The sequence below is a fragment of the Fukomys damarensis genome, unplaced genomic scaffold, assembly GCF_012274545.1.
Source record: "Fukomys damarensis isolate Sample0158 unplaced genomic scaffold, DMR_v1.0_HiC HiC_scaffold_30, whole genome shotgun sequence".
Taxonomy (NCBI): domain Eukaryota; kingdom Metazoa; phylum Chordata; class Mammalia; order Rodentia; family Bathyergidae; genus Fukomys; species Fukomys damarensis.
This window is the reverse complement of record NW_022900942.1, coordinates 53924020-53996108: the sequence shown is the minus strand read 5'-3', so window position 1 is coordinate 53996108 and position 72089 is coordinate 53924020. Positions and strand designations below refer to the sequence as shown.

The 72089-nt window shown below is 36.3% G+C and overlaps 2 long non-coding RNA genes across 4 annotated transcripts; one reads left to right on the top strand and one right to left on the bottom strand.

Moving 5' to 3' along the window:
- Positions 1 to 23381: 23381 nt before the first annotated feature.
- LOC104875739 lies at positions 23382 to 24591 on the bottom strand. The gene is made up of 3 exons (XR_784166.1): positions 24474 to 24591; positions 24114 to 24225; positions 23382 to 23515 (listed from the first exon to the last, which is right to left on the bottom strand). It is a non-coding gene; the product is annotated as an uncharacterized LOC104875739 (long non-coding RNA).
- Positions 24592 to 24884: 293 nt separating this feature from the next.
- On the top strand, positions 24885 to 54573 carry LOC104875732. Of its 3 annotated transcripts, XR_784161.1 has the most exons (4): positions 24885 to 25093; positions 38306 to 38440; positions 42900 to 43003; positions 54070 to 54573. It is a non-coding gene; the product is annotated as an uncharacterized LOC104875732 (long non-coding RNA). The 3 variants fall into 3 exon arrangements; XR_784158.1 differs by lacking the exon at positions 42900 to 43003; XR_784162.1 differs by lacking the exons at positions 24885 to 25093; positions 42900 to 43003 and adding an exon at positions 25144 to 25383.
- The last annotated feature ends 17516 nt before the right edge of the window (positions 54574 to 72089 follow it).

Below are 72089 nucleotides of genomic sequence, written 5' to 3'. Positions count from 1 at the left end.
CACAGACTTTGAACTATTTTTTTCTCTCCCACACCACAAAGCGTGTTGTTAGGGATTAAGTTTGGGCCCCTTTACTTTTATTGCCATTCCAACATCATTCCACCCTCATTGTCTCTGAACATCAGCTTTTTAATAGTAAGTTAATGCACTAATCAGAAGTTAATAAATTGCAGTATACTGTGCTACTCACTGCCTCTTCTTGTTGTATTATCTACCAGCCATCTGGCATCTTTTTCGTATTCATTTGTGTGATTTTAACAGGAACTTTTTTTTTTTCTACCATCACAGTCTTACCTTTCCTTTGCTGAGTTTGTTGACATATGAACTCATCCTTTGGCTTCTAAAATCTTTGTGTTTCTTATTTCTAATGATCATTTCTTCACCAGTAGCTCAGATATCCTATTTGGTGAAGCTATTCTAGAGATTTTTGTTACTGGGATGTTGGGGTTTACATCTCAAATGGCTCTCATTTTAGAAGATGTTTGTGTTATGGGGTTTGGAAGGTAGATGGATTAAGGGCATACCATTGCTGGCTTCTGTTACGACATCGGGTCTTGTTGAAGGAGGTGGCTCACTGGGATCATGACCTGGAAGGACATATCTTGCCTCCTGCCACGTTCCTGCTTTTTCTGATTCCCGGCTGCTTTTCTCTGTTATGCTGTTTCTTCTTTGGAGCTTTATCCCGTGGGTGCTTCCAAATAAGCTTTCTGAAGGCAAGTCTCCATTTCATGGCTTCATCGGGAATTTGGCCTAATATGGTTAATGCCTAGTGTGGTCTGAAGTGATAGAGTCTAAAACAGGATTTTGGGACTATATCGTAGCAGCTAGGTAAGGAATAACAGGGACTCCTCATGATAAGAAGAGCCTGAGAAATTCTTGCTGCATTGTGTAGTGCATTTTCAAAAAACACATTCACAGTAACTTGGGATGGAATACCTGTGGAAATGCATCAGTGGTGAAATATTTCAGGTTCTTTATAGAGGTTTGGGGTGTGGTAATCACAAAGCAGATGGATCTTGCATGACATTTTTGGGAATAGTTGATACACTGGATAAAGAAAATCAATAGTTAATTTTGGTAGTCAGAGGGCCTGACAGCAAGAATCTAGAGTACTACAATTTCATACAGCCAAAGAACAGAGAACACCTAGGAAAAGGACCAAGATCTAATTATAAGAGCAACAGAATTCTCAAGAATTTAATTTCTCAGTCCTAGTAAGTCTGATATGCCAAAGTCATGCTCCAATTAGAAGGAATAGAATCCTAAGACTATGGAGAGACACTTTGGGATTGATGTACTTAGAAGAAACATTGAATCCCATCACCAGGGCTTTAACTCAGTGGCACTGCACCTGCCTTGCAAGTGCAAGGTCCTGTGTTCGATCCCCACCACACACACACACGCACACAAAAATTAACATTGAATCCCAAGATTTTAGTGAACCACGTGGATTTGCAGTAGTGATTAATGCCTCTTTCATGCAGTATCCATCTTCAAGGAATTTATTATCCCTAGATGCACTCTGCAAGAAATGTTCAACAGAGTCTTGTATTGTGAAGGCAAAGATAGTAACTTGGAAGTATACGAAGAAATAAAGATCTCAGCAATGATTAAAAACACAGAAAACATAAAAGATGGTACTATCTAGTGATGTTTATAACTTAATTTTTTGTTTCCTACAAGTTTAAAAAAAGTTTTAGTCTAAAACATAGTATTATTATAACTTTAGTTTTTAATTGTAAAATTTTATTTCCTATCTAATTTAAAAGACTGATCCATGAAAACATTATTTATGATTTGGGGCACATAATGAATGAATATATAATTTTGTGACATCATTAATCAAAGTGTGTAGGAAGGGTTAGAGCTATTTCAAAAAGACAATTTCGCTATGTTATTGAAGATCAGCTGGTATAAATTCAAAGTAACACATTATAATATTAGTAGCCTTAACTTCTTGTTACAATGTACTTGAACAATCAAATTATAAAGGGGTAAACTTTATTTCCTCTCACAGTTTAGAAGGTTTCAATGCATGGCTAATTGGACCCATTGTTTTTCTGCCTGCCCTGTGGCAATACACCATCATGTGGTACATGTAATGGAGAAAAGCTCTTCACTTCCTGGTGACCACGAAGGAGAGAGGAAGGGACTAATGTCCCACTGTCTCCTCTAGGACATATTCCCAATGCTCTACCGTCTCCTGGTGGTCCCCACTTGTTAAAGGAGCCCATACACTTTGCATTGGTGCCATGCTGAGGACCAAACCTTTAACGCATGAACATTTGGGTGGCAAGTGAGAGCCAGACCATTGCAAACAACTTTAAAGATGTTAGTATTAGTTTCTGTAGTAACCACCAAAGAAATAGCTATGGAATACACACCAAAGGAAACAAGAAAAAAAATCAAACATTTCAATATAAAACAAAAAAGGACAGTGAATCAGAAAATGAGGGACAGAAAGCTATGAGTTATGTAGAAAAATCACACTACCTGGTTTTAAAACTTACTACAAAGATGTAGTAATCAAAACAATGTGGTTAAGATAGACACATCAATAGAATAAAATAAAGAGCTAAAAATAAACTATGGCATAAAATGATTTTTAATGAGAGTAACAATATTATTCAAATGGTACAATCTTCTTGAAAACTGAGTATTTCCATATAAAAGAATGAGATTGGACTACACAAAATTTTATCCAAAAGGCATCAAAGACTTAAATGTAAAAGCTAAAACTATGATACTCTTAGAAATAAACTTAGGACAAAATTTTCACAATGTTACTATTTGGCAATGATTTCTTTAAATAATCAAGCAAAGGCAGCAGAAGAAAATATAGGCAACTTGGATTTCTTAAAAATGCAAAACTTCTGTTTGCATTAAAAGACATGATCAACAGAGTGAAAAGACAACCCACATGATGTGAGAAAATATTTAGAAATTATGTATCTGATAAGAGTGTAATATCCAGGATGTACAGAGAACAAAACTCATAACAATAAGAACAACAATGACAAAAACAATTTAATTTAAAAATAAACAAAATACTTGAATAGACATTTGTTCAAAGATAATACACAAATGGCCAATAACCGCATGAAAAGATGCTCAATATCACAAATCATTAAAGAAATACAAATCAAAACCGCAGTGAAATACAACTCATACTTAGAATAATGGCTACTTTTAAAAAGTCATAAAATAATAAACACTGGCAAGGATGTGAAATAATGGAAGCCATGTGTACTCTTGGCAGCAATGTAAAATAGCAAAGCTATGGTTGAAAACAGATTTGGCAGTTTATAAAAAAAATTAAAAATAGAATTATCATGTGATCCAGCAGTTCCTTTTCTTGGCTCATTGAAAGCAGGGTCTTAAAGAGATATTTGTAAGCCCATGTTCACAGTATCATTATTCACAGTAGGTAAAACATGGAAGCCACCCAAATACTTACCAAAAGATGAATGGATATGCCCAATGTGGTGTGTAAATACAAGGGATTTTTTTACCTTAAAAATAAAATTCTGTCATTTGCTACAATAGCAGTAAACCTTGAGTGTATGTTAGAAAGTGAAAAAGTGAGTCATAAAGAGACAAATAGTGTATGATTCTACTTATCTCAGATAGTTACAGTAGGGAGAAAGTACAGTGGTGGTTGGTGGGGTGGTGAAGGTGAAGCGCTATTGTTTGATTTTATGAGGTGAAGAAAGGTCTGTGGCTGGAGGTGGTGATATCTATAAATTTATTTAATTATACTTGATTAAACACTTAAAAATGGTTAAAATAAGACAGCCTCAGTGGTACACGCCTAAAGTCTCAGCAGTCTGGGAGGCTGAGGCAAAAGAATCACAAGTTTGAGCCTCATCTGGGTGACTTATTGAGATCATGTTTCAAAATAAAAAAATAAAAAAATGAAAAGCCTAGGGATGTAGCTTAGTTTAAAAGCCCTGGGTTCAATCCCAAGTTCAGCAAAACACAAAACAAAACAAAACAAAAATCTAAATTGTCAGTTTTTATGTTATGCCAACTTAACCACATTTAAGAAAATGGACAAAAAAGACTTAGGAAGAAGAAAATTTAACATTATTAGTAAGTAGAGCTAAGATTAAATATAAAGATAGTGCTTAGACTCTAGACATTCCTTGTTTTAAATAATTCTTAATAATTGAAATATTTAGTGTTTCTGATATTCCTCAGGTTCTCTTTTAGGCACTGTTGGAAGTACAGAAATCTAATTTTGTTTGGTTTCTGTCCTGAAGGAATCTAAATTTTAATAATTTTGCTATGGATTCAAATTTGTTATAAAACTTTGATAAAAGCATAGTTTATAACATGTATGAGAATAATTACTCATTTAATAATACACACAAATTTCCCCTTGAGCAACAAGTAACTATTGTCATCTTTCTGTACCCTTTGCTTAAAGTTTTGACTTATTATTTAAGACATAGTCTTATAGATAGTGTCTATGTCTTTAAAATGACAGCAAAAGTCATGTAAACCATTTTAGCATAGAAATAGAGGCAAATAAACAAAAGAACTGCAAAGAAAGAAAAATTCTCAAATGAAAGGATTTGCTTTTGGCAACGCAATCTCCCTGCTTCGTGCTGTTTTTCTCATTCTTGCCCCAGGCCTAGTATAGGTACTGATCTTGTTCCTTCCCTACTACTCCTGCTCTCACTCCTCCATAAACTTACTCAAATGACTCCTTTCCATCAGGGTGTGTGCTATAGAAAGGAGGAAAGGAGTCCGTAACTTATTCATATTCATTTTTAATTTACTAGGCTAAGTGAAGATGGAATTTCTACATAAATCAATGCATGAGGAAGACATTTTGACAGGGCATGACGATTGTATTCACAGCCTAAAACTACATTCTACAGACCTTTTTACAAAAATATTTAAGTCAACCTCACCCTTTCTGGCCAGTGTTGTAAATTCTCATTGCACTGATTCTCATTGACTTGAGCCATGAAATCCAGAGGATTTTGCTGCGGGCCAGGTCTTATAAAACAAGAATTCATCTTAAACTTCTCAGAGTAGAACATTTTAAAGGATAGGACTGCAGAGAACCAAGTAACTGTAGCTAGGCAACCAGAAAAAACTATTAAAAAAAAACAAAAAAAGAAAAAAGCAGAAAAGGCCAAGTAGGTATTGTCGATACAGTATTTGGTATTAAGAGATTAGAAGTATTATTCCATGTGTGTTAGTAAAACTTGTTCATGATATTTAGTACTGCTCACAATTCTGTACGAAATTTATTAGAATATTTCCCATCAGGCCTTATCTTTGATTACTTGGGACTCAGTTTGAGAATTTGCTTAACTGCTAGGCTTGGGCTTTGTCAGAAGGGTTAATTAATATACTTTCGGCACTGTCAGCAGAACAATGAAGTTCTGGACTTGATGGGGCCATTAAGCATCTGCACAGGCTCTCAGTGGGCAGAATAATTCTGCCCCAGGTAGTGATACCTGCTCAGAGCCTGACCTCTTATCCAGGACTCTGCTCATGGGAAATCAGTTGCTCCTCTCCGATGAGAGAATAGAAGGTCTGGGGTCATCAGAGTCCAGTGCACTGTTGGAAGACATTGGCTGAGAAGCAAGACACCTTGCCTTTTAATTGATATGGACTATATTAAAATGTTTTATTCAGGGCTCTTTATTTGCTAGTAATATTAAATCAATTTAAACTAGTTTTAGCATAGGGAAGAAAAGAAGGTTGGAGTTGTTCCAAATTTAAGAAGAATGGGGTAAAGTGTTGGAAATGAACCAGACATTATTCCAACATCCTTACCTTGCTGTGATTGATTCTATTTTCTCTTTACTTCTTCAGTCCATGCACTAGCATCCAGTAGTATCCTTACTTCTCATCATAGAATCCAGTGACCCAAGGAGACACTAAGTTCATTGCAGCCTAGTTGCAAAATTTCTAGGTGAACGCTTACATTGGCTCATGTAGGGCCAAGGGCATACATCTGCATTAGTGAGCTTTAACTGACGAATGCAAACACAAAATAAGTGTGCAAACTTCCATAGGAATTGTAATGCATGTGTGCAGATGTGTGGGAATGGTGTGAATGAAATTTCCTTGTTGTGTGTGAAGGTGAAAAACAACAGCTATCTGGTGCATCTTGTCACATCACTGTGTTCTTTAGATAAAGATGAGTCACCTCATTTTATTCTATTTAAGAAAAGTAATAGCTGCCCCAGCCAGGGATATGTTATGTAAAGTGTATAACAGCCTCACACGAGAATTCATTTTCATCTCCCTCATCAAGTTTAAAATTATTCTTTGTCTTCAAAGAAAGGCTGTCTCACTTCACTGAATAAAGTCACTAACTAACGATGCAGAACAAAAGCAGCAGAGCCATTAAAGAAATACAGTTAAAGCAACAACAACAAAAAAGCAAGACATTCATATACCTTCCTGCACTTACAAATCTCATCATAATTAAGCTGGTATTTCAGAAAAAAACTGGGTCCTAAGGCAGAAGTCTAACATTTATAAACACAGAACAGTGTCTACATGGTTTAGAACATAGCCATCTAACTGAACATTTACTTTCTATTATAGGCAAAAAGAACACGATGTGGTTATAAAAACTTTCAGTGCATTAATTATAGTTTTTTTTTTGTATCAGTATGCATAAAAAATGTCTATGGTTCTCAAAACTGTAGGATAAATTATTCCCAAAACTTTATTTCATATTGTTACTCTACATATTATTACATATTGATACATAAAATAATTGAATCAAACCAAGTATAAAGTACAAGATTGGGATGCCATTCTGCATATCTAGAATTTTAAAAGAATATTGCCCTTTAGAACTGTGGTTTAAAGGAGGCTCATTTTATTTAGGAATGCTGAAATCTTGAGTAGCCTAGAGAAATGAACGGTTGTGTAGAGTGGGTAGAGACTTTAAGTTTTAGGCAGAATGCCTCTCTTGCTGGGTAGACTGACCTCAGTTATATAATTACAAATATAATCCAGAACAAAAGTAAGTACATATGTTAATTTTCTCTTAATCTCTGCAGGTCAATTTTGCTTAAGCTGGGTTATAGCTAAAGATTACTTAATTATACTGAGGCTTTAGACAAATAACTTCCTGTATTTGAATCCACATGCATTTTCTGGGGTTTTCAACTTGACAAAATGGACAGACATACTCAAGAACACATACTGCACAGCACAGCATTCCACACATAATCCCATTACATGATATCATACCATAAATAATACGTTGCACACCATTCCATGAATGACATACTGGAAATGCCATTCCATAAATGATGTATTACACAAAGCATTCCACAAACACAACATTCTAACATCACAGTCTAACCATTTGCCTAGAGTGGAGCATAAGTTCTGTTTGAATGAAAGCCAGTTGTTTCCCACAGAAACCCAGGGGAAAATGTCCAGCGTCCACTCATACCCACATTCCATTTACTCTCTTTGGAGCATCCACCTGTAATACATTCTCCGTGTTTACTAGCTGTTCATCAGGATGAAACTATTTGTCATCCTACTGAGTGCTAAATCATGTGGGACAGTCATAAAACAAAACAAGAAACAGCACAATGACACCATTCATGGGGAGGCAAAAAGTGGAAATTTTGTTTCTCTCCTCCTTTATCTCAACAATAGTAGGTACAGACTAGAAAAGCTAATCACCTTGGATTTTGGTGGTCTAGGAGATGGAACACAGGGCCTCAGGCATGCTCGACACATGCTTTATCATGAGCTACACCCCTGAACTCTCAATCACATTGATTTTTTTTTTTTGTACTCAGGCCCTTGTGCTTGCGAGGCAGGCAGTGGAATGACTGAGCTAAATCCACAGCCCTATCACATTGATTTTTAATCTGAATCGTATTACATACCTTTGTGTCAATGCTCCCACAGTGCTGGTCTATGATTTTATTGTCAGAGCTCAAGCTGTCTGAGCCCATGCTTTTGCAGTATAGATTGGACCTCAAGACTCGGTCAAATCCACTTTAAGAGAACAGTGGCTAAAATGTGCCAACTCTCAGTTTGTGCCTAAAGAGGTGACACCTTTCTGTCTCCCACTATCTACTACCTCAGTGGTAATCACAGATTTTCCCCATAGGCAGCTGAAGTCTGATTACTGGTCTGTATTATCATTATTATTTTTTGTAGCACTGAAGATTGAAGCCAAGGTCTTCAGACTGAACTACATCTCCAGCATTTTCTTTTTTCTTTTCTTTTCTTTTTTCTTTTTCTCATGGAGTTTATTGGTACTTTTTAGGTATACGGTATAGTTACATTCATCATTGGGATCTTGTACCTTTATGTGACAGATCTTGGTTCTCATTTTTACCCCATACTCCTGCCCTCCCTTCATCCCCTCCACCCTTACCTATTTACAAAGATTTAGTTTCCATTTTTTCCTTTTCTCATATTTTTTCTTTTCCCTTATTTCCTTTCCCCTACCCTTCCCACTTCTCCTACACCTTTAGCCTTTTCTTCCAATTTCACATTATCAGTTATACAATTTGAGTTTTATTTACAGTTTTTCAAACCAGAGAAACTATTTGGTATTTACTCATGTGTGTCCTATTTATTTCACATGAGAGTATGGCCTCGATATGCATCCATTTTCCCTATAAATGATTCTAGTTTCTCATCTTTTATGGTTGAGTAGTACTCTGTTTTATGGAAAAACCACATCTTTATCCAATCTCCAACTGCTGGGCAATTGGGCTGTCTCCAAGTTTTAGCTATTACAAACTGTGCCACTGTAAACATGGGTGTGCATATATTGCTGTCATATGATTCTTTTAAGTCTTTTGGAAAGATACCCAGCAGAAGGATGGCTGGGTCAAATGGAACCTCTAATCCTGGTTCTTGAGGTGTCTCCATATTGATTTCCACAGTGGTTGCACCAGTCTGCACTCCCACCAACTCCCCACAAACCTGACAGCATTTGTTATTGGTTGATTTCTTGATAGCAGCCATTCTTTTTGTGGTGAGGTGGAATCTCAATGTTGTTTTCATCTGCATCTCTTGAATAACCAGTGATGTTGAACATTTTCTCATATATTTATTTGCTGCCTTTACTTCTTGGTCTGAGAAATCTCTGTTCATTTCAGATGCACATTTTTGAATTGGGTCTTTATATTTGGGGGTCTGATTTATTTGAGTTCTTTATATATTCAAGATAGTAGTCCTTTGTCTGAGGAGCAGCTGGTAAAAAATTTTTCCCCACATTGTATGTTGTCTCTTAGGTCTGTTGGTGGTTTCTGTTGCAGTGCAAAGCTTTTTAATAAGATGAGATCCCATTTGTTGATTATCTGTACCAGTTCCCATCCTGCACTCTTTTTGGATGTTGCGATAGGATCTCTCTAAGTCCCTAATTTGCTGAGCCTGGGCTCAAACTTGTGATTCTCCTGCCACAGCCTGTCAAAGTGTTAGGATCCCAGGCATGCAGCCCCAAGGTTGGCTCAATTACAGATTTATTTTGACATCTCACAACTACATGTTTTCTCTTTCTTCATTTGGTCTGTAGGAGGAATGTCTTGGAGAGATTATTCTGTCCTGTGTTTCTTCTCTCCCTCACTACTTATGTTCTAAATACTCCAGAAATTCCAGAAAGCATTCTCTGTCACCTTCCCACATCTATCCATCCACTCAGGGCAACTGCTTGAGATTTTATAAGACCTGTCACTTTACATGATACTGTAACTTTCAGATATATCTCACCATTCTTTTAAACAAAAGAACATACATACATTTTCAGAATATTCTCAGTCTAAATTTTTATGGTGAATTTTTCCTATAAGGGCTCACAGTTTCAACTCCTGTTTCAAAAAGATTTTAGTAAACACTACATATTTAAGCATTTTACATATTTAAGTCCTTCATATAAAGGACTACTTCAGTATAAAATAATTTAGACCAGGGAGTATGATTGATTTTAGGATATAATAATTCTACCTAGCGCTAGAGGAAACAATAGGACTGCAAAATCACACGCCACGGTTACTTTATAAATCAGTATATTAAATGCCAAGATTATAGTTTGCTATTCTTTGAGCTCTAGAATTTTGCATTTAGAAACAAGTTTGGTTTCTTCTTTCTTAGTTTGGCACTCTGGCAGAATTCTGCATTAGAAAGAGTGATCTCTATGGCGATATAGATTATACTTCAAGCTAAAATATGTTATTGGCATCCTTTTGGCTTAAATTGGTGGCAAATTTAATGCAAGTTTAGTATTAGAGAAGCTGTTTAAAATGATTTTGACATCATGAAAATGATGCCAAACATATAACAGAGAGCTGTTTGCACAGATAATGTTTTCAGCTCTTGCTGGCAGGGCTGGCTGGGAGAGTGGGGAAGGTTAGGATTTTGTGGCATTCTGGTTGGCACACTCTGCAGTTTTCAGTAAAGATGAGACTGGTATAAGTTTTCAAATGTACCAATGAGTCTAAGGGCTTATTTGGTGAGATAAAAGATTCCTTAAATGGTACTGTTAGGCCTAGAAATCTCCAGAACATTTTGATTCTTCAAAATCAAAATAATTTTCTTTAAATTTAACCTTAAACCTCCTGAATATTGCTTTCCCTTCCCTGAACAGTTACAACTTTTCTCTTTTGGGGGGCAATTTCCATGAACAACTTATAATAAGGATATCTGGGAATGATAGCCATCTCATGGTTAGCTAAGTGTGAAAACCTTACTGTCAAAAACCTTCTGACATTAATAAGTCAACACTGAAGAAGAATGAACTGTCTTTCTCTTGATTATCCTTCAATTATTATTCGAAGCTTCAAGCTTTATGGGGTATTTGGCAAGCTTTGGAATGATGACATTTCCTTTCTATAAAGTTTTTAAATTCATATCTTTCATCATGGCAAATTAAGTTACTTCCATCCTCATCTCTGCTTGTCTAAACTGAAATGGACATTTGGAAGGCAATAATTTTCCTGTTCAAACAGATGTAGCGTGATTTCTCGATCAGCTCTACTGAAAAATTCGAGTCTTAGATACAACGATCTTTAGGCTGTCATCAAAATCTGATATCCTGTTATAGAATTGAGGCCACGAGGTTGTCAATATCAAACACATCCATAGCTTCCTTAAATCTGCAGTCTGAAATCAAAGCCAGAATTTTAGTCACAAAGACTCCACCGATCACACATGGGGAATTTTCAAACCTTTGTTGAGGGATTTAAGTAGCATTGTTTCCATTAATCTTGCTGAATGTCTCACGACTAAATCCTATGCATTGCTTTTAAGATTTGCTCAAAAATGTCTCGGCATACAAAGTATGGACAAGTTATTCATTATGGCTTTTATGTTACTAAGTAATTTACTTTTTTAAAGTAATGTACTTTTCTGAGTGATTTAGCACTGATTTTCTTCTTCCATAAAAGATCAGAAAATACTTTCTATCTAAATGAAAGATTTGGTTTTTTGATAACATGAACTTTTACAAAGAGTAAAAACTAGTTTTTATACTGAAATCAGCTGAAAAGGAAAATAGTAATAAATACATGACAGCTTATCTATTAATTTTTTTACTAAAAATGAATATAAACTTGGAATTTTTATTGCTTAGAAGTGATTATATATAATATATAATGCATAAGCTTGTTTATTATATATAAAATAAAATGCATAAGCTTGTTTATTATATATAAAATATACCAATTGGCATATATTAAATATATATATTTATTCATAACAGGGAAGCATTATTCTAATCAGATTCTATATGATCATAAAATAGAAATCATATAATAGAAATAATATAATCACATACTTGAAATCATGTAATCACCTAATAGAAATAGCAGAATTAACAAGACAGAGTTATTATGGTCTAGTTGAAGAGATATAAACGTGAAGTCAGTAGACAAAAGTTATAGATAAGAGGAATCCTGAGACAGGAAAAGATTTGATGCACACACACATTCAGCAGTGACTTTGGATTATAGTTGGACAGGTTAGGATGGAAAGCTAAAAGGTTATGAAGTCAGATTGAGAGGGCCTTGTAATGCAACAGTAACCTTCAATTAGATTTTTAAGGATGGTACAATCAAATCCAGAATGGAGTGAGATCACTGTGTGGGTTTATGGAATGAAGGGATGGTGAGAGTGGACCAAGAAAGAAGGCAGATTAATAAGGAGGCTGTTCTAAGAGCAAGATAGTGATTATACAAAGCTGAAAAGTGGGAATTTCCAGTGGCCATGCAGGGAAAAAATACATTGAAGAAACTGACTTGGTGTGGGTTAGGGAGGAAGGGAAGGAATAAGCAAGACTTTTGCATCCTATGCTGAGACAGAAGTGAGGGGAAGAGAGCACAACATTGATAAATAGGATACAGATTTCTGTTTTAGTTAGGAGAGGTTACAGCTCTCTGAGGTTTGAGTCATTGCTGACTGAGTATGGAGACTGTCAGTTAAGATTTTAAGACATTAGCTCATATAGTATGGGTTTTACTAGCTCATCTGGAGGAGGAAGAAAAGCAAGCAAGTGACGTGAAGATTAATTAGAGAATCTTGTGGTGGCTGCAGTAAGAAAAGCAGTCAGGGAAGGGGATGGAGAAAAATGGCTATAGAGATAGGAAGAGATCCAGGGAAGAAAGAGTAATATCATTAAAGCTATGGAGAAATGTTATCAGTGGCCTATGGGGCAAGATGCTTGAGAATGAGGTCATTGGTTTGGGTGACTATGAAGTCTTTGGTATCCTTGCATCTAACACTTTCAATTGAGTGGGGAACAAGAATCGCAGGGCATTTATGGGTGATCTTGGCTATAAATGATGGGAAATGGAAGGAGGTGGTGGTATCAAGGTAGTGTTTCCAACAGAGTGAAGGGGATGCTTGAAATAGTACCTTGTTTGGAAAAGTACAGACTGAGAGGAAGATACTTTAGAAAGATAGACTTGGGAATACCTGGATGATACATCTGAGGGTGGAGTGGAGAGAGAAAAACCCTTGTGCAAAGGCAAACGTTGACATTTCAGTTGACTCGAGCTTTCAAAAATTGTTTCATATTCTCTCCTATGTTATAAAGCTACACACAGGACTACAGTTTAATAATAACTGGTCAGAATGTTACCTGTAATAGACTGGGTAGCCTTAGTATTGCTTCAGAGTCAATCCCTATTGTCCAAAAATATTTTAATGAAGTTTATTTCCTCTTCTACATCATGTTAGTCATGACATGCATGGATATTCATAACAGTCTTTGAGAATCCAGAGTGACAGAGGATTTATCTTGACAAATGATTATATAATCACTACCATTAAAGAAAGGAACATTTGCGAATATTGTCTTGCTTTCATACCTCTCTCATTGAAGTGAAATATGTTATTCTCGCTCACATCTCAGTGGTTAAACTGGTTACATGGCCAGATCACTGCATGTCACAAAAGTCCAACACTATCCGGTGTGGAAGGAGAACTAGAAATTTTGTGATTAATGATCACAAAATTACTGTAAAAGCTTGACTAAATCTGTACAATTCATAGGATGGAGGAGGTAACAAGCTGGGTTGAATTAATTACATTATCCAATGCTATTATGACTCCTGAAATGCATATAATATTGAAATCATCTCCTAGGAACACCTGTAAATGGAAATTCTTCATAATTGTTTCTGAATACTTTTAATAAAATGAGACAATTAGCTTCCTCTGATGTATTAGTTATGATTACTTTCATCTGCATGTGACACAACAGTGGTTGAAGCAAGATCCAGTTTATCTCTCTCTTCTCTCAAAGTCTGGATAAGAGGTTGAGGACTCCATGTTTATCATTTATTAGATTTCTTTTACCTTGTTTCTCCATCACCATGAGGGTCTGACTTTCACCTTGTGGTCTCAGAGGCCTGTTCAAGCTCTAGCTGACTCATGTGTGGACCAGGCAACAGGGAATTTCCTTAAAGACTTTTCTGTGCTCCTTGGTTTTGCACTGTCCAGAACTAAGATGCCCATGATGAAGGCTGATCTGTCTAGTCTGTCACCTGGGTGTTCATGTGTTTACTTCCTTTTCTAAGTCAGAAGAAGAGAATTATTATTAAATTACTACGTATTTTATATTTTTCATCAATATTTTCACATGATTATGAGTTTAATTAATAATGTCCTATATTGAACTGGGCTCCACATGGAGTTCTCACTATAGAGCTCAAAAGCAGTAGGGAATTTAGGAGAGCAATGAAGATTTTTCATTTCTGCTTCACTCCCATTGTGGGAGCTGTAAGATGGAACACAGATCATTGGCAAAAGGGAGAAGAGAAAAAGTGTTGTGTGGCTTCAAAAGCAAGAAGAGGTTGGCAGCTATGTTTGACCCAGTATTAGACCTGGCAGAGACTTCAGGAAACAGCAGAGATCTTTTACTTTCTACTCTTGTTTTTCCTTTATTCTCTGTTGGAGCTTTTCAACTTTATACACCAGATGTTGAACTTATATTATTATTGTGTTGGTAATAGTAACACAAATTAGAGTGGTAGGAGAATGCATTATTCAGGCTGCAGATGAGGCAGTCCTTGCCAAACCTGCATTCATTAAACATCCAGTAGACTAGGGCTTGATGGAGCTCAGTGCCAGGAAATGCATGAAGGTGGGTAGGAACCTGTAATCACCAAGACATGTGACAATTTAGGTGCCCTGTTTGTTGGTTTTCAAGATTGGATAATGATAAAATAGAAAAGGACATCTGAAGCTGAAGATTTTCCGTCTAATTAAGAATTGAGTCATCTTCTGATTAAACCATAAATCAATAAAAGATGATAAAAATCAATGTTAATTGAAAATAAAACAAAACACCATTCTTTGCAAATTAATATTTCAATTCATTTCTTGCTGTTATATTTAAATTTTATATTACTAGATCTTATTTATTAAAGTTTATTTACTTCCCTGTAATATTTGTTTAAGTTTCTACATTATAAATTATATGAAAAAATTCAACATTCAGCACTTTGCTTTTTGTACTCTTGACCAAGTGAAATTCTTTTTATAGTTTCATAGTTTTTATACCAAAATATTTTTTTTCAGCTTTGAATTTATTGGTACATTTTAGGGATACAGTACAGTTACATTCATTGTTGGGATCTTGTACCTCTACATGACAAGTCTTGATTCTCATTTTTATACCAACATATTTATCTACATGGTTATAGCTTTTCTTTCTGACAAACATAAAGACAAGATCTTATAACTTGACCCTGTGGTTGATACACTGTCACTTATTTTTAAGTCATCATGAAAAAAAATGTATGTAATGATATCCATGTCACAAAGGAACATTTGAAAATAGGGCTTCATTATATGATGCCAAACCATCAATTAAAATTCAAGGTCATAATCTTGGCATGCTTATCTATCCACCGTATATATTGATTTTATTTTGAGTGGATATACATTAATGAAAGATAAATGTTGCTTATGCCAAATACTATCTTACTCCTTTATACAAAGAGAAGTAATCTATTATTTTAGATGGTTGTTAGTGGAGGGAACACAGATCAGTCACATTACAGTATCAGTTTGTAAGAAGACTTTTGACAAGAAATATTGCACTGAAGTTGACAGCAGATGGAGGATAGTAGATGATAATCTCTCGTTCAAGCCATATGCATAAAAGCAAATAATCTTCAAAAGGTGCTATGTTGCAGAAGCATATCCAGCCCCTTATCCTGCCTCCACATTATCAAAACCTTCCTCCGTTTTGTTTGATGTCAGAGCAAAGTATCCCACCAACTTGGGAAGGAAATATGAATAAGTAGATGGAGGATCAATTCATTCATTGCTTTTGTTAATTTATGAGAACAAAATATGAGAGATCCCTGGTAAGACTGTGCTCCTCTCTAAATGTTTGAGTATATGTCTGTGAGTTTCAATGTTGTGACTGAAATCTTTTTTATATAGATCTCAAAGGAATTTAAAGATACTAACATTTCAGAAGGGGCCTGAAGGGTAAGACACAGTTACCTTGCCATCAGAATTTCCACAGACTATATGAGCCAGAGGAATTACCGGTCCTTAATACGAATGAACTAAATCTCTTCTCTACTTCAGTCTCTCATTTGAATTAATTGGTTTTGGCTTGCCGGAATCACAGTGCAGAGCATAAAGACGGAAAAGGCTTGGCATGTACCATGTTTTCTCCACTGCATTAATTGAACTGTAAATGAGATTTGGTCAATAACATAAAACATGCTGCCCAGAACGCACAAAGAAAAACATGAGAGATATTCAGTGCTTAGTAATGTGAGGGTTGTGACCACAACTTAAGTCTCTTCCATAACTCCATTCTAATGAAGTACAGTGCATACTCTGCTCATCTCTTCCATTATGCCATTTAAAGCACGCTTGGGGGCACTAAAAGATAGATTTCCAGACTTTGATGCACTTTTCTTTCCTCAAAGTTAGTTGATACTCCTTATCATCGCTCATGGTGTATTTTGTTATGATTTGAAGAGCCCTGTACATTTTTCCTTCCCGTTATCCTAGGTCTCAGTTGACTTTCTCTTTTCCTACCATCTTATCCAACAACTTTCCTTGTCTGTCACACCCACAGACACACCCTATATCTTGCCATAACTGTGAATCCTGCATAATTTCAATATTAAATACTCCACACTCGCAGTGCTGAACTCTTTTCACAACTCACTTAAAGGAATATCTTTCCTTAAATAATCCTTCTTTTTACTGTCATTAGGACCTAAAATACATTGTCATTTGCATTCATTCTTTTCATGTGCTAGTTCCTCTTTTCCAGCTAAAGTTTGATAATTAGTTATAGTCACTCCTTACATGAGGGATTGACTTCTTTGACCCTTTTTTTTTTTTTTTTTTTTTTTTGGTACCAGGGATTGAACTCGGGTCCGTGCACTTGTGAGGCACGTGGCAGAACCACTGAACTAAAACCCAGCCCTCTTTGACCCATTCTTAATACCTCAATTAGGAGACACCTAGCTCTATCTTGGATAAGTTCAACTTTGCATATTCTGGGACAGCTCCCACTGTTGCTTACCGTATTTGGAGAAAAACACACCTTGGTGGAATAATTCCATTTGAAATCTTTGATAGATGACATAGGTGAAATGTTCAATTGAAATCAATTCTATGTACTTCCTTCATGCACTCCATTTTCCTCTCTCTCAAGCAACTGCTGTATACTTTCTCATCCCTTCAAACTTTGTCTCTTCAGTGCTCAAATGCCTTTTTCCTTTCATCTTCAACTGGCAGTATATCTTAACTCACTGAGAATATCACAGTCCATCACACTCTAACTCCATTCGTGTTGCTAAATCTTATGCTCATTTCTTACTTGATCTAATGATGACTTTCTTTTTCTTGACACATTTTCTTTACTTGGGTTCCAAGGGGCTGCATTTTTCACTGATTACTCTTCTCAAACCCTGTGACTAGTATCTCTTCACCTCCCTGTCTTCACATTGGAAAGCCCATGCTTTAGTCTGTGGATTTTTCTTTTCTGCCTTTATTCATTCCTTTGTTGATGTCATCCAATCTTGTGGCTATAAACACCAATCTACAAGTGAAATTATGAGTTCTGTATTTATTGTTTTAGCCTATATGTTTCCTCAAACTCCATAGTTTGTATTTATCTGCTTGCTTACTTGCATTTCCCCCCTAATTGTATGATAGGCAGCTGATTTTTTTTTTTTTTTTTTTTTTTTTTTTTTTTTTTTTTTTTTTGGTACTGGGGATTGAACTCGGGTCCTTGTGCTTTCAAGGCAGGCCACTGAACCAACCACTGAATCCCCAGCCCAACAGCTGATCTTAATATATTGAAAACCAAAAAATTTGATCTATACTCTATCCTCTTAACCAAATAAGGTATTCTGTCCCCAAGGTCTCAATTTTAGTTCATGGAAATCCCATATTTTAATTGTTTTGTTAAATTTATAGTCACCCTCAAGTCTTTTTTCTCATGACTTATCAAAGCTCCAATTCTACAAAAAATTACTACCAAATCTGTCTTCAAAATATATCCAGATAATAAGCACTTATTCCTGCCATCACAGTTTCCATGCTGGCCCACTCTGCCCTGATTTGTTCCCTGTATTATGGCAATAATTTATTAACTACTTCTACCTTTGCTACCCACCTTAGCCTGTTTTCACCATAGCACAGAGAATACCTGTTCAAGATGGTAGTTTTGTGCTGTTCCACTGTTCAAAGCCCAGGAATGATTTCCAAACTCACTCACAGTACAAAAGATGTTGCACCGGTTAACACAGCCTCAGTCCAACGTGCCTCCCATTTCCTGGACTTCGTCTTCCACCTCCTCCTTGGACACTCATTCTGTTCCAGCCATGCCAACTGATTTGCTTTCCTATAACACACAGGCACCTGCCTGCCTCAGGGTCCTTACAAACTTGATTTTCCTTCTACCTTTATAGTCTCCATCCTCTCTCTCACCTTTTGAAGATCTTTCCCTAAAGGTTATTTGTCAATAATATACAGACTGAAAACTAGAGCTTTTTTTCAGCACTTTCTGACTTCCTATTCTTCTATTTTTTCCATATATTTATATCTCTTAACATATGTATATGGGCTGGGGATTTAGCTCAGTCTTGCCACCGCCTGCCTTGCAAGCTCAAGGTCCCAAGTTTGACCCCCCTACAAAAAAAAACCCCAACAAAACAAATATATGCACATGCACACCCAGACATACACACATTTGTACAATAATATTTGTTCCTTTCTCCCTCATTAAAAAATACAAGTTCCATGAGTGTTGAAATTATTTTTTGTTTGTATTCACTGCTCTATGCCCAGCACCTAGAATAAGATCTGCCATTTTAAAAAGTGCTCAAAAGTATATGCTGATTGAAATATGCAAATAAGGAATTAATAGATTTAATACTTACCTTTATTTGAATTCAGTCTGGAGAAAAATGAATGTTAACTTATCATAGCCATTCTGGACAAAAGCCAACCTAGGCCTCTGGCACTCAAATTAAAATTGGGATTCATGTTAAAATATTAGGGTTCTAATGTTGTACTTGAGGAATAACTCATGGTGTGCCCAAATTTTATAAAAAGAAATATCTGTGCTCTGTTCATGTTAATTTCTTTGTTGCTTTGGATTCTTTCTCTCCATCATTTTTTATGGAGCCATATTTCCAGTCAGAAACTGGCTAACAAATAACAATTCTTTAGATTAACTTCCGTGTCTTTTTAAAGGAAATTAAATGCCCAAATTCAGGACAAGGACTCAGCTCCCTTCCTTATTTATTTTTAGATGGTCTGACTATACCTGCCCCCTGTACCAACTTTAGACAAGGTTAGATCCATTTGGCAGGGAGCTCTAAAGGCAGATGCAGGAAATCAATTCTTAGTGACATGATTGGGTGACAGTAGCCTGTCTTTATTGGGGTGGAAGGCTAGCATTATTCTGACACCCCAAGTCAATGATCAGCAATAACAGACTCAGGCTGTTTTCATTACACAAGCTAAATAGAACTTATGGAAATTAGTGAGTGCATTTTCTTAAATCATCTGTCTTGCTGTGACACTCTTCTTGTAATTTGTTCTTCTCTTGTGCACAGAATGTTCCTCATTAAGCCTAATTATTTTCCTCCTCACTGTTACTTCTGGACTACTCCTGTGTTGGCATATTGAGTGAGATTCAGCCTTTACCTCTAGAGAAGATTTATGTGTGTGTATGTATGTATGCATTTATATTGGAAGGTGTTGGTACACACTGTTTCCTGGAGAGATTTAAGTGGGCTAGAGTCTGTTACACAGGTATAAAAGATGTTCCCTATTGTATTTATTTGTTTTTTCCAAATCACATTGTGTCAATCAGCTTTCCATTGCTATAACGAATACCTAGGATGATTTGTAAAGTGAAAAGTTTTATTTTGAGTCCATGACTAGTTGACCCATTGCTTTGGGTCTCTAATGGTATATCACAAGTGCAGTACATGGCAAAGCAAAACTCCTCACCTCTGGCTAGAAAGTGAAAAAGAAAAAATAAAAAAGCTCGAAACTAACTATCCCCATCCAGGGGAGCTCTCCAAGGACCTAAATACTTGTTTCTATCTCCACCTCTTAGATGTACTCCACCTCCTAATAGGAACAGGGGGTGGGAGCAGGCCCTTAACACGGTGGAGGGGAGTCCTGATCCAAACTATAGGAGGCATAATTCTTGTCATTGACAACCACAACATAAAAACCAAAAGAACATGAGATATTTAGGTTCATTAACTCCGGACTAGCGGAAGAAGTCCTTTCTAAAAGCCCATCACAGCTTCATTAACAGCTGTCTTTTGATGGTCAAGTGATTGTATTGATGCTGTTCTTCCTTGAACTCCTAGCACTGTTAAATCCTGTAATATAAATGTGAAAGAGGATTCGGATCCTGTAGCTGCTTCCACTAAGTTCTGTATCTTTTCTCATTCCCCATCTCTGCTAGAGCTGGTTTGGCACATGCATCTTTGTAACTTACACTGACACCAACGTATAATTTCTGGAGTTTTACTTGGGTTGTGGAGCCTTCTACATTGCACACATCAGTTTATTTTATTCAGGATTAAAGAATTGCACAACTTCAGAGAAACCAATTAGAAAATGTCCACAGAAATACTTCATCAGGGTTTCAGACTTCTAGACCACCTCTTCCTTCAGTGTCCTAATGCTCAAGGTAGCCATTTGCTTGCTGGGTCTTATTCAGAGTTCCCACAACTCCTGGAGGCTTCCTGCAGGGAGTTTTATATGACACATTTGGAAAACAGAGATACTTCACTTTCTGCTCCCTTCATTTTTTTTAAAAATTTGAAACTTGAGGGCAGGGGTAAGGGGGAAAAATGAGCACCAAGACCTGTCGTATAAAGGCACAAGATCCCAATGACGAATGTAACTGTACCATATACATAAAAAGTACCAATAAACTCAATGAGGAAAATAAAAATCGAACCTCTAAAGATTTTTAAATTTCTTCTCTTCAGAAGACTTTCACCTTCTTAAGCGACAATTAGCTAATTTGTCATCCAACAACTCATTTGTGATAATAAAAGAAAGCCCCAGGACATAGATTCATTGACCCATGATTCTGAAGGCCTCAAGTAACAAGTGCATTGCACAAAAGATTTTTTAGCCACGATGCCTCACTCATGTTGTCAAAATTAAAAATATAACTAATTCTAAAATAACTTTTAGAATATGATAATTTTAACACTTAGTACTTTCTAACTGCCAAGCTTTCTGAGAAATGGTTTATATTATTTCTTCTCTTTTTTAACCTTCACAATTACTCTGGAGGGACAAAAACCATTGTGAACTTCATTTTATTAATGAAAACTGAGATTAAGTTGATTAAGTAACTTGCCCAAGGTCACAGTATATATCTTTGACATAACGTATCCTTTAATTGACAAAATTGCCCAATTGACTGGTGCAAAAGAATTTCAATAATTTTTCATGTCACAAAACCAGTATCAGATTTAGCATTCAAAGTTAGTCTTTTTCAAGTCTCTTGATTTCTTCAAATATATCAATGTCGTTTTTGTGTCCTACCAACCTTGTAGAAAGTAGCAAGGTTCTTGGATATCTATTTGAAAGTTGAGAAGGTTGGATCTGTTATCTAATGCCATAATAATGCTGTATAATGCTTAAAACATAAATGTCAGTGACACAAAGCATCATAAACGTTTATTTAGTTCCCGAGTCTGAGAAGTTTGGGTGATCTGGGCTAGGTTGAGACACTTGTCTGCAGGCACCTGTGTGTCACCCGGACAGCTGTGCTCAATCTGGCAGGCCCAACCCCCAGGGCTGGAAGCTGACTGCTCCAGGCAGATCTTCAGTCTCCCGTTGGAGGACAGTGTGACCCAGTTCAGTGTGGCCACATAGTGTCTCTTACTATCTACAAGACTAGCCTGGGAATGTTCACATGAAAATCTCTAAGGGACAAAGAGCAAACACTCACTTTCCAACCCTCTTTTTGTGTTAAAATTGCTAAAAACCCCACTGGCTAAGTTATGTGACATTTTAACTCAGGGTCAGAGTATGAGCCTCTACCAACACATGGAGAAGGTCATGGATACTGAGAGCATGAATAATATATATAATATATATAATATATAATATATAATATGATATTTTCTTTTTTGGTACCAGGGATAGGCCTCAGGACCTCGCACTTGTTGGGCAGGTGCAGTATCACTGAGCTAAATCCTGTACTAGGATCTTGAGGATCACTCCTCAAACAGTCTACATGCTAATAAAATAATATAATATATCTTTGCTAACTGTATTGCCACTGTTTTAATAAACTAGTAGATCCAGGCTCTAGTACTAGGATCCATATTGAGGAAAATTCTAAGCTGCTATGGGCAAGGCTGGCCTGGGAAAGTTTTCCCTCAAAACCTAGTCAGGGGTGAGCTGGGGGCAGGCATGTCTATTTTTTTTTTCTTTGAGTTTTCTTAAGATAACAAAAGGTTTCAGACACGGGTTGAAGGACCGATTGGACTGGACTCATGCCTTCCCTCAGAACTGTCTTCCAAGGAGACATGTCCATTCCTGGTTCTCTCCCAGCCTGTCCCGTGGATGAAGACCCCACCCAGTGCAATCAGTTTTCCTTGTGTAGACGAGTGCCTGCTACTTCAGCTCTGGATGAAACCCAACCCTGTTCCCCTGTTCGCTGTAAGAGCACTTCCAGCAATAAGGCAGCCCAACAGTTTGCCCGTAGGGCTCCCAAAGAAATGACATTCAAAGATCGTAACAAAAGGACAACTGCTCTCCCACCAGCAATACTTCTAAGTACGCAGCCTTCTGGATGTGACAGGACAGGGAGGGATGGTGTGCAGCCTTCTAGAGAAAGCTCCCTGCTCCCAGACTGCCACGTCTACACCCGTGGTAGTGTTGCAAGCTCTCTCCACTTCTGTCTCCGGTTGATTATTTTTTTAAAAGAAGTTTTACTTTTTGTGCACCTCAGCTGAGCACGTGAAGGAACAAATCTAATAGCTGGAAGCGAGGCACTAGTGTCACCATTTATCTCCTAATTGTGTGGCTTATGGTCATGATTTTACTGGCTGATCTACTGACATCCACTACCATAACGAAGCTAGTTTGGGAGAAACCAGCTTTTACTGTTTCAAAAAAAAAAAATATCACTGCTCCACCCTGTCAATTTAACAAGGAATGACTGTGCCAATAAGAATTTCTCCTTCAACTTGGAAAAAAAGAAAGAGGATTTACTGAACATTTCTTAACAATCGAGCATATGCTTGCTGGTGACGTGATGGCATTGGTACTCTTAATTGTGAAACATGGAAGGAGCTTCAAATTCAAATAGTGCCAAAGCAATGCCGCCTGCATTTATAATTCTCTTCCAATAAAGCATTGGCCCAACTTGCCTAGTGCCTGGTGGTTTCATGGTTCAGAAGTTTGCTGTCTGGAATTTGGTGCAGCTGTTCTCTCCGAGTGACGGCCCATGGGGAAAGGTGTATAAACACATAAAGCTTCTGAAAGCCATCCCAGATTCCTCAAAGCTGGCCCTGTGCTGATGTGTGGGTCAGAAGTATAACGAAGTTAGTCTTGGTAATTGCTCATGTGTTTTCAGAGAGACTCATTACCAACATTCGCAACCTGGTTTCAGTCCAGGCGAGCTTTATGAGGCTAAATTCTAAGCATAATCAAAATAGATGAGAATAAAGAAGCTCAGGCTGGAGAAGAGATGCTGAAAACTTGGTGTGTATACATAGGGTATTTGCAATGCCAAATTAACATTTATTTCTTTGATTTACCAAAACATAAAGGTGTTAAAAACCATTCAGTCTTTTTTTCCTAATTCACAAACATGTACAGTAAAGCAAGCACATATAGGTTAAGTCCTCTGAAATTATATGAAATACTTAACCCTGCTGTACAAATTATTTGCAAAAATCATTAGTTCTAGAAACAATCTTCTATTGCCTTGTAACAATATTACAGATTTTATTCCAATCTGTCATACCTATTCTTTGTGTCCTCCTTTCTACTTTTTTCTTCTTTCCTCTACATTGCTACTAAATTTGGAGATCCTTATCATTTTGTTCTGGGTCCTTAAAGATCAGTAAACTATTTCACTTAAAAATGCCTATCATTTCGAGTTTACATACTGTACATAGTCGGTGCATCCCTTAGTTTGTAGTAGTGATTCCGTGACGTCTAAGAGTGGCACATCGGAGGAATCATCCCAAATGCAGCCCAGAGAGACAAGCATCATCTGTACTTAAGTGAAAATAACAAAATTAACTAAAAGCTACGTGGTCCTATAATCATTCTTCATTTGAAAGTTTAGCAATATCCAGTGAAATACTCCTTTCTTAAAATAATTGGATTAAATTCTAAACAATCACTGCTGAGTTTCAATAATACATATGTAAGCTCAACCTTTTAACCTCATACTCCTTGTTGGGGTTCCCCAAAGAAATAAACACAACGGGGGATTTGTTATAGAAATTGCCTCATATAGTTACAGAGGCTGAAAGATCCTGGGGTTTGTCATCCATAAGGTGGAGAAGCAGGAAAGCCAGCTGTTGTCGTCCACGAGCCCCCTCGCAGAACAAGGTTCTGGAGCGCTGGATCGCCAGAGGGACTCCGCCGAGGTTTCTGGAACGTTTCTGCTTTATTCAGGAAGTCCACAGTTCCACAGGGTCAGGGAACCATGGGGGCGGAGCATGGAAGGAACATTTAACATTTGGCGGCATCTTATTGGCCAGACATGGCGGAGTGATTTTTTCTTGGGCGAGGCGAAGGAGTCACGGACTAGGGGCGGAGGTGTAGCCAGTTGGACCCATCATCTACGCTCTTAGGCGAGTTAGCTCAGCCTTAGCAAGGTCTCCGAGTTAGCTCAGCCTTAGCAAGGTCTCCGAGTTAGCTCAGGAGATGGGAGTGCGGCGCACCTGGCCCAGCCGGGCTTGAACTTCTCCCACCGCCAGCAATATAATGGAGTCCTGAGGCCTGGGAACCCCATTCGCAAGGGCTTGATGGAAAAGACGGAAGTTCCAGGTTAAAGGGAAGACGGAAGCATTCACCTCCCTCTGCCTTCTTATTTTCTTAGTACTTTCCATTGTTTTGATGACACCTATCCACATCGGTAAGGACAATGTGACCCATCATCTACGCTCTTAGGCGAGTTAGCTCAGCCTTAGCAAGGTCTCCGAGTTAGCTCAGGAGATGGAGTGCGGCGCACCTGGCCCAGCCGGGCTTGAACTTCTCCCGCCGCCAGCAATATAATGGAGTCCTGAGGCCTGGGAACCCCATTCGCAAGGGCTTCATGGAAAAGACGGAAGTTCCAGGTTAAAGGGAAGACGGAAGCGTTCACCTCCCTCTGCCTTCTTATTTTCTTAGTACTTTCCATTGTTTGGATGACACCTATCCACATCGGTAAGGACAATTTTTATTAATCTAATAGCCAAATGCTAATCTTGTCCAGATATGCCTCAACACACGCGCACCTCAGAATCATGTTTTTTTATGATCTGTGTTGGCACCCTTCAGTCCAGTTAGGTTGCAGAATTTGCCAGCACTACTCTCAGGGAACAATATATTCTAACGGGAGAGGAGACTCTTCGTCACCCCCAATTTACTGAGACTCATCTGCCCACATGAATCTCAAGGATGCTTTCATAAAGTTTGAAAACAGCCAGCGCTTGCTTCATGAGCACTCTTTAAATCCGGTGGTTTTCCACAGTTTCACTTTTAAATAGTTTCTTTAGCACACTGGAAGTTAAAATGAATTTAAGTGTATAAATAAGTTGAACACTAAGGCTGGGCACCTGGAATTCCTGAGTAACTTAACAAGATGGAAAATGATGAAAACAGATAATCTGTTGTTTATTTAATAAAATGGTCACACACAAAAAAATCCCCACAGAGAATTCTACAGCTTTCTTGTGCAATAATTACAAAATATAATGCAAAAACTATATTAGCAATTAGGAAATATATAGGTATAAACCTAGCATGAAATATGTAATACCTATACAAAGTGATATATAAAACATACTAAAGGATATAAAAGAATGATAGAATAAGGCCATCAAAGTACTATATTCCTGGAGAGGAAAGCATAATGGTATAAAGTTCTCAAATCAATGCAAATTAATATGTCTGTACAAAGTAAAGCAACTCCAACTCTTAACAGATATTTTCTTTCATAACAAAGTGATTCTGAAGTTCTTCTGAAATATCAGCTATGAAAAATTGTAATTACATATTTGAGAGTGTATAATTGTAAGAGATATGTCACTACCAGATATCAACTTACACTATAAAGCTACTATAAGAAAAACTGGGTTTCCTGGCAAAGGAAACAAAAAATTGATCAATGGAATATAATGGTGGCTCTGAGAAGAAATTTAGTACCTACACAGAAATCTCTTGTTCAGTTAAGTGAGTGCTCTAAATCAGTGGTGAAAGAAAATACCACTAGGGTGCTGGGCTTCATCCTCCTGTCCTGATTCAGCCTTGCCTTGTTAGCTCATCAGAAGAAAGTACCCAATATCTCTTTCTTTGTACTCAGGGACTTTTCAGGAGTTCCCCTGAGTACAATGCCACATAAAAGGGAATCTCAGCCAGTGGATGAATGTGTCTCTCCTTCGAGACTTGGATGACTACAGAATCACAGCCACATGTCATAAGTACCTCTGAATGTCCCACATGGAGTTAACTTGTCAGCTCTAGAGGTCACACAGCAGATTACACTTGAATTGGGTTTCCTTTGTTCTTTGCTGTTATCTGCCACTAACTCCTGATTCCTAACAATACATTCTTAAAAAATACATACATAACCGCTGTCCCGGGATCTGCTTTGTGAAATAACCCAGTCTAAGTCAGATGAACTGTGAAATAAATTATCTTGAGAAATTGGTTATACAGTGGGAAAAGGATAAAGATACCATGGTAAATAAATCAATTTGATAAATGTTGAAGAGTTAAATGCAACAATACAACCAAAGATTTGAAAACACCACTAAAATGAAGACTGTCTCTTACCTCAGCTTTTTTTTTTGTGTGTGTGTATTTTTCAGGTAGCTTTTGCTCTATTTTATCTTTGCTTCATTTGTGCTGTCATGCAGATGTTTTCTAAAATACTGTGCTTGCAAAAGATCTCTTCTCATTTGCAGAATTGCTATAGTTTTACCCACTTCTATACCTCCTCCTTGTTTTGCATTTGGATTTGGGGTGGACAGTGGAAATACATGATTATATTTAGCCTGCCATCTGGATCCATAATATTTTAAATTTTGCATTAATTATATCTCACTTTAATGGCATAGAATTGCATCAAAAGTCTAATTTAAGAGTCTTTGATGAGTACAATTTTGTCAGAGTATGAAGACATCTCTTCCCTAATTAAGCTATTCTCAATTGTCCCATGCAGACAAAAATGCCGCCTCATGTTGGCATGTTTATCCCAGCAGTTTCGAGCTAGCAAATCCTGAGGGATTATTCATCCCTTGATGTTCGAGGTATGGCTTGCTGACCAAATTAGCCAATTTGTCCTTTTTGTGGCTCTCTTGACTCTTCCTTTCATTCAACTTTCTGTGAATCAGCATTCATGTGCTGGTAGGCCAGCAGTTCCTGACTGTCTACTCTGTGGGGCATTCAAAATTGCTTATTGGCAGATTGAATTACGTACTAAGAAGTATTCTTATGTATTTTAATTTAAGGGAATGCTTTCAAAAAATTCATGGAAAGTTAAAGTAGACACAAGACATCAAGACTTGTGTGTGTGTGTGTGTGTGTGTGTGTGTATACATGCTTAATGTTTAATTAGATGCCATTTATCTACACTCAGCACACATCTCTGTGTTCCTCATTATATAAATTAAAATAACCTACATCCAAGTACATAGCTAACTGGCTCACCTTTAAACATTTTATGTTTCTAGTGATCAAAGCCCTCCTTTTGAAATAGTTCAATCTTCTGACCTTAAGAGCAAAATACTTTCCCCAGGTTGCTCTTTTAGACCAGTTATAAAGATTAAATTTTCTAGTTCAGAAAAAGTAACTTCAGCCTTTACTGTGTCCAGATACAGATTTTTGTAGTGTTAAGTGACCAAGAGGTATATAATTACATAGGGGGAGACCCAGAACAATTCATGCTACATGATTTTTAAGGTGTTTAAGTTTGAAATTGCAGATGCAAAAGGAATTTCAGGGATGATACAGAGTGGTCCCTGGTACCCTTTGCCCAGCTTTCTCTAATGGTTTTTGTCTTACATAGTACATTATCAAAACTAGAAAATTAACACTGGCACATAGTACATGCATAGTTCTATGCCAGTTTATCAACACATACAGTTCGGTGTGAGCACTGCAACAAAGATACAAAAGCATTCCATCTTTGCAAAGATTTTTTCCCATTTCTCTTTTACATTCATCCTTCTTCTCATATCCGTCTTCCCCTAAGCGTCCCTGAACACTGCAACCACTAATCTGTTTTCTTTCTTTTTTTTTTGGTACTGGGGATTGAACTAATCTGTTTCTATATGTAAAATTTATCATGTTAAGAATGTTCTTCAGGTAGAATCATACAGTACATGATCTTTGGAGACCTTTTCCCCACTGAGCACAATACACTTGAGAACTACACAAGTTGTAGATACCATTTTTCTCTTCATCGCATAGTATGGTTTGCCCTTTTGTGGCATTATGTGGATGCACCACAGTTTAATCATTCACCCTCTAAAGGACACTTGAATTGTTGCAGGTTTTGGCTTTTGCAAATAAAGCTGCAAGGGACAATAATGTACAGATTTTTATAGGGGGTTAGTTTTTCATTTTGTCACGTTTAGGAGAGGTCGGGGTGGGGGGAGTTTCAGCTTCTTCTACCTCCCAATCTCTCAATAGCCCATTAAGTTATAAATCTCCAATTGGATTAATCCATTGGCCCTCATGACTCAATCATCTCTTAAAGGCCCTACCTTTACATTTAAGATTTAAACTATTGCAGACAGTATATCTATTTTTATTTTTCTTTTTCCTACAGTGTTGGTGTATCTGGTGGTCTAATTTGCATTTTTTGATGGCCAGTGATGCTGAATTATTTTGTGTACTTATTTACATTTGTAGATGCTCTTCCAGGAAATGTTCTTTATATCTTTGTTCATTTCATTCCTCAGTCTTTGTTTTGTTTTGTTTGGTACCAGGGATCGAACTTGGGTCCTTGCGCTTACAAGGCAGGCGGCGGAACCACTGAGCTAAATCCCTGGCCCTTTAAAAGCTGTTCATTTCTTAACTGGACAGCTTCACTTTTTACTTTAGTGTTTTAATGATTTTTTTATGTTCTAGATGTGAGTCTTTTGTCAAATATATGGATTGTAAATATTCTTTCCCTAACTGTGATTTGTCATTTCATTCCTTTCACAGTATTTTAAAGAGAGAAAAACAACATTACTTTTGTGACCTCATTTAAAAATGTTTAATGAACCTTACTTTTGGCACAGAGTCCCCAACACTTTCTAAATCCTGAAGATTTTCTCTTACATTTTTTTGTAAAAGTTTTATGCTTAACATTTAGATCTAGGGGTCATTTAAATTAGTTTCTGTATTCTATATATGGCTTACATTAAGATTGATGTTTTTAGCTATCAATATTTAATATCTCTGCTCCAATTGTTGAAAATAATATACTTCCTCTATTGTATTTTTATAATTTTGTAAAAACAGTAAATGAGTAAACTCATTGGACTATTTCTGGGACCTTTATTCAGTTCTATTGATCTGAACTCACTCCTAATGCAACAACGTTGATTAGTGTAGTTAAACAATGTCTTGAAATTGGCTACCAACAATTCTTTCTAGTTTATTCCTTTTTTTATAATATGGTTTTAATTAGTGCAATTCTTTTGTCGTTCATACAAATTTTAGAATCCAGTAGATGCCTACAAAGAAATCTTGCTGAGATTTTGTTAGGAATTAACAAAATCTTGTATATCTACTTGGGAAGAAATGAAATTTTTACTACATTTGTCTAGTATACAAACCTTTTACACGTTCTGCTAGATTTATTCTTTCTTCACAATTGTAAATAGTACCTAACTTTTTTTCTTTGCACATATTCACTGCTATTTGCTAATCTAGAGATACCAGTTTGTGTGATCAGTTTATAATCGGTGCCATTTCACTTGTAGTACTAGGATATTTCACTTTTTGACTTTTTTTTAAAGCAGTTTCTATGCAGTTTCCTATGTTGATATGTCACCAGCAAACAGACTCAGATTTAATTTTTTTTTCTGATCTGTAATGTCTTAATTTATTTTCTGCCTTAATAAACTCACTAGCATTTAAAGTATTACGTTGGGTAGCAGTGGTAGTGAGTGAACATCTTTGCCTTTTACCCAGTCATAGGGATGAAGTGTTTATTCTTTCACTGTTTCCTTCAGTGTTGGCCATATGGATCTTTTGTAGATGTTTTTTTACCAACTTAAGTAAATTCCTCTGTATTCTGGTTTCTGATATCTTTAATCATGAAAGGTTGTTGAATGTTGCCAAATGTTTTTCTTACATCAGTTGATCCGGTCATATTTTTTCTTTAGCTTGTTTATGTGATGGATTACATGGATTGATTTCCAAATGGTGAGCCAACATTGTGTGGCTAGTATTAACTACACGTGATTTATGCTGTACACTTTTCTTATGTGTTTCTGAATTTCTTTTGCTAGTGTGTTGTTAAGAAAGTTTCTATGTTTTTCAGAGATATTGATTTGAAGTCTTCTGTGTCTTTGTCTGCTTTTGATATCGAGGTAATAGTACATTCATGGAAGGAATTGGAAAATGTTCCTCCTTGTGATTTCTAGAACTAGGTAGACTTTGTGTTAAAATTACCACGAATATTTTGCAGAAATCACCAGTGAAAATATTTGGTAAAGGAGATTTTTGTTTTTGGAGGTTTGAAAGTTTGAACTTTAATTTATTAGTATGGGGCTATTCAGATGATCTGTTTAATGTTGGGAATATTGAAGTAGCATGTATTTTAGGAAGAATTGGTCTATTTCATCTTAATTGTCAAATTTATACTTGTAGAATTGTCCACAATATTTTCTTGTTATCCTTTTATAGTTTATATGGTCTGATATATGGCAGTGATAAAATGCGTATCATTCCTAAAATTGATAATCTATTTCTCATTCACTTTACTTTGTCAGTATTGTCGATTTTATAGTTCTTTTCAGAAAACAAGTCTTTTACTTTTTCTATTTTTTTTGTTGCAATTATATTTATTTCCTTCTTTTATGTAGTGTTTTCTGCTTCTGCTTTGGGATTATTTAACTTTTAGTTTTCTATGTCTTGTGATATGATCTTGAATTATTGAGATATTTCTAATTTTAATGCAAATGTTTAATACTTTTAATTTTAATATTTCTTTAGCTGCTTGCTGCAAATTTGGATACATGGTGTTTTCATTTTCATACAATTTAATGTATTTTAAAATTATCCTTGAGAGCTTTTTGAACAAGAACTATTGGAAATGTTCTGCTTTCATGTTTGAAAATTTTGATTTCTAGTTTAATTATGGTTTGGTCTGAGCAGGTCTTATGCATGGTTTTCATTTTTTAAAAAATTTTTAACAAGTTTGTTTCATGGTTCAGGATGTGGTCGTCTTGGTGTAAAGTTGTATGGTTATGTGTTCTGTAGGAGCTTGAACTTCTTTTTTTTATCTTCTTACTGTTATGGTTTAGATAAAATGTCCTGTTCTGTAGGAGCTTGAACTTCTTTTTTTTATCTTCTTACTGTTATGGTTTAGACATAAAATGTCCCCCAGATCCTCCAGTGTTCAGAAGGTGATTATCTTATGGAGGGGCCATGCTTGATTTGCTGTTAGAAGATGGGGCCCGGCCGGAAGAGGCAGGTCATTGGATGTGACCCGGAAGGGTATAGTGTCTCCCTTTGGCTTGTCCCTCCTTTTACTGCTTCCTGACCCTCAAGATGTGAGGTGCGTGGCTCTGGCCAATCTTTCCTCTATGACTTTCTGCCTTGCAGTCAGCCAATGATGGAATAAAATATAACTCAAAATAAACCTCTTGTCCTGTAAGCTGTGGGTGTTGGGTGTTGTGTCCTGGCATCGAGAAAGTGACAGAGACATTGGGTGTTGTAAAAATGTTGATTAGATCTTGCTGCTTGATGGATAGTGTTTGTGTTCAGTATTTGTGCTGGCTTATTGGCTAGTTATTCTTTTAATTGTCATAGGAACAGTGTTGAAGTTGCCAATGATATTTGTGCATTTATTTTTTTCTTTAGTTTTATTAGGATAATTTTGAGCACTATTGTTCAGTGCATGTGTATTTAGGATTTTTAGGATTGTTGAAATAAATATATTCCTAGTGCTTATGTAGCTACTTCTGGATTCTTTTTATTAACTTTAGTGTGTTATATATTTTTCTCTCGTTTCACTTTCAACCTGCTTATCTCATTATATTTACGTGAATTTTTTGTTGTTGCTTTTTGAGTAGGTTCTCTTGAGGTAGCTCAGGTTGGTCTGAAGCTTACTTTGTAGCCTTGGCTGGAGTCAAACTCAATGCAATCCTCCCACGTTAGCCTCCCAAAGACTGGGATTAAAGGCTTGTATCACCATGCTCTGCTTGCAGTAGATTTCTTGTAGTCAGCTTATAGATAGGGCATGTTTTTAAAGTCTGTTATTCTAGTCACTTTTCTATAATTTTTGTTTAGCTCAATTATATATAAATATAGATATTAATATTTTGTATCTTACATTAAACACTCATTTTGTATTTTTGTTTTTCCCTCCTTTTCTTTTTTTTCCTTCTTGAGAGATATTTGAACATTTTTCTACAATTCCATTTTGATTTTTCTACAGTGCTAATATTTTGTCTTATTTGTTTGTGGTTCTTGTATTTACTACTTTGTATACAAATTATCATTGTTTTCTAGGGATGCCATTTAACTAGTTCAAGTGAAGCTGAGAGCTCTTATTTCACTTCACATTCATTTACCTTTCTCTACTTTTGACAAAATGTCTATCCATCTAGATATTGAAAATCAGATTTTACAGTGATATAACACTGGCTTCAACAGTCAAATATGAATTTAAAAACTCAAGAAGATAAGGAGTCCACTTTATCCAATCATTTATTTGATATTATATATTTTTTTATCTTCCTGATGTTCCAAGACTTTTGCTTTGATTGTTTGTTTATGGTTAGAGAGCTTCCCTTCACTATTCCTTGGGGAATATCAGCTGGATCAAACTCCGGTCCTCGCTCTTGTTAGGCAGGCAGCAGAACCACTGTTTTAAATCCCCAGCCCTAGAAAATATTTCTGACAGTGTTTATTTGAATATCTTTCAAGCCATCCTTTCTTTTCTTAGAATCTGATGACACATATATTAAGTCTTTTGTTATATCCCATAGTTTTATCAATTTTCATTTTTTTCCACATATTTTTCTCTCATACACAGTTTGGATCCCATTTTTTTTAACCTTCAATTTCACTAAGTATTTTCCATATCCTCTCCATTTTTTAATTGAAACCATCTATTTATTATTTTATTCAATTATTGTGCTTGTGAGTTCTAAAATTTCCGATTGGCTCTTTATATCTTTTTGTCTTTCCTAGGATATCCTGTATTCTCATTAGTGTCAAGCATCTTTGTAATTAATTGAGATACACTTAATGACAGCTTTTTAAAAGAAACCCCCATTGGATAATTCATAATCTCTGTCATCTTGATATTGGTACTCATTGACTTTTTTTTTCAATTTAGATTGAGACTATCTTGGTGTTTGGTATAAGCTTTGTTAGATGAAAGCTGGACATAAGAGATTATGCATTGTGCCTGACTATTCCAACAGACTTTGTCTAGGCTTCTCCAGCAGGAGGAAAGGGGATGATATCTTGTTATTCAGCAGAGAAACCCGGTTCTCCAGGTCTAAATTTACCTTCCATCTGCAGTTATTATTGGGAAGGTGTGCTCGTTTCGTGTCTCCTCCAGCTGTCTGCTTATATCACACTGGTAGGGAGAAGCATGGGTGTCTTGTTTTTTATTATCCGCATGGCTTCTGATCCTGCTGGGAGGAGACTGCACTACCTCATTACAGGTGGTGATGAAAGTCAGCCACTTGGCCCACTGTCTCCCTTAGTATGAAAAAAGGAGGAGCATCTCTTCTTCTTCATCGGGAGTGGGCACCTAGGCTAACAAGTTTTGTTATGACTCCAGCTCATTGCTTGGTCTTCTCTGACACTGCCCTGACATAAGGGTTATGAACCCTCTTTGTACCTGGGAGTGAGTTGAAGTGGAAGAGCAGGCTCTCCATTTGCCTTTTCAGCGGGTGGTGGCTGTAGGCATCCACAGCATTTTTCTACAGTATTTAATTGAAATGGAATAGTTATTGTGTTTTCTGTCAGGCTTAGTTTCCTTTTCGTGGTTCTTTGAAGAAAGAGAGCAAGATTCCCTTGTATTCTTTTTTTATTTGTGACTGCTGGTGTTTCTGGGTGGCCTATTTCTCTAACACCTTGCTTCAGTTATCAGAGATGAGAAGGAGACTAAGGCAATTCACTAGTGTGTTGTGGGTCGTATCCCTAGGTCCTGCATTTTTTTCCTCCATGTTTCAGTCATCTTGTATTTGTTCATATCTAATGTCCATGAATTTTAACTGTATTTACAAGAAAGCAGACATCTTCATGAATTAATAATAATTCAGAAAATTTCCAGAAAAACAATGATGACCATTGTGTCACTTTTACTATTTTCAGTATTTCTCTTTGTTTGCTAATAATGTTGTCCATATAATCATATAGTGAAGGAAAAAAATGTGTGCTGAAGTCAAATGATGTATCTAATAAGATTTTTGATTTAAATTATTAAGTGCTTGTTATATACATGATTTATGAACTAAGGCAAAAAGAATATCCAACCCTTTCATTTGGTACTAGTTAGAAATACAAATACCACTTTTGAGACTTTTCCTATAGCTAGGGATACCAAATGGCACAACTCTGGCTAATGTGATAAAAGCAGATTACCGACAGAATCTCTGGAAGTCTTTGACTCTCACCAATAACTGGCCAGCTACAGTGAGGTGTCGTTATGCCCAGTCCCATTTTTCTCCTGATGCCTTGAGAAGGCCATAGCTACATTGTGCAACCTTGGAAGAAAGTTCAAGGTCAGGAGATCACCCAAATCTGATACTTTGAAATTAGCAGGTGATAAACTTTAATTAATTAATTAATTAATTAATTAATTTTGATGGGTTTAGGAGAGTAATATCTTAGGTTTTGTGGGATGCTATTTTTGTCACAACTATTCCATTGTGCTACATTACACTGAAAGCATTCATATACAGTATTTGGTGGAATAGGTATGATTTATGTTCCAATAAAGCTTTTATTCACCAAAACAGAAGACAAGCCAGATTTGGTCAAAGAAATGTAATTTGCCAACCACTGCTTCATATCATTCAGCAGCTGAGCAAGTGTCTCCAACTGTGTACATCCAGAATTCTTGCTATGAGAGAAAAGGAAGCTTCTTGTTGAAACCATTATTGTTAGTGGTGATATTTGTAACTGAATGCACCGATGATTAAAAGCTTATATTCCATATCTCACATTTCCGTCAAGCTATTTTGTGAATATAAGAAAATGTTTAAATTCATAGCATAGGAAATTAAAAGTAAACTTTCCAAAGACTGTGTTAAACAAATGATGGCTCCGACAGGTATTTTCCACCTAACAAAATAGCAACATTACCTCCTAGGAAGTTGTAAAGACATTCTGTCGATTTTTCGTGTCTCAGGTAATGTAAGTAATTCATAAAACTAGATGATTATACTTTTATGTCATGGACAGTTTTGCTGTGATGGATTTTTTTCTGTCTCTTCTTTTTCCTACCTTGAAGCACACAGATGTACAATTTCTACATTCAGGGAAAGAAAATAAAAACTTCAGAAAGCAAAGAGACAGCCAGTGAGGTGGAGCTGAAGGTTTGTGAAGAAGGCATTCTCTTCCCTTCTTCCATTTTGGGGATGAAGTACATTTCGTTCCTATGCTGACTGGGCTCCAAGAACACACGCGAACATTACCAAATCCTTGAGTTTATTCTTTATATTGATCAAGTTAGCATGCATGTTTTTAAAAGTCTATTAATATTCAATGTTGGGAAGGGTATGTTATTGTCACATTACTTGCAGAAGTATAAATGGGCATTGATTATGTTTCTTAAAATCAGTTTGGCAGTTCATAAAACACGAAGTAATTCATGTGGATTAAATCACTTACTGTGCTTTCAGAAAATTTTATTGTGGAAATAATCACTGCACACACAAATACTTCTTTATAAAATTTCACTATGAGTTTTGATAATAAAATATGAAATAATCTATTATTAGAAACAATAGACAAATGGCTATGCTGCACACATAAAAGTAATATCTTGAAACCATTTAAATATTTCAGTTGCAAAGGAAATACTTAAAGTATGATATTAAACGGAAAAACCTATAACATGAGCTTGTGGGAAAATGGAAAATGGTCTAATATGGCATTAAACTTTTTTCCTCTGCTCTTGCACTTTTATCTTTGATTCATTGTAATAAAAATCTCAAATTCTCTCTTTATCTCTAAGCCTATTACTGTAGCTCTCATAGTTATCGATATATTTATCTGTGCATAAAAAAGAGGCAGGAATTACAGCTACATAGTAGTGGTGTTCGTTGGATTGCAGGATCTCATGTAGTTTTCATTGCTTCCCTTTTAAGTTTAGTTGTCTTCATTATTAGCAGACATCAAGAAAATAACTTAAATCCAATGAAAGCCATGATTTAGAAGGTATTCTGCACATATGAGAAAATGTAGCACGTCAGCCCTTCACAAATCTCCGGACTCTTTATGTATCCTGGGGAACTAATCATTTTTATTCGCAGAGGACAAGTTCTTGACTTTGTACTTTGCTGCCTTAGAACTTTTCTCTGAATTTAACAACTCTCTTCTCTCAGATTTTAAGGTCAGGGGATGGAGAGTGAGAAAAACTTCCCCTTGATACAGCATTCTTTCCATCAAGTTTTAAAAATATCCCAATATTGTCCATAATAGAAGCACTCTTTAGATTCACACGTACTGATGTGCTGCTCTGTGCTCTTGTCCATTATTGCTCCTCCGAACAGGTCCACAATAAAACCTAAATAAGCTTAAAGAATAAAAGTTTTAAATAATAGCATTTAAAATTTTTAGATCTCTTTTCTCAGAAGTAATTCATTTTTATTTGTGTTAATTTTCTCTATTAATTAAAAATATTTTTGACTATGTGTTTTCTTATATGGTGAGAGAGGTTGATGCATTATAAAAGAAATATGTTGTCTTGCCCCAGCATAGCTAAAATTCAGACGTGGAGAAAAGGTATCTGAATGAGCCTTTTCCTTATTTTTGTTTAAGGGCTGCTTTTGTCTTCCTATTTTTAAATATATGCAGCCAGAGTTGGCTAACCTGATTTGCTATGAAAAATCCATTTTATAACTAAATAGAAATCAATACATCAGGCCAGGAAAGACCAAGAAAAAGAATGAATAACTGAATCAGTGTTATCACTATGCTAAGACACATTTTTTATCTTAAAAGTATATTTGTATTTTCTTCCTTACTGTAACTCAAAGTTTCTGACTCTCTGTATTATTGGCATTTTTGACCTGATAATTCTTACTTGTGGCATTTTTCCTGTGTAACACACAGGGTATTTAGTAGGATCCTTGGCATCGGATGCCAATAGCTATTTATTCCCTAGTTATGACCACACACACACACACACACACACACACACACACACACACAGACACACACGCACTCACACACACATCCAGAAATTTCCACACATTCTTTGGTGACAAAAATGGCTCCAAATTTTAAGTGCCATGAATTTTCTAAAACTTTAACTTACCTACAATCAGGTAGGAAAAATAAGCCACAAATTTATATGTCTTATATTCCAAAGTCAATTAAAGCCTACTGTGACAACCAGTGAAAGAACTAAAAACATTATATATAAGGCAAATGTAGGAGGTTCATTGGGATTTCAGTATGCTGTTGTGAAGGTTGAATAACACCTTTTTAGTATATCAGTACATAACACATGTCATATACCAAGAATATGGCCACAAAAAGGCTTAGGCCCAAAAGCTCATGAAGTCCAACTAAAATTTTAAGACATTCACTGAAGATCTCTATCTGGATTTTAAATAGTTGTCAATTGGTCGATACCATGCATCTGGTATTTCAGGCACTAAAACTACTTTTTATAATACATAGTACTGATAGGTGTCGGGGTGGGTGTATTATCCATTACTTTTCCCTGTAGATATCAAGACTCAAGCCAGCTTTGGACCTTGGAGCCTTTTCCTCAGTCTACTGTATGAAGACGAATTCTGCCAGACCCAGGATAATCACCTCAGCACCTTGCCTGTTCCAGTCTGATATTTACATCTGTGCCCTAGTAAGTATCCGTGTTCTATGGTTAGGATGTAATACAAATATTGTTAGAGATCATGCATGAAAAGAAGGGAAATGGAGAAAAATTGGACAGAAAAAGCTAAATTTTGATACTGATTTAACAAACTTGAAATCAACTAGAGGAAGCTTGGTCTTAATATTCTCATGTCAATCAGACATTGGCGCAGGCTGTCTCAGAGGGAAGGACCTCAGTCAAGGTGACTGCTAGCAGCTGAGGCATGTCCGGAAGGAGTAGACAGCCCAAGGCTGTCTGTTAATCTCAACTTCTGTGGCTGGACCAAGAAACTTTCTAAAAGGGAGATCTAGTGTAGGGGCACGTCTTTGTCACACATGTCATTTAGACTGGTTTTCATTCTAAACTATGCATTAGAATTCTGTTAGCAGCTTGTGAAAAATACCAGTACCAGGATGCTACGCCCTATGTAATCTAAATTAAATCTCTAAGATAGGACACAAAATCAATATTTTGATGAAATCTTGAAGGTGAAATTCATGTGTAACCAAGATTGAGAATCACTAATTAGTACTAATTGAGGAAATAGGTAAATTTTTGAACTTCCAAAAATAAGGAGGGGGAAGAGAAGTCCTCATATTAGTATTATTTGAAAAGCTGTGTGAGTTATTGAGAAAGTAATTTGTGACAAAATATCTATGTGTGACATATTTTATTTGGTTTTACTGCAACTAGTTTTCATAGTCAAAAGAATAAACACACACACACACACACACACACACACACACACAATTTCATGTAATTTTTACTTAAGTTTTTCAGAATCCCCAAGCCTGTTTAAATGCTGAAAGGAGATATTTTTTTATCCTTCTGGTCTTTAAATAGTTCTTTCTGAAAAATTTAGTTCTTCAGTACCATAGAAGCTCGGATGAATTTCCAATTATCTATTTATAAATGGAATTCTGACCTCGCTGTTGGAGAGGTCTTGCCTAGAGTGATCGCTCAGCCATATGGCTGAGAAAATGAAGTGGTAAGTTTATTCTTCTGAGATATATGTTGATGCCTCAGCTAATTAGTCTTTTCCAAATTTGTGTCACTGCCATTAGGAGACATAGAACAGAGAATCTGTGATGCAACAACTGACTTTTAGATGAAGATTTCACCTTTAGGTAACTGGACAGGATTTCTGCGGAAGACAGTGCAGGTGTTCCAGGGTACATGCATAGCACACTGACCTTGAATCACCCACCGAGCGACATTAGTCTGTGAAGGCCTAGGAACCACTGATTCTGATCATCACCATTCTAGGTGTGAAGGAGACAAGAATCTGAAGGCGCCAGCACCCTCAGAGGCTGGGCCCTGGGAAACCAGCCATGGCCATCCCACCCAGTTTCTTTTTTTTTTCCCCTCATTGAGTTTATTGATACTTTTTAGGTATACAGCACAGTTACATTCATTATTGGGATCTTGTCCCTTTAAAAACATGGCCGGTCTGGGATCTCATTTTTTCCTCATACCCCTTCCCTCCTGTCACCCCCTCCTCCCTTCCCTAGTTACAAAAATTGTTTTCCATTTTTTCAAATTTTTTTCTTTTCCCTTATTTCCTTTCCCCTACCCTTCCCACTTCCCCTACACCTTTAGCCCCTTTCTTCCTGTTACACATTGTCATTTATACCATTAGGATCTTAATTACAGTTATAGTTTTTCACACCAGAGAAACTATTCAGTATTTACACATGTGTGACTTGCTTATTTCACTTGAGTATGACCTCAATATGTATCCATTTTCCTATGAATAACTCTAGTTTCTCATTCTTTATGGCTGAGTAGTATTCCATTTTATAGGAAAACCACATCTTCTTTATCCAGTCTCCAACTGATGGGTAATTGGCTGTTTCCAAGTTTTAGCTATTACAAACTTTGCCACTATAAACATGGGTGAGTGTATATATATCACTATGGTATGATTCTTTTAATTCTTTGGGAAAGATACCCAGCAGGGGGATGGCTGGGACAAATGGAACCTCTAACCCTAGTTCTTTGAGGTATCTCCATATTGATTTCCATAGTGGTTGCACCAGTGTGCACTCCCACCAACAATGGAGAAGGGTTCCTTTCTCCCCACAACCCCACCAACATTTGTTATTGGTTGATTTCTTGATAGCAGCCATTCTTTGTGAGGTGAGATGGAATCTCAGTGTTGTTTTCTTCTGCATCTCTCGAATGACCATTAATGTTGAACATTTTTTCATTTATTTATTTGCTGCTTTTACTTGTTTGTCATAGAAATATCTGTTCATTTCAGCTGCCCATTTTTGAATCAGGTCTTTATATTTGAGGTGTCTGATTTTTTTTGAGTTCTTTATATATTCTAGATAAGAATCCCTTTTCTGAGAAATAGCTGGTAAAATTTTTTCCCACATTGTAGGTTGTTTCTTAGCTTTGTTGGTGGTTTCTTTTGCAATTCAGAAGCTTTTTAGTAAGATCTGATCCGAGTTGTTGATTCTTTATGCTAGTTCCTGTGCTACTGAAGATTTATTCATAAAGTCTTTTCTTATGACAGGGTCTTCAAGGGTTCTGCCTAACTTATCTTCCAGCAGATTTAGTGTTTCTTTTTTAATATTTAGATTTTTAATCCACTTGGATTTTAGTTAGTGCACAGTGAAAGGTAAGGGTTTTGTTTTAATCTGTGGCAGGTTGAAATCCAGCTTTTCCAACATCATTTGCCTCCAGTGAAGATGGTTGGCTCCTTTGTCAAAGATGAGGTAGCTGAGTACATCTGGAGTTGTTTCTGTATCTTCCAATCTATTCCACTGATCCTCAGGTCTGTTTCTTTGCCAGTACCATGCTGTTTTTATCACAGTGGCTTTGTAGTATAGTTTCAAATTGGGAATTGTTATACCCCTGCCATGTCTCTGTTGCCTAGGGTGGATTTTGCTATTCTAGGTCTCTTATGGTTCCAAATGAATTTTTGGATTCTTTTATCTAGTTCTGTGAAATATACTATTGGAATGTCAATTGGAATTGCATTGAATCTGTATAGCAGTTTTGGTAGTATGGCCATTTTCACTATGTTGATTCTACCCAGGAGCAGGGGATATCTTTCCATTTTCTTATATCCTCTTTGATCTCTTTTTTCAGAGTGCTGTAGTTTTCAGTGTAGAGGTCTTTTGTTTCTTTCATTACAATGACTCCTAGATACTTCAGTTTTTTGGATACTATTATGAAAGGAATTGTTTTCCCAATTTCTCCCTTAGTGAGTCTATTATTTGTGTACAAGAAGGCTATTGATTTTTGCGTGTTGACCTTGTATCCAGTACATTCATCTTTTGATGTACTTATAGGTTTAGCTCTAAATTAGACTATTAAACTAATACTGACTCAAAGATCAATGTGACTATAATAGAATCATTTAGAAAATGTATGACTGAGCACTGTTCCTGTCATGCTGATCTTGTTAGATTAAGGTTTTTCCTCCCTTGGAGTCATCAGTTTTATTTTTCTCCATTGCTACATACTGGTACTAACTTTGATATACAAAAGCTTACCTGAATTTAATTTTGACTTTTTGACACCTGAATATTTATAATCATGAGCTCATTCCTTGTTTGGAATAAGAATATTGGGTTTTTGTCTTAGCACTAATTTTGGCACATAGAACCTTTTTTTGTCTTTTGTTTTTTCTATACATAGATATTTGAGGTTTCCTGATGTATTTTTAAAATAATGTTTCTGAGATCAACTTGTGTCCTCTATCTCATTTTCTGACACCTACCCTTTGACCAATGTAGTAGGCCATTTGGAAATCCTACCAGTTTTTACAAGTAGTGCATAGTTTTCAAATTGTCAATCCTAATTGTCTTAGTATACTGCCAAAACTAAAACATTATTTTTTGCTGACTTATAATTTAGTTAGATCTTGTACAGAGAAGATTTTAAAACTTGAATTTAATAGTTTAAGAATATTAATATACATAGAATAGTTGACTCAATTTACAATCCAAATGATAGATAATGAATGAAAAGTGTTGAAAAAGAAGACCTCACGGTCATCATCAATTATGGGTCAGAATTTGGTAACTGCCTATTACGAGTAGGTGAATGGAGAGAGAGTGGTAAAATATGATTTCCTTGAGTCAAACATCTTTCAAAAATCTCTACTTATTTTAATATAATTAAATTAAAGAGGATTGTGCCTACATTTCTTTTTCATATGGAGGTAGTAGTTTGCTTCCTATCATATAAAAATATCGCTCAGGTCATATAATATTAACAAATATTTTTGACCAAAATATTAAAAACATTTTTTGTCTGGGAAGCATTCTACAACCTAAATGTTGAAATGGCTTTTGCAAAAAATGGAAAAATACTACTTAAAACTGAAATGTAAATACTTATAGGAAAGTATTAGGGGAGACAAAGGTGCATGAAGAGTTTAAATGAAACATTCATTTTTTTCTAACACTTGTTTTTTTTCTCTTTTCTTTAGTAATTGACTGCTTATTGATTCTAGAATAAAGTTTTTGAGCAGATATTTACCCACAACCATGCCATACCCACAACCATGCCATGATGTCAAATTAACATCTCTAGGTATTTGTGTTCTTATCCTTTATTATTTGGAGTTTGGAAATAATCAAAATGTTCATATAAAACAATAAGATATATGTGTGTAATTATTTTTTTATGTAAACATATATGTGTAACTTATTCAATTATGTACCTATCTACATATTTAATGCACTCTACTCAGACAGCCAAAAAACAAACCGCATATTGTGTTTTTACAATAAGAGTGACCAAACAAAAGGTGAAAGAGATAAATGGGTATTTGGATAGGCCTAAGATATGGGTAGGGCTGCATTAAGATGTCAGGGGAGAATCTGATGAAATTTTGGATTGGGTGCTTCCAGAAAGAGAAGCAATTCTGTGGTTTGGTCTCTTATAAACTTTATATGGGATGCAAAAGTACTCAAGGAATACAGCTCTATGCGGGGGGCACTCTCTTTGGGAAGAAAATAATAGAAACTGATGTGAGCTATGACAGGTACACAATGAAGGATTTTGTGTTTTATCTGAGTGTGTCTACTCTTGCCTTATTTTATGTATGTTTATATATGGTTATGAATTGCTCTTGTTTTTGTTTTGCTCCATTAATCTTACACATCGCCTTTTGTCGTGTTGTGTTCTGCGAGATTGTTTAAGGTCAACATGAGAATCCACTGTCTAGATGTAGACTCAGGTCAGTTTCCAGCTGACAAACAACTGCCAGAGCTTCTTTTTCCACTCTCTGGTTCTACACGTATATGTGTGTATGTATTTGTATATCGATGTGTGTGTGTGTGTGTGTGTGTGTGTGTGTGTGTGTGTGTGTGTGTAGGGACGTCTGCTGCATTATTTTCATGCTTTAGTTGTGTTTGTGTTTGTAATTATATTGGTACCAAGTGATAGTAGTTGAAATAGTGTGAGAAAATTAGAAAGAGAAATTGACTTAATACCAATGCAATGTAGTAATATCAACGATGGCTAAATGCAATTTTCATGTGTGTTATCAAAAAGGGTTTTATAACTGTTTTGGTATAAAGGAAGGCAGGTCTGAGCTTTTACAAGGCATTGGTAAAATATGTACAGGGTAGTTCTGGAAGGATTTATTCTCTAATGGTTTATTTATGTGGAGTGATTCACTTAAGTGTGTGGTATTAATCACATGGCACACTGATATCACGGATATGGAATTTACTAGTTTTGTTAATTTATTTTAATTTAATTTATAGAAGTGTGATGTTTTAGTTGGCTAAGAACTATAACAGGTAATACTCAAACTGGTATTATACTTAGCATCAATCATATTAAAATAATAGGAACTAGGTGATATGACTGAGACTGGTCCATTTAAATATTTCAGAATTCAAGCCTGATTAGATCGCTAGATGACTTCACCTCAGTGCACCTGTGTTCTGTAATTTATGTGTATTTTGAAAAAGTCTACCTGAATAGTCTGCTTTTAATCTCTATCTCTGGAAATCTTACATACCCCTCAAGACCAGTCCCAGAAGTCATCTCTCCTTTCTCATTAGTTTGGTGGAATTTTACCCCTTTAGTCCCCATGCTCTTCTGTCTTTATACCAAAAGTAGCAACTACTTGGAAACTCTTTTGGAACAAGAAGTTTCATATTAACCACTACTTTCACTCTATTGTTTCATGTAAATTTTGGCATGTGGAATTCTCTACAGGAATGGCATTTGGCGTAAAAATAAGATGACTAGATATGTGAAAATTACTAGGATTTTGGGAAAGTTTTCATATCAGAGTATCAATCTCAAAATGAAAAAGTCTTGGTGATTTAATGAACAACTGGAATTATAGAATAAAGATATGCTTTCTTCATATGCTATAACAGTAGTCAGTTACTATTACAGTAAACACATGTTGTATGCTATATGTCAGGTATTTCAACACTCGGTAATGTGTAAAATTTTAAAATTTTGACATCAACCCTGCTAGGTAAAAGTCTCACTATCTCCATCTTACAGATGAAAAACTGGGTACAGTGGGGTCAGTCATGTCACTCACCAAACCCAATGTAGGTTCCAGACTCAATCACATAATGAAAGAAATTCCACAAACTGGAACAATTAAGGTGATAGATATGTACCGAAAACACACAGGTAAGTCCTGGTGAGAGGTCTGAAGACAGATAACCAGAAAATCTCATTCAGACCTACAGTTTTAAGATTATGTCTTACAGTCTCCTTAAAATGAAAGCACTGAACATTTCTTATTTAATTATTTTAGAAAAATAATGATCACACTGATCATGTAAAGATGTTCCCATGAGGTCAGTTTTAGTTAGAGGTCATTATTGACACCTATCCACTTATTTCTCCTTGATGGAATTTTGAAATGTTATCTGTTTCTAGCTATAGAGAAGTCCTGTTTATTAACACTAAAACCTGAAGCTTTAATATCGTCAGAAAATATATTGGAGCAGAAAATTTGTATTTCCACCCCAGATCCAACACAGAAGACTATTGTTTAAGATGTTGGAATAATATTAGACAGTTTAATTTTTAAATGACAAAATTATTCCAAGAAAGATGGTAAAGATGACCCAATTTTAGTTATTTTAAAAATAATTTATTATATTCCATGTTATGTTCATTAAATTTCAGATGACTTGCATTTATTAAAATAAACTTAATTGGGCCATATTAGGGAATCTGGCTATAGCAGTTTTTTTCAATTCATTAAGTTTATTGGTATAATTTAGGTATGCAGTATGATAACATTCATCATTGGAAATTTGCCTGTACATGATGTATCTTGGTTCTTGTTTCTTCCCCATTCCCCTGTCCTCCATTCAACCCCTCCACCCCTCCCCATTTACAAAGACTTTGTTTCCATTTTTTCCTTTCCTTATATTTTCCCTTTCCCTTCTTTTCTTTCCTCTATCCCCTCTTCCCTTTCTTCCTATCATACCACATTGATATATAGGCACCCATGTTTACAGCAGCACAGTTTATAAATCTTGCTAAATCTTGGAAAGAGCCCAAATGCCTATCAACTGGAGATGATAAAGAAGATGTGGGTTTTATTTTTTAATAAAATGGAGTACTACTCATCCATAAAGAATGATAAACTAGAGACATTTCTAGATAAATGGATGCACATTGAGGCCATGCTCTTAAGTGAAATAAATAGGACATACATGTAAATATCAAATAGTTTCTGTGGTGTGAGACACTGTATAAATGAGGACCAAAATTTATAAGAGAACATGTTTGAAATGCTCAAGTTCCAAGCAAATGAGGCTTGTGGAATGTCCCTCTCTACCTATCTTACTTGGATTCATTAATTCCCTTGTGAATGAAAAGCAGATGTGCCGATAGACAAAGTTCAAGTTCTAGTTCTGACAGCTGAAGAAGGTAAATACAGCCGAGGAAGAGCTCTTAGCTTGCTCTCTGCCAAGTTGAATCCCTCCAGTGAGATCTCATGCATCTTTTCCAGAAATGCTTCTTCTCCGTGTAAAGGACTGTGGACACATGTGCCTTTTATGTAGCAGCCAAAGGAACTTGTACGATCTCTCACTTTGAATTCTTAAACACTGGGGGACAGTAAGTGCTTGTTAAGACTTGGATTTCTCATGAAGCTGACTGAGATAGAATGTCCTGCCGAAAATTTAAGAGAACTGTCACGGTATCAGTAAGGGTAAGGAAATGTGACTAGACTCTTTAAAGTGTTCAGAGGTACTATGATGTGACAGGAACTCAGCTGACCCTGGAGGTAACTCTGATGCTAGCATGATCTTTCCAAGGTCTTTGAGCAGGAGTTGCCGGCTCTTGTTGGTTCCAGCATGACCAGATACTAGAGGTGAACTGCCTCAGAAAAACCCCTGACCCTCTTGGGTGAAGCCCTACCCGGAGCAATTACATCACTGAGGAGATGTCTGAGAGTGGCCAATGGCAATAATCCCAGCAGCTGGGTATGCATCCTCCAAGTTTGAAGAAGGAATATTGGTAGCTTACCTTAGCACACACTAAATCACAGATGTATTAGGAAAAAGTCAGGAAAGAGAAAGACTTAAATCATAAAACGGAGCTACTTTGGGAGCTAAAGGAATAATTTGGAAAATTGAAGTAATCAAAACAGTTACAATTTGAAAAAGAAAGACTGGCTACAGGTGCAACATAAGCATACAATTCAGTTAAAATTATAGAGCATAAATTAAGAAAATTACAAGAACATGGGGCAAAAACTGAAGGTGAAAATCATTTAGGAGGTGAATAATGGTAATAGTCAACTAAAAGTAGTAGTAGTAGTGGAAAGAGCTTATAGGGAGGGAGAGAGAGAGAGAGAGAGAGAGTGAGAGAGAAACAGAAAATGGAAGAAGAGAGGAAGATATGAGAGTAAGGCCAGAACTTGTCACACTGGAAGGACTCTTGCGGCAATAAACTATCTTTTTATGGTGTCTCGAGTGGGACAACAAACCATAAAGAAAGACATAACATTTGGAGCATTAATGTATAACGGCTATTAATAATGTAATCTGTTGATTGAATTTTGGATTACACAGTCAATTTAGGACTAAGCACAGAAAGTTTAATTAAAGTGTTACAAAGGGAAATAAATGTTTAAAACCTTGATAATATAGCAATAAGATCTTAGCCGACTGAGGCAGGATGTGTGCCTGGAGGCTGGATTTGAGTTGAAGGAAGTGAAAGAAAGGGCAGGGAAATTCCTCATATCTTATAGAAACATAAGTGGATTATAGTGTTGAGTTTGTGATTAGATTTTATCCTACTTCCAGGTTAAGTTTGCTTCTTACTGCCTACTATTTCACAGGCATGGACAGAAGACCCAAGATTCCAGAGTGATAAGCAAAGTGATTTGTCAGGGTAAATGAGTCCTTGATTATGGATTCTGAGAAATCTATGACAGCCTTCGTGCAAGCTGCAATACCAGGAAATCTGATCGTACAGTTCAGTCGAAGTCAGAAGCCCTCAGCACCGAGGCAGCCAATGATGTTAGCCTTCATCTGAGGCCCATGGCCTGAGAGTCTGGGGAGCTACTGCTGTGAATTCCAGAGTCCAAAGTCCAGGGAACCTGGTGTTCTGTCATCTCCTCTGGAAACACCCTCAAAGACACTCTTTGGGTCACCTACTCATTCTAATCCAAAGCAAAATCACCTAGGTTTCCCTTTCAGGAAGAGAGAAACAAGATCAGTACCTACCAAATCACTGAGAGTAAACAATGCTTTACCAGTTCTAATACACCTTAATCTTGTTGACTTACAAAATTAGCCAGCAGAATGGATCTAGCAGGATGCTGCACTCAGTTGTGTACATCATCAACAAAGAACATTGTACCTGTGAGTCTTCCTCCTTCACAATAGTAGTTAGTAAGATTGCTCCTTCCCCAGAGGGAGACCCAACCCCATCTGTCAAGGTTATGAATGCAGTGATGAGTCTGGTAGAGAGCAGCCAGGGCTTTGTGGTACCGGAATGTTTAGTGTGAGAAACCCATGGAGGACTTGCTCTCACAACAAGGAATCAAGATAGTAACATGAAAGATTCAAGAACTAGAAGTGGGAGCCTATCAAAATTCCAAGGATAACTAGGAGAACAATGCAAATAGACTGTAATTCTGAAATGTGTGATTCCCAGTCTTTCATGATTGCAATTTAATAAGTATATTCTAAAGCTTGCTAATCGGAAATAAGAGACTGCCAGTGAAAGAAAACAGACATCCATCTTAAAAGGTAAAAACACTATTTAAAAGAAGTTGATGTTACAGGAAGGTAGAATGTATAGGAGAGTGGTTTTCATCTTGTTTTAGTGTAATATCTTATATATATATATATATATATGATATATATGATATATATATATATATGCATCATGTATGACTGTGCATGCATGTTGTATAGTTTTCCTTGAATATTAGAATTGATATACATTTAATTTTATTATTGGAAACAATCCTAAAAGCATCATATTTAATCAGTTACAAGAGACCATTATGCCTATTAAAACCAGTTAGAACATTCAAGATGTTGACATTATCAGAATGAAACCATAGTTTAGGAAAGAAAACTGAGTTTTGTCTGAGACTCTATTGCCTTGAAATTACAAGACAATTAAAAAAATTAGTTTAGCAAGGGTTTCTTGAACGTTTATGTTCTAGACAGTGCTCTTGGAAACAAAAATATAAAGTGAAATATTCTCTGATGAAATTCCCAGGCTAACGGGAGGAAAGGCACATGAAATAATGATGATGATGCATAATTTAAGATTTTATATTAAATCTTCGCGTTTGACATTTTTATTTTTATTTATTTTTAAATTTTTTTAGTACTTGGGATCAAACTCGGGATCTTGCCCTTGTGAGGCAGGTGGCGGAACCACTGAACTAAATCCCTGGCCTTTGGTTGACATTTGTAATGATTAACCATTTGTACATTTGTATTTTTTTTTAATTTAATTTTATTGAGTTTATTGGTACATTTTAGGGATACAGTACAGTTACATTCATTGTTGGGATCATGTACCTTTACATGGCAAGTCTTGATTCTCATTTTTTCCCCTTACCTCTGCCCTCCCTTCACCCCCTCCTCCCCTCCCCATCTACAAGCACTTTATTTTCATCTTTTCATTCTCTCATATTTTTTTTCTTTTCCCTTTTTGTTCTTCCCCTACATATCACACCTTCCCTACACCTTTAGCTCCTTTCTTCAAATTTCTAAATGTCAGTAATCTTATTAGAATCTTATGCATTGTTGCAGAATATTCACACCAGGGAAACTATTTGGTATTTACACATGTGGGACTTATTTATTTCACTTAGGAGTATATCTTCAATATGTATCCATTTTCCTATGAATGAATCTATTCTCTCGCTCTTTATGGCTGAGTAATATTCCATTTTATAGAAAAACCACAACTTCTTTATCCAGTTTCCAATGGATGGGCAAATAGGTTGTTTCCAAGTTTTACCTATTACAAACTGTGCCGCTATAAACATGGGTGCACATACTTCTCTGTGATATGATTCTTTTAGTTCTCTTGGAAAGATACCCAGCAGAGGGATGGCTGGGTCAAATGGAACCTCCAGTCCAAGCTCTTTGAGGTATCTCCATATTGATTTCCATAGTGGTTGCACTAATCTGCACTCCCACCAACAATGGAGGAGGGTTCCTTTCTCCCCGCAACCGCGCCAACATTTGTTATTGTGTGATTTCTTGATAGCAGCCATTCTTTGTGGGGTGAGGTGGAATCTCAGTGTTGTTTTCATCTGCATCTCTCGAATGACCAGTGATGTGGAACATTTTTTCATATATTTTCTTGCTGCTTTTACTTCTTTGTATGAGAAATGTCTGTTCATTTCGGATGCCCATTTTTGAATCGGGTCTTTATATTTGGGGGGACTGATTGTTTTGAGTTCTTTATATATCCTTGATAATAGTCCTTTGTCTGAGGTACAGCAGGTAAAAATTTTTTCCCAGATTGTAGATTGTCTCTTAGTTCTGCTAATGGTTTCTTTTGAAGTACAGAAGCTTTTTAGTAATATGAGATCCCAGTTGTTGGACATTTGAGCTGTTTCCAAGATTTAGCTATTATAGACTGTGCTGCTATAAACCTGTGTGTGCATATATTGCTGTGATATGTTGCTTCTAACTCCAAGAGGGGAATAGCTGGGTTGAGTGGTGCATTGTCACATATTTTCTGTGCATTCATCCGTCATCCGTCGATGGACATTTGAGCTGTTTCCAAGATTTAGCTATTATAGACTGTGCTGCTATAAACCTGTGTGTTCATATATTGCTGTGATATGTTGCTTCTAACTCCAAGAGGGAATAGCTGGGTTGAGTGAAACCTGTAATTTAGTTTTTTGAGGTGTCTCCACTTTTATTTCAACGGCGCTTGCACCAGTCTGCACTATTGGTTGATTTCTTGATAACATCCATTCTTTCTGGAGTGAGATGGAGTATCATAGTTGATTTAATTTGCATTATTCAAATGACCAGTGATGTCGAACATTTTTTCTTATATTTATTTGCCATTTCTGTTTCTTCATCTAAGAAATGTCGGTTCATTTCAGGGGCCCATTTTTGGGTTGGGTCTTTAAATTTGGGAGGGTCTGACTTTTTTGACCACTTTATATATTCTAGATATTAGTCCTTTCTTTGCCTGAGGAAAAGTGAGCAAAAACTTTTCACACATATGCATTGACTCTTCATTCTGTTGGTAGTTTCTTTTGCTGTGCAAAAGTTTTTTTTAGCAAAATGAGTTCCCAGTTGTTGATTCTTTGTGATATTTCCTGTAGGATTGGGGTTTTGTTCATAAAATTTTGCCTATACCCATATCTTCAAGAGTTTTATCTATTATATCTCTCTGCAGATTTAGTGTTTCTGTTTTAATATTTAGATCTTTGTTCCATTTCTATGTTAGTTTAGTGCATTGTGAAAGAGACATGGCTCATATTTTAATTTTTGGCATGTGGAGAGCCACTTTTTTCAGCACCATTTATTAAAGAGGCTATCTTTCCTCCATTGGAGGTTTTTGGCTCCTTTGTCAAAGATATGAGGGCTGACTTTCTTTGGAGTTGTGTTTGTATCTTCTAATCTGTTCCATTGATCCTTGGGTCTTTTTTTTGCCATTGCCATGCTGTTTTTATCACAGTAGTTTTGTAGTATAATTTCAAATCATAAATTGTGATGCCCCTTTTCATGCCTTTATCACCCAGAATTCCTTTTGGTTTTCTTGGTCTCCTCTGGTTCCAAATGAATTTTAGAATTATGTTCTCTAATTTTGTGAGATATGTTGTTGGTATTTTGGATTGGGATTACATTAAATATGTGTGACAATTTTGGAAGTATGGTCACTTTCACTATGTGGTTCTTCTTACCAAGAGCAAGTGATAACTTTTTAATTTCTGATAATCTCTTTGATCTCCTTTTTCAGAGTATTGTAGTTTTCAGTGTAAAGATCTTTTACTTCCTTAGGTTAATTCCTAGGTGTTTAATGTTTTTGGATGCTATCATGAAAGGTGTTGTTTCCTTAATTTCTTTCTCAGTGAGTTTGTTATTTATGTACATTGATGCTATTGATTTTTGAGTTTTGACTTTGTATCCAGCTATGCTACTGAATTTGGTAATTAAATCCAAAAGCCTTTGTTGAAGTTTTGGTGACAATAAACATTGTCTTTTCCTGATTTTAGAGTGAAAGTTTTCAGTTTTTGTCCATTTAACATTATATTGGCTGCCATTTTTCATAGAAGGCTTTTATCAGATTGAGATAAAGACCATCTATTTCAATTTTCTGTAGTTTTTTTTTTTATCATGAATGGGTGTTGGACTCTTACAAACACTTTTCCTGCATCTATTGAGATGAGCATATTACTTTTGTTCTTGTTTTTGTTAATATGGTATATTACATTTACTGATTTTCATATGTTGGACTATCCCTGCATCCCTGGGATGAATCCTACTTGGTCATGGTGAATAATTTTCTCTCTGACCTGCTGCATTATGTTTGCCAATATCTTACTGAGGACTTTTTCTTCTATATTCATTAGAGAGATTGGCCTATAGTTCTTTGTTTTTAGTTGGATCCTTCTTTGGTTTTTGTACCAGGGTAATGCTTGCTTCCAGGAATAAATTTGGGAGTATTGCTTCCCCTTCAGTTTCATTAAAGAGTTTGAGAACTAGTAGTATTAGGTCTTCTTTAAATTTTTGTAAAATTCAGCAGTGTGTTCATTAGGGCCTGCACTTTTCTGTGTTGGTAGGCTTTTAATTACATCTTCATCTTCATTACTATTATTAGTTCATTTAGAATATTTATATCTTTTTGATTAAACTTTGATAATTCACATGTATTAGGAATATGTCCCTGTCTTCTGTGTTTTCCATCTTATTAGAATATAGATTCTTAAAGTAGGTATTGATGATCCTCTGGATTTCTGCAGGATCTGTTGTGATTTCACCCTTTTCATACATAATTACATGGGTTTGAGTCTTTTGTTTCCTTTTTTAATAAGATTAGCTCAGGGTTTGTCAATTTCATGTAATCTTTCAAAGAACCACCTCTTTGATTCATTGAATCTTTGCATTGTTTTCTTAATCTCCACTGCATTAACTTTTGTTCTGATCTTTATCATTTCCTCCCTGTATGAGTTTTGACTTGAGTTACTCTTCTTTTGCTTTAGGTTGAACATTAGGTTCTTTATTTTTAAACATCATTTTAATGTCTAAAATTCAATAGGCAGCCTCAAGTCACTTTTTCATCCTTACGTGTGAAAAGAAATATAAAATCTTACAATACTAAAATTGACTTTATAACGTTCAGTGATTAGAAGACTAAATACAATATTACATATAAATTTTATTTACATTATTACATGTAAATTTTATTTACATTTTACTTTATTTAAATTTAATTGTTTCATTCACTTTGGACAGATAGGAATATTCATTCTTATGCATTCCTAGAGGCACTCTGGGCTCCAAATTAGACCAAGTTGGGAGTTTTCTTTATTATTCTTTCTCTACTGGCTTAAAGTCTCTTGTCTCTGTTATTTTATATGACATGTGGTATTTGTTTTCTCTTTTAAATTAAAACTACTCTTTTTTTCATTCAGCAAATTAACTATATATTTAGGGTTTAAAATTCTTTTTTGCATAAAAGTATGTATGAACATCATTAAGCAAACATTGCCATATTTGATGAACTTTTCAAAGACAGAAAATAGGGGAGGATGTTGAGGAGCAACAGTTTGAGAAAATTATATTGCATCATGATCAGGATGCTATCTATTAGATGACATATTTAAAGGCAGTAAAAGGATTTCTGTTTAACTCCTGTGCATTGAAATTCTATCTGATTTAAAGGAGAAGCTAGTGAGATAGTTTCATGGTCAGGTGAATTTCTGTTGAATAAAAATTTAAATCAGTGCAAGCATCCCCTTGATTTGGCTTAGATTAAACTTTTCCATTGTCATTAGAGGTTTATACAATGACTGTAATAAGAATTGCTCACTAGGAAATATGAAGTGAAGATTAGGATGTAAATTTACAGTGAATATGTAAATGATGTATTTATCACGTTCAAACCTTAAGTAACCTTAGCTAACTGTAGTCGATGTCCCTATGATTCTCTTCCAGGACACTTAAACCTTTGCGAAGTCTCCCTCCCAGTGAATCAGAGGTGGCCGGGGTGACAGATCAGTGTGAATGTGACAGCGAAGCAAAATTAATCACAAAAGGCCTCACAGCTTCCTCCTTGGTCTCCTGGAGCACAAGTGTTGGTGAGAGAAGACAGCGCCTATATAACAAAGCCACTCACACAGACAGGTGGGGGCCTGGGTTGGCAGGAGCCTGGCTGCATCCCATAGGCGGCACCAACTTGGTGGCTATTAGCTGAGACACCTTGGATGCGAACCTTGCTTCGGGTGACTTCAGCCCTGTCACGCCTTTGCTTGTGGTCTCATGAAAGACATCAAGCTGGAGACAGTCAACAGGGATTGCTAACTCACAAGACCCGTAAGAGAAAAAGAAATGATTATTGTTTCTTTAAGCCTTTCTGTTTTAGGAAAAGTTCTTATGCAGCAAAAGATAACTGTGACAGAATTCAGCTCACGGTTATTTAGAAGCTCTGAGGAGATCTATGCTGCCTGTTAGATCTTCCTTGAATGAGCTGCCACAGCAGTGATGAGTTAATGTCCTCAGAAATAACATGAGGAAAGCTAGGAGTAATGCTAGCATTGTTGGAGCTGGCCATGGCGTGCCCTCCAGGATGGCGTTTCACATCAGGGATTACCTGATGTTCTCCCATTACTTGTTCTGCAAAATCCTGCTCTCTCAGTGTGACAGAAGGGTGACATGCTAACAGGTATTATCTGACCAATGCTGCATGTTTTATAATTGCAAAATGCTTTAGTGTACTCATTTTATGTGTTCAAGCTTGTAGATTTTTTTAAACATGGGTTTTGATAAGAAGCGTTTCTCTTTTTCTTTAGAAGCATGGTACTTCAAAGCTCCAGAGTAGAAAAAATAAATAAAGATTAAGTCCTATTTAGACAACTCACAAATAAAATGTCTTTGTTGAAAGGACAAAGTCTTTGTGAGAAAAAGTCTTTGTGAGAAATTCAATTGTGCCAGCTAAACATACTTTTGAGACTTAATTTTAAAAATGTATAACTATATGATAGTAAAAAGTTAGTGGTTATAAAATCATGAGATTTTAACATTATTTTGATATAATCTAGCTATTTGAAAAATGTAAGTTCAAAAAGATGTCGAATATTGAGCTTATTAATAACAATCTGGTGAATTTGCTGAAGTTAAAAAGTTAACAAAAAAACCTAACTGTAAAAAAAATGTGATTTTATTAGCTGTATTATTCTAGAAACTAAGAGTATGAAGATAACATTTTCTTGTTTTTGCAAAATGAAGACTATAAAAAGAACAGGAAGCTCCTTGTACTTCTTTTGCTGATACTGTGTCCCTGACACGAAGGGCTGCGACCTTCTTATTATGTGAAGCCTATTTGTTAACTCTCTAGTATCAAAGTGACATTCATTGTCTCAGAAGTATTTTCTACTCTGCCCTCAGTTCATTGCTTTATTTCAGTCGTATTTGCTGAGATACACTCTGAAGCATTCATCAAAATCTTTCTTGTGCCAAAACCCAAGGGGAAGACCAACAGCTAAACAAGACTTTTTTGGCAGCCGAATACATATTTCAAAACCATGCAAATGCTGGTTGCAGCTTTAGCCGTGCAGTTTCCTTCAGAGATTTATGTTGCTCGCAATCCAACTTCAACATGCTGCAGTGGCATTCAGTGCTATTTCTCCACCTTGTACTTCTAATAATAATATAATTTTTTTCCAGTACCGGGAATCAAACTCAGGACCTTGCACTTGGCACGGCAGGCACAGCAGGCACAGCACCACTGAGCTTCATCCTTGGCCCTTGCAATAATATTTTAATTCCTTGATCATAGTGACTCTGCCAGCGCTTTGGTAGAAAGTTAGCATTTATTAGTCTAAACCAACTTCCATGCTTCCTTATTTGGAATTAGATGGAATGTCTGTAGGTACCAGTCTGAAGAATAAGATACAGCGAGCTCTGAGGTTCTTTAATAACACTTGATGAAAGTCAGTTTTTTGTGTTTGTATGTGTGTGCATGTGTGTGCAAAGCAAATGACATGAAAGGCAAACTGAGAGATAATTTCTATACACTCAAGAAAATTAAAATATTAGCCACATACTGGATTTAGAAATAGAATGATCCAAAAATAGTCTTATTTTATTTTCTTCTGTAATAATGGTGCTGTGTTCATTTCTCAAGGAGCTCGTTTTAAAGAGATATGGAAATTTTTACTACATATTTTTAAAATAAATGATGTGATGATACAGTGTACAAATACATTGCAAATATTCACCCAAATAGAGATAATTAATGTAGTTACGTAGTTGTTTTATTTTTATTAAGATCAATCACCTTAGAAAATCTGAAATTTACAGGATAGTAAGTAGAATGTGTGTCCTCATATCAGTTCCCCAAAGTGGAACATCAGGCAATAGTTACCAACTCTGGTGGAGGACAGTAAATAACTCCCCAATCTTTGGTATGATTCCTTTGTACAAACTCAGGGACCTGAGTATGATTCCACGAAGACAAAACACGCAATTCAGGCCTGGGGGCTTGGCTGAGTGGCACCACACTTGCCTTTCGAATAGAAGGTCCTGAGTTCGAATCCTAGTACCACAAAACTAAACAAATCGAAACACACAATTCAGGCAAAGTGACTTCATCAGCCAGCTCCCAAGCCCAAAGGAAGCTGCACATGGCAGATGCAGTCTCATGTGCACTTGCATCACTCTGTACTGTGCCTGAAGGATCTCAGGTTTCACATTCTGAGGGGTCGGTACGCAGAGTACTTGACTCTTAAATTTCCTGAGCTCCAGCCTTACAGCGCATCTTGTTCTACTGCACAGTTCCTCCCTATCTGGGATATTTCAGTCTCAGGACATTCCACCTATGAATTGTAAGGAAAGCTGGGAGCCCAAGGTCATTTAGGCACAGTGAGTGCCCTAAATCCTTTTGCATAGTAAGTATGGTTACCTCCAAGTAAGGTAATCATGCGGTATGCTGTATCTGCAGAATTGGCCTATCTAGCGTAATATATATGTGTATATTTGGAGAGAAACCTGATGTGGTTACTCTTATATGACAACTTGGTAGGAGCCAAAGGATGCTCACATTGTTGATAGAAAATTATTTTGCAGCACATCTGTGAGGCAGTCTTTAATAGAGATTATCATGAGAATCCATTCGACTATGTAAAAGTCTCCCTAACCAATGCAGATGGACATCATTCAATTCCCTCAGGCCCTCAGTAGAACAAAAACACACAGGAAAGGCAGATTTGCTTTCTCTTGTTTGACTGAGCTACCCACCTACTCCTGCCCTTGGACATGGGTGTTCCTGGTTCTCCGGCTTTTAGTGCAGGCCAAAGTCTACACTGTCAGAGCTCCTTCAGGCTTGAGCTCTATAACCACCGAAAAATAAAGCATGCCCGTCTAACAAAGCATGTATAGGACTTCTATACTAAAAAGTATAACATTTTGATGAAAGAAAGGACCCTACTAGATAAATAGAGAGGCATATCTTGTTCCTAGACTGGAAATCTCAGCACTGAAAGATGTCACTTATCCCCAAACAGATATATCTATATCTATGTCTTTATCTGTCTATATCAATTTTTATCAAAACCCCAGAGATATGTATCTCAATTTTTTTTATCAAAATCCCAGCAAGACATTTGGTAGATACTAAGTGCAAGATTATCCTGAGATTTATATGAAAAGGGGAAGAAACTGAACAAAATAATTGTAGAAAAGAATAAGCTGAGAAGAATGAGTACATTTGATTTCCAGACCACATCGTATGCTAATTATGACTGTATTATTGGTTGAGGGTCAGATGGACCTGATCAATGGGACAGGAGCGAGAACCCAGAAATGCACTCACAGAAATTTGCCTAACTGAATTTTTGACAGAAATACAAAGCAAATCCAATTTAGAAATGACTTTCAGTCTAACATATGATGCGGGAACAATTGGACATTCGTAAGTAATTTCAACATTGACCTAAAAATCTCACAAATTATACAAAACTGAGCTCATATGTGTCTCTGGCTTTAATGCACAGATGAAAACCAGAAAAATCTAGATTAAAAATGTACAATACATTGTAATACTTAGAACTAGGTAAAGGATCTTTAATCTTGAAAAATAGAATCCATAAATGGAAAGACTGATAAAATGAATCTCGTTGAAGTTAATTTTTTCCCCCTTTGGAAAATATGCTATGACAAGGATAAAAAAGAAGCTACAGAGGAGAAAATATTTTAACCTACTTACCTGTCTAAGGATTAGTATCCAGAAATTTATAAAGAATTCTCAAAATTCAGCAGCACAAGGGAAAAAAAAAATCAGAACAATGCAACTGCAGAACACAGAAAACACATAAAAATATATTACGTGTTGGTACACAAGCACATGAAACACATGTAACAATACTCAATCACGAGGAAATGTAATCATAAGCAAATCATTATACAATTATGTATCTCTCTTATTAGCTTATTTAAACAATGAAAACATTAATGGTGGCAAAAATGCAGAAAAGTTAGAACATCCATGCGTTACAGTGGGCATGAAAACGGGGGCAACCACTCTGGTAATGGCTGGAGGTTAAAAAAAACCTAAAAAGAAAATCATCATTTGACCTATGATGGCACCGTTGATAACATTTTCTAAGAAACGAAATCTCAGGTTTCCTTAAAAACCTGCAAACAAAGGATAGCAGATTTATCTCCAGTACTCCCAAATGTGAAACAATTCAGATATCAGCTCGCAAGATTGCATTCTATAATTTATGTCGCACTTTAAGCATTAATGTAACCTCTACACATTCTTGAGATATGAAAACATAGCAAAGAAGCAGACTGATTGTTGCTAGGGTTGAAGGGGTGGTAGGTGGCTGGAAGGGACAAAGGTACGACCAGAAAGAGCAGTGGGTGGGCTCCTTGTGTTGCTGAGAATGATTGTACCTATACTGCATTCCTGGGAGTGAAGCTGTAGTCTAGCTTTGCTAGAATCAATCCCTGGGAGAAATCAGATGACGCTCATACAGGATCTCATTTTACTAGTTTTCACAGTCCCATATCAATTGTAATTAACTCAAAATAAACCGATTAATAAACATGACTTCTATTTTCATATGGTCTATATAATACAAGGTACCTCCCTCCATACGCAGGTTCCTCATATACTTTAGGTTGCGTCATTGTGCATTCACCATGATACTCCTTGATTTCTGTAAATGTTGTCAAACAGTGGGTTTTAAGAAGGGGGAGTTACATTTCGTCTATTGAGGAATCCAAGATTCAGTTACGTGTTCAAATTCCAGTGGAAGACAGTAATTCCATCCGTATTCTACAGGGTCTCACAACAGAGGAGAGCAGACCAGCTGAGGGCCGGAATCCTCAGCTAACTCATTTCACAACTTTGCTGGGACTCTTTGGGTTTCTGTAATATCACATTGTATCAGGGTTCCAGTTTTATAGTTTATAAGTCTCTCTTCCATTATCTCTCTTAATCTTCTCAAGAACTGGAAATAGTTGGTAGGGCATATATTATTATTCTCATGTTTTCCCAAGAAATAATACAGATACCAGAGTATTTAAATGAACTCGGCTATGTCCCCATGGTTAACAAGTGTGGGGTCAGGAACTGGAATTTTGACTTTAAAATTCCTTCTCCATGATGCTGCTTCATAAAGTTAACTGTCTTTTGTTCTCATCTTCTCACATATGATAGTACCTTTTTCAGACTCTAACAAATGTGAATCTGCTCTTTTCTGAAAGGTGCCACTTTTAATATAGTAGTGTTCTCTTTTCTCTAAGCAGGATAAGGTCAGCTCTATCTATAAATTTTCTTTAATCTTAGTTCTTGAAATATAAAAGTGAATTAGTTCTTCACCAGCCAAGGGCATTAAAAAAATATCCAGTAATTTCTATTTCAGAATATCAAACCAGAGAAGCATGCATGTTGCAATTCTATTTAACAAAAGTTCTAGATAGCAATTAGTGTTTCTAAGAGAAAAATAAGTTTTATTTTGAACTGAAAAAGATTGCTTTGATAGAAACTTAACATTGTCCTTCATGAACAACATGACAAATTTTACTCAAAATGTGAACTAAAAATCTTTCCCCTTCGTCAGGGAAGGACATTTTCCTCATAATTAATGCGTGCCTTGTTGGTATTCACTGATCTATCTGAAAAAAATACCTGCTTGCTTGCCTTGACCCCTTTTGTCCCCCTCCTTTTAACTTTGATTCATACTCAGCATGAGAATGAAATGTAAAACAAACTACCCATTTCATTACTCAGGGGAAGATAAATCTTGCTTAGCTCTGCCCCACACCTCTGGTTCAACCTTGTCCTCTGTACAGGGTTCTTCCCAGCCTTGTTTGGCTTTCTCCATGACAGAACCTTCTCCCCCTGACCTTCAAGAGTGTGGGAGACCTTACACCAGAACACCCTCTACAACATCCCCTGCCTCTTATTGCAGGAGTCATTTCTAGTGAAGTTTTCTTACCACATCTTCTGCATTTGTTTTTTAGGGGCCGGGGATTTAGCTCAGCGGCTTGGTGGCCTGCCTTGCAAGCGCAAGGACCCGAGTTCAATCCCTGCTACCAAAATAAACATCTTCTGCATTTGTTTTTTATTGATAATCAACAAAAATGTGAAAGTATCCAAGACAACTAGGAAGAGGCAGTCATTCCCAGCCCCTAGACTGAAGAGAACAAGACAGAAATCACTCAAGCCTGTGTCGAAGCTGCTGTCACGCAAAAGGTCGCGCTAGAAGACTTTGCTATAGAGCGATGAGATGCCATTAAAACCATGGGGTGGGAAGGAAGAGGAGGAGTAAATACTTCACTCTGTGTTCATCATTCTCTGTTTCACTGGGGATTGAACCCAGAGCCTTTGTGCTGAGGTATATTCCCAGATATTTTAAAAAGTTTTGAGACAGGTTCTTGCTACTTTGCCCAGGCTGAACCGGAATTTTCAGTCATCATCCCTCAGACCAAGACTGAGAACAACTCACAGTTCTTGTCTTTTAGTCAGATATTAACTGTTTTGGTTAGTACATATGAGGCTTTCTTATTAGCTTCTGTGTTGTTATTTTGGCTGTAGGTAGAATGTTTGTAAACCTTTTAATTCATGCAAGAGTAAATAAACAAGATAAAATATTTCAGAAACTTTAGTAGCATAGTATAATTCCTGGAAAGACAAATCCGTATCTGAATAATAACTTACATTTGACTTATTCTCTTGCCTGTGATTTAGCACTCAAGCTCACCATGCATATTGTGTCCTGCATGGGAAATTGTTCCATTGTTTATATTAACAAGGTAAAAGGAAATTTAGATTTGCTTAGGCACTGAATGGGTTTTTAATTATGTAATGGGGATCAATACTAAGTTGACCAAGATTCATCCAGGTCCATTATGACGGTGCACTTCACTTGCTAGCTTTTACTTGCCTTGAGTAGTTAGCAGCATCTTGAGTCTGATTGGTTGGAAATTTTGCCATTTTTGTAGGCTTTCTTAAACATATATGGCAAATTTCTTTATTTGGTAAATCATAATAAAAACTTGTGAATGATGGATTTCCAGGTATGAAGCATATTAGTAAATTCAGTTACTCAGTATATATTATTGAGCATATACAGTATTGTAGGCACTAAGCTGCATATGGAAAGACTTATTATGTAAATATAAGTTGTTCAGGTAAATTTGAATTTCAAATGAAAGATAGAATTTTTTTTAACCTAAGTGCATCCCATCCAGGGTAATGTGTATTCAGAAACTTTTTCATTTGCTAACATTAAAAAAGCTATTAACAGTTTTTTTTTAAATATAGCTATAGGACTTTCATGCTATTTGAAGATGGAAAAGAAATAGATGTTCTGGAATGACTTACTAATTCTAGTAACTCTGTGGATATATAATGATAAATGCGACTGCCATTATTCCTGCTCTCAAAAATATTACAAACAATGAACAAGACTTTTGATGTTCGACCATAAATTAAAATATTTCATCACCAAACTGTGGTAATAAGAATTAGGCGATTGAAGTCATTGAAGTAGCTAGTATACCTGGAAAAACAGCAATATGCACCAAAATTCCAGGGCAGGATGCCTGTCAGTACATTCAAGGAAATTAGACGACATCGTTGTGGTTAGAACCCCAGGGTCAAGGGGGTAAAAAGAGGAAAGGAAGAGAGAAAACTCAAGAATCATAATATGGGTTTCAACGGAATAGGACAGAAGCTGCTCCGTACCAGTGCCCTAGGATAGCACCCAGCCAACTCTGCCACGTGTATTCCACATTCTTCCTGTGTCACACCTACAACTCCTAACCAGTTCTGCATTTTGGGTTCCCTACACATGTGTCCTCAGAAGTGCCTTCAAGCTGACTGACCTGGTTGTGGAAAATGCCAGTGCCCAGGGAGATAAGTTAGCCTTGCAAAAGTCAACAGGTTCACAGAGAAATAATGGACAGGTCAGCAGCCCTAGCCTCTAAAACATCCCACCACTGTTGCAAATGGTTACAATAGTGTGAGGATTTACTCTCAGAGTGACTTCTTCTGTTGGGACAGTGTTGGAATAGAAATCCAATGCAGCACCTGCTGTAATACCAGAGAGACTAATCAGGCACCATTTTGTGAAGGGGTTGTTTATGTGGGACTGAGCCGTAGATAAACTACAGTTTGGCTTTATCCCAGGAATTTCAGTGTTGCCCTACCACAGTGACTGGGTGAGAGATAATCACAGAAGCAGGAGTGGAGAGGGTGAGGGCTAGACATAAATCTCCTGAGAAGCTCAAGCTCAGGGTAGAAGGAATATGGGGCCCAGCACAACACAGTGGAAGGCCAGGCCTTTGGGGTGGGTTTTAGAGATGCCTCCATCTGAAATTGATGGCATTGGGTCCATCCATCTGTCTGAGCCCCTGCCATCCTGTCTATACCCAGCATATACCAGTGGTGAGGGGAGTGCATCCACCTGGACAGTTGCCTCTGTCTGAGGTTTGTGGGTGGAGGGGGCTTAGGAGAAGAGAGGTAGTTCACAAACCCACAGGTTATAAAGTGGGATAGAGAACTGTGATTTTTTTTTTCAGATTCTAACACTGTAAGTCCTGGAAGGAAATCATTCATTTGGAAGTACAGAGGAATCATTTTTCCTTTCGATCCCTCTCTGCCACACTGCTTTTTTTTTTTTTTTTTTGATGTGTGTGTTTGGAGTTTTACTTCTCTTTTTATCTTTTTTCCATCCTTTTTTCTCTTTCACTCTATTTGCTTTTTCCTTATTATTTTTTCCTTACTTTCTTTTGGTTTGCTCTCTGTTTTGCATAATCCTCTTTTATCTTGTTGTTCATTGTGTTATTTTTATCTAATAATATAAATTTCTTTATTCTTCTGAATAGGATCCTTTATTTCTTATTCCTCACTTCCTTCTCATCTTTTGCTGTTTAATCTTTCAAACTTTACATTTTTCATGCTTCTCCTTGCCACACCCTTCATCATTGGTAGTATCACCACTAAGCTATGGAACCTATACACTGTGGTGTTGCTATTAACACTATCAATATTGTTCTATTGTTAGCGAAGGTAAAGTTGTTTTATTTAGTAGATTTTTACTGTAGGGCAGTATTTGGTTTGCCTTAGTGTTTACGTCATCATAGATCTTTTTTTCTGTGGTTAAAGGTGGCACATTATTGGTTCTTAGGGCATGTCTGTCCAGTTGTCTTTGACCCTATTAAAGTTTCTGATTTTATTATTATATCCAAAGTGACATAGTTTCTATCATTTGGTTTTCTCTGTATGCTGATATCTGGATTGCCTTGATGTTATTAACAATACTGTGGACAATTCCAGAGAACTGGGTCCTGAGCCAAATGCGCTACAGCCTCCACTCCCAAATAAGTGGAGGAGGGAGAATTCTGGGACAGAAGCAAAGGCTTATGGTTAGCTCTGCTCAGGAGGCACTGCTGAAAAGCTAACACTAACTAAAGGTTCCCATACTAGCAACCAAGTCTTCCACTATAGTCAACTTACAAGCCTCAGCACAGAAAACAAACAAACAGAAGTAGCAACATGAGAAGACAGGGCCAAAAAATGCATCCCAAACCTCCCAAATTTCTCAAAGCCTATCCATGGGGGATTGAGGAAGAAGAAGAAATAATACAAACAATTAAAAGAACACACAGCCAAATTACTTCTAAGGATAACAGAGGAGATTAAAAAAAAACAGATAAGATGCTTGGCAAATTCAAAGAAGATGTAACTCAGAAGATAATGATTCTAATAAACAAAATGATCATCATGTCTACAGAGACACTAATAAAAAGCTAGCTGAGCTAAAAAAAAGGATGCAGAGCACGAATTTCAAGCATAGAAAATAAAGTCCATGCAAATGTGCCAAACAGAAATTTTCAATTTCCGTTTTTCAGCTCTACACAAACATCCAGACAAGCTTATGTAAATATTCCTCACGCAAGAACAATGACCCCGAAGTGGACACAAGATTTACCCGTGTTCGTGCTAATTTGAATATTTCATCAGGTTTTGGTTGAAGAATATATTTAAGTGAAATATAAGGGATAAAACATGAATATTATTTGGTTAAAATGAAGAAAGGCCTGAAATAATAGAGGTGGCCTTTATAACTATCTTCTCCTAATCATATGTCATAAAAAAGAAGATATTAGAGAAACAGAAACTATAGCTCAATCTTACCAATAGATACAGATACAAAAATCCCAAGTTAAATACTCACCAGCAGAATCTCATAATGTATCAAGACTGACCAAGAAGGATTCATTTCAGAAGTTCATTTATCAAGAAAAATTGATATTTTTGTTAATCAAAATATTATAGAGAAAATTATAGAATCATGACAAATATACTCAAAAGGCATCGAATAGCAGCCAGAAAATATTCTTAATAAAATCTTTAGGAAAAAGTAAACTCCTAAAATATAATGTACACTGTGTGCCAAAATTCTCATAGCAAATATTATTCAAAAGTGAGATCATTCCATCAAGGTCAGAAAAGAACATGAATAATATCACTAATACCATTCAATATTATTTTGGGTGTTTGAAGTAAAAAGCAATGGAGAAATGGTCAAATTGTAATTTCTCTTTCTATGTTTCTCTCTTTGCTTCTCTCCCCGTCTTTTTCTCCCTTTTTGTCTTTCCCCCTCCCCTAACTATATACACAGAAGTCTACAGAATCAAGCCAAATTTATCTGAAACTATCAAAGATTTTGAGGAAGAGGAAGGGCACAAGATCAGTATAGAAAGTCAAGAACATTCTCCATATTGGAAATTGCTGAAAATAATAGACAGTGGAAAACTATTTCACCTATGATGAAAATGAAAGTTGTAAGATATTTATGAGCTGGGCTTGGTGGCATGTGCCTGCAATCCCAACTCAAGTTCAAGCCCAGCCTGGGGAACTTAATGCCTTAGTAAGACCCTATATGAACAAACAAACAAACAAGTAGGCCTGGGGATGTAGCTCAGTGTGAAGGTCCTGGTTCAAATACCAGTACTAAATGAAGTGATATTTATGAACAAACTGGAAACGAATGACGAAATATAATTATGAAGACCAGCTAAGTCCCATTGACACACAAAATAAAGTAGTAAAGGCTTACATCATGCTAACCATAGGCCAATCTTTATATTTATTGTATAAATCTCATGGAATCCTGTGATTAGATGACATTATGGTTTCTCTTTTAAAGAAAGGGCAAGAAAAATACAAAGATTCAAAATAAACTACCCAGAGTCGCCTGGGTTGGAAGGATCAGACAGATCCAGACTCCAGGGGCTGCAGCCCAAGGCTCAGGTCCTTAACACTAAACTACATGGCTTCTGTCTGACTTAATGAGAGAACCTTTCATCTGGAATGAGAAGACTTAACACTATGACAATATCAACCCTCAATATTTACCTAGAAATATAATGCATCTTAAATACACCTAATAGAATTGACTTAATAGCATGACAAAACCAATATTCAAAAGTTTTGTATGGATATAATATAGCATGTAATATATAAATGTATGGATTCCCATTAGGGACATATACAATAAATTGAAGGAAAATTAACTAAAGACAGTGAACAGGAGTTTAAAAACAAAGGCTAGTGAGGAGGCTCAATTTAGTCAAATTAAAATTATGCCTTTATGTACTCATGCCAGCCTCCTGCTAACTTTCTAGCACAAGCAAAGGTGTTCTTCATTCACCAGGACAGGGCAGAAAGCATTGTTTCCTATGTGTAGTTACGGTTTAGGCTGCCTGGCTTGTCAGAGTTTTATTCCCAGAGTAGAGGCGTCTATATAATAATTCTAGAAAACTGCATATTCTGAAAAATATATACCAGTGGAAAAATATTGGAACAGCTCTTATGTTAATGAACAAAATCTCTACTGAGTACTTAGAGAAATGTGAAGGCTTACTCTAAGTTGCTTCTGGCTTCTGCTGTGTGAAGCAAGATTAGGGTCTCTCAAATCTTTATTCATTGTTTCTGTAGTCTGGATACCTGATTAATACTTCAAATGTTAACTAGGCCCCTAGGGTATAGATTAAACATGTACATAATTTATATCATGCTATCCACACTGAGGATTTTTAAAGTTATAGATAATAAGACAAGATAGTTATTATGAGGAATGAAAGAAATAATAGGTTTACTTTGTGCCTGCTTTAAAGTGACATCTCAATTAAACAGCATTAGTTAATCCTTTAAATATTCTCATATATAAATATAAAATCCTAATATAAAGTAACACTACAGTGTGATCTGGTATTATGTTAATCTGTTTTCTGCCACTGTTTCAAAATACCTGAGATAATAAGTGAGAAACATTTGTTTTGGCTCAGATTTCTAGAGGTTTAAGTTTATGTCTCTTGGTTTGAGCCTTTTATTTTAGTGTGGGAGTAAGTGATGGAGGAGACCTGTTAACCTCATGACAACTAGAAAGAAAACGAGAGAGGAGGTTGCCCTGGTCCCAATTTCCCCTTTAAGGGCACTCTCCCAATGACCTGAGTTCCTCCAAGCAAGCCTTACCGCCCAATGGTTCTACCATGATAGGCAGTTGACCAATCCTTCAGTGATGAGTCTTTGGGTATATTCCTGCTCCAAACTGCTGCAGGCACGAACTTCAGATGTAGATTCTTGAATATTAGTGAAAGCATCTAGCCAAATAGTGAGACACTTCAGTATGGGTCACGCATTTGTCCTTTTCTTCAGTTTTCATGTGCCTCCAAATTTCACACAAACTGTCCTATTTCCCAGACCACATTGTCACAGATTGCATTTTCTGGAATACAGTCAGAGAGAGGGTAGTATGCAGGGCAATTAGTAGGAAGCACTCTCAGGATGCACATTTGTGCAAGGGAGAAGATAAGCAGAATTTGTTTGAGGGAGAATCTGAGCTCTGAGGCCATCCCTACATGGTCGAATGGGGACTTTTGGAAGCTAAGATGGACCAAGAGTTGGTCTTAAATTCATGCTTAGAAACCAGTACTTTCCTAGGGGATGCCTGTGGAAATCGATGCAATCTTGTTCAAAATAATTTTCTTAAGCTGAAGCAGTCCCCAGAGTGACAGCTAGGAAAATGTCTTCTGCATGAGTCCCAGCGGAGGAGGAAAATCTTTATTCCTGGGTGGAATACGGATAGTGGTGAGGCTGCTGAACTGTGGTGGATATTAAGGTGTGGGTACTGATTCTACTATGATTTCTCTTCAAAGTTTCCAAAGTTCTTACCTAAAAATGAAGATTCTTTATTTTTTAATTTTATTTTATTTTATTTATTTATTTATTTATTTATTTATTTATTTATTTATTTTTTGTATTGGGATCGAACTTGGTCCCTTCTGCTTGCGAGACAGGCAGCAGAATCGCTGAACCAAGTACCTCGCCCTGAGCTAAAACCCCAGCCCTAATTTATTTTTATTTTTTGGTACCCGCGGTCAAACTTGGGACTTTTCGCTTGCGAGTCAGGTGGTGGAACCACTGAGCTAAATCCCTGGCCCTAAAGATGGAGATTCAACGTGAAGAATAATCATAAGCTCTAGAGGGGGTTACTGAGTACAAGAGAAAAGATCCTTCTTTCATACAGTGCACATTCCTGTGACTTCTGAAGAGTTTGTCCTCAAATCCTTCCTGAGCTGGCCTAGCAAATTCCTTCTTTGTAGCAAATTCAGGAAATTCTTTGACAAAAGGCACGTTCTCTCTTGCTTTGTAACTTCCATCTGAGTACTCTCTGCTGAATCCCACTCTGTGCCTACCATGTTGCTTAGAAATACTCTAACTACAATTTCTAATGCCTTTTTCAGAAAGAGCAGGCCTTTTTGTTGCCTTTTTTCTGGGGGTTTGATGTTAGAACAGTTTAAGCTATAGTAGATATTAGACTCATTTTACAATTATAGTATCAGTGTGAAGAGGAAACCTTTTATTTTTCTTTTCACATGCTTGCTAATAATGTAAAGATGTATTTTCTGAAAGTTTTAGTCCTTTTCAAGGTCATTGGTCAGTTAACTAATTTCACAGTAAGAATGTAAAAAAATATTTTCTGAAACTTACATCTTTTTCTTAGGTCATTAGCCCATTAATCCAAAATCAACTTATCAAATGATGCCAATTATTTGGAAATTTTATCTCAAGGTAAGTCATTTTAGTCACCGTTAATGAGTGTCCAGGTTGGTGGCCAAAGGCAAAGATGACTTAGATGTAGGGCTACTGCAAATAAGATGGGATAGTCAGTTAAATTTGAATTTCCGGTAAACAATACATGTCTCACACAATGTTTGGGGCATAATATCAAGATTAGACTTGTTTTATTTGACACTGAAATTCAAGCCTGTGACCCTTATTTTTATTTGAAAAATCTGATGATGATACACAGAAATCAAACAACTCCTTTCTGTTGACCCTGGCTTCTGCTTGTAATGCTCTTCAAATCACATTTTATTCTGTATTCATCAATAGATGTCTTCAAGACAGACCCTTTGGTTTTTTAGATATACCAGGGTCTTCACAATTGCCTTGATTTACTCATGCTATTTTTCACCTCTAACTTAGTCCCCAGTTCGTCTACACCTTTAGCTCCTTTCCTCCCATTTCTAAATGTCAGTAATCTTATTAGAATCTTATGCACACAATTGCCTTGATTTACTCATGCTATTTTTCACCTCTAACTTAGTCCCCAGTTCCCATTTATCCACAGTTTGCACATTTTCCAAATTCCTACTGGGAACCTGAACTTGGATTTATGTCATTTGTCTCACAGGTTTTACAAAATGTCCTATCTGTCATGAAGCCAACTCTTCTTCTACTCTTGCTTTGGTCAAAGGCAAACATTTCTTATTCCATTTATAGATTAAACATGCATAAGGATAAATTGTTTTTCATCTTAAAACGTGGACTCCAAGATCCTCTGCCTTCACACTAAATCTGGAGTGGGACCAAACTCTTGTTTGGTTTGACAAGACTCCTGAGCAATCTGGATATATCCACAAGCTGTTAGCTTCCGTGATTTGGTATCTATCTAAATTTCCGGTCCATCTTTAGCAACAGTTGTCTGTTTGGCCATACCCTCCTCTGTCACCTCCCTTGCCAATAGTTAAATAAAATATATAGCCATGAAAATGCATTGTATAACTGATTTTATTTCAGTGTTGAGTAAAAACACAGGATTTAGTGTTTGGCCTAAACTAAGTAAAAATGCCAAGAGCTTTTGTGAATACTGTAGTTGTAAGCCTTAGAAAACCTGAAAATCTAAATTGCGAGGCAATCATGGGAATTGCAGTGAGGATTTTGATCTTTGTTTTAGCCATGGACATTATTCACTCTATAAATCAAAGGATAAATGGGGCTTCCATTGACTTATTACATTTCAATGAAATATATAATTTACAAATGGATGCATAAGTTTAATCTTACCTGCTTCCCCCAAACTCTCCATTAGTTCATAGATTAGTCCTATTAAGATTTAGGCACTGCTTACATTTTGTAAGAAAGAGGCCTATGGAATTAAACAGCTGATTGCAGATGCAGTTGGGAAATTACCTAAAGTGTGATTTAGTCATCAAATCACATTTTTGAAAAATTTTCTCTTAGATAAATAGTGACATAATTTCTACCCTGTGAAAATATTTCTGTATTGCAAATTATTTGAAGCCCAAAATAAAAAAGAGATATTTGTAAATATTTTCAACTGAAATATGTATTTGCAAATGTTAAAATGATGATGCAAAATTCTGGGAATGTTTCATAGATATTTTAAGAATCATTCAAGTACAGAAAAGCGTCTTTTTGAAAATGTTCATGTATTTACATCTATCCATCCCTCCATCATCCGTTTATCTATCTGTCTGTCCATCCAATTGATAACTCATTACTTTTTTTCTTAGAAAAGAATGCTGGAAAGGAGAAAATCAAGAATTATCTTTTCAGACCTACAGGATATTCTTTGCTATTGTGAATCTATTTTCTACCTTTTTTCAGATAAGACCACTTTACATATGTAATTCTGAAAAGACAATTAACATTTATCTCATAAATCTAAAGAATGAGAATAAAGATTCTAGTACTGTATTATTATATGTTTTTCAATGCACAAAAAAATGTTAGTCACTACTTATTTATTCACTCAATCATCCATCAATGAGTTTTTGACTGTGAATTCTGTGCTAGGCATACTAGTAAGTAAGGTGGTGAAAAGATGAGTGAGACATGATTCCTATCATCCATTGCCTTATAATCTAGGAAAAACAGGCATGCAAAGAGAAAAATTATGGTGCAGGAACTGTCAATATTTGGAGAAAGTTAGATGCTTGTCAAAGAGGAGTTGACCAAGCCCGCTTGAGGGAACTGGGCAGATTCCACATGGAAAAAGTCCCAGTTGAGACTCGGAGAGCATTGTAGGCCTAGCATGGAGAAGACTGGCGCATTTTATAAATCTGTTTGATAAGGCATGGATGGATATCAGTTGTTTCTTTAATCAATACCCATTGAACAGTTACACAGTTTTTTTTTCACAGTTTCTTATAGTTCACTATTATTAATGCAGTTATTAATACCCTTAAAGTTTTTTTTTCCTGTATCTCTGCTTACTTTTAGGTGAAAGGAGGATTGTAGAAGTAGAATTGCAAAATTAATGTTTTTGAATATTTTAAGGCTTGGGTTGAATTTGACAAATTATAATTTAACATAGCTGTATTGATTAACATTCTCACTTTCAAGAAATAAAAAAGCATAAAAATCAGAGTGAAACATCAAATACATTATAAGTCAAAAAATTCATAGGATGAAATTTATAAAATAAAAAGGAAAACCAAGACATTTGCAGCAAAGAAAACATATAAAAGGGTTGAAAGGCAACCCCCCCTAATGTCTAACATATCTAGCCCCCCACCAATGTTGATACTCTGTATGGAGTGATTTTCTCTTTGCATGCCTATTTGCATGCACCAATTGCTTAATGTTTTGGTTTTGAATGGACTATGCCCCAATTCACTTGTGTTTTTCATGAGCTAGATGTTAAATATTCTTTCATAAGGATTCTTGGTGACTCTAAAATCCTTCTTTCTTTTGGGTCTTCATTTGGGTCATGAGTAGGTGGTGTCCAAAATATATTAGTTAATTGCTTCATATGACAACAAACTCATGACTAGTTTTTCAGTGTGCACCATCCACTCAACTTCTTTCTCCCAGGTACAGCTTCTTATTTTAGGAACTTCCATTTTTCATGCCTTTTTTGACCAGGATCTCCTAGCTTGGCATAGTGTACTGAATAGCCCTACAGAGAACAAGGTTGGAAAGTGGAGTAGTTAACCAGATGAACTTCGATGACAGACAGAGGTCAGTTGGGTCCATGATATGCCTTTGGCCTTGGGTAATTAACTCTCTGCTGAAAATTGTATATTATCTTAATACCCATCATACTGTTTTGTTATGAGGAATGTGGTAGGTAATGTAGGAGTCCTCAGCATTCCACACAGATGGAGACTCAACAAATGTTAGCAGT